This window comes from Coffea arabica, chromosome 1c (genome assembly GCF_036785885.1).
Source record: "Coffea arabica cultivar ET-39 chromosome 1c, Coffea Arabica ET-39 HiFi, whole genome shotgun sequence".
Lineage (NCBI taxonomy): Eukaryota > Viridiplantae > Streptophyta > Magnoliopsida > Gentianales > Rubiaceae > Coffea > Coffea arabica.
In genome coordinates this window covers 21863580-21935668 of record NC_092310.1, presented here as the reverse complement: position 1 = coordinate 21935668, position 72089 = coordinate 21863580, and positions in this window count along the sequence as shown.

Sequence of the window (72089 nt, the reverse complement as noted above, 5' to 3'; positions counted from 1 at the left end):
TGAAATGGGAAAGAGAACAAACTCCGAGGACGTGGGCGAACTTTATGAGAGAATTTAATGCCAAGTTTTTCCCTCCTCTCATTCAAGAAAAGAAGGAAGATGAATTTATTCGGCTTCGCCAGGGAACACAAACCGTAGCCGAGTATGAGAGTCAATTCACTCGGTTGTCTAAGTTTGCGCCTGAACTGATCATAACCGAACAAAGACGGATAAGGCGTTTTATTCAGGGGCTAAATGTTGAGATTCAAAAGGATTTGGTTGTAGCTCAACTTAGTACCTTTAGTGACGCTGTGGAGAAAGGTCAACGGGTTGAAGATGCGAGGCTACAAGTTAGAAACTTCCAAACCAAGAAAAGGGGCTTTCCTGGGAGCAGCTCGGAACAGGAAGATAAGAGCACACCCCCTAAGAGTGGAAAAGGGAACGGGGGAGTACGACAACCGGGGGTGGCCAGTGGTGTCTCATCGGGAGGATCGGGCACTGCTACTCGAGGTCCCTGTGGATACTGCGGAGGGCCAAAGCACACGGAGGCAAATTGTTGGAAGAAAGAAGGAAAATGCCTGCGCTGTGGTAGCGCCGAACATCGAATTGCTAACTGTCCAGCACGACTGCGCGAAGGGAGAGGGACTCCGCCACCAACCAAGACTAACTCTCAGCAACCAGCTAAGACCAACCCTGGACAGTCGAAAGGAGAAGGGACTGGAGCGAAAGTACCGGCTCGAGTATATTCCCTGGAGCATCATCAGGTCCCTGACTCGTCTGAGGATGGAGAAGGTATGGTCCGTTGGGTACTTTAGATTTGATAGATTCCGTTGATAAGAAATTTCGAGGACGAAATTCTTTTAAGGGGGGGAGAGTGTGAGAACCCGTAAAACCCTAATATTTTTCCTAGGGTTTATTACCCCTTAATTGCATGTTTTCTGCATTTTCTGGTTTAGAAATATTTTCTTAGTGGATTTTATGAGCAGTTATAGTTTTAAGATGATTTTTCTAGTATTGGTGAATTTTTAGAAAATTAAGAATATATATTGGATGTGGGACCCACTAGTGCGAAAAGTTCGAAAAAATTCGGCCAATAAGGTTAAGTTTCGGATACTGTGTAAAATTTATCGGGTGTTAAGAGATAAGTAGTGTGTGTGAAGTGATTGATGTGAGAGAGAAAAGAAAGATAGGAATGCATTTAATGAGTGTGACAAGTGTCACAATCTCATTGGTTGGACTTTAAGAATTACTATTCACTTTCTTGACTTTTTTGACCAAAGGATTAAATATCAAAAATTCACAAAATTTCCTCATTTTTCTTTCTCCTTGGCCGGCTCTCTCTCACTCTTTTGCAAGAAGAAGAACTCTTCAATCTTCAAGCTTTCTACTAGCAAATCATCTAAATCAACCAAATAAACAAGATTCCACTCCATAAAATCCTATCTTCTAGTGCTAGTAAGGGTTGTAGTGAAGTTGTTTTGAAGAGCAAAGGTGTCCACAATCTCTCTTTCCCTTGTTTCTTGGTAAGTGATGCTACAACCTCTCCCCTAAACCTAATGATGGTTATATTATGCTTAATGGTGGCATGAGTGAAGGAATATATGATTTATTTCTTGATTTGAAGAGTTTTGGTGAATTTTTTATTTTATTGGGAATATTTCTGGTTTAATATGAATGGGATATTGTGGCCTTGTATGATGAATGGTAATGGCTGATAATGGCTCTATGAGGTGTATTGGATAAGATAATGTAATCAATTTTGGATTTGGATGGAAAATGAAAAGTTAGGGTTCATATTTTTCCCAATTGTGTTCGGTTTTAGATCATAGGGTTAGAGGCCGAATTGGACTTTGCTCAAAACATGAACGTTGTAGGTATTAATGAGTAAGAGGTGCCTACAAAATTTCAGGGCATTTGGATGAGTGTAGAGTGAGTTATGACGAAATTACTGTAGCTGTTCTGCTTTGGTCAGAATGCGAAAACAGCGATAGTAATTAGCCTTTTTGACTGGAATCACTTTGGATTTTGATGTTGGTGTCTTCTGATGAAATGTTACTGGATGTCTTACCTATCATATTCCTTTGGAATTTCGGCATTTGGAGTTGTATAGACTGAGTTATAGTAATTACAGTTTTGTGTGATTTGCAAACCTGTTTTGGGAATTCTGGTATAGTATTTTGCATATTTGACCTAGTTGTGTTAGGAACTGGATTGAGTGACCTTCTACATTGTTGTAGCTCTGTTTCTTGGCTTCGAAACGGTGGGTCTTACACCCCCATCCGATAATCGTAGTGAAATTGACGCCATTACCGCAAAATAAGGGCAAAACAGTTTTTCTATTCGGGGCCAAGACTAATGCTATTTCTAATTTCTGGTTTGCTATCATGCTTATTTATGCATATGAGACCCTATTGGGGTTGTGTTCAGCATTGTTTTATGACTCGTCGTCGAGTCTCTCTTAGGGCTTGCTTTCATATTGGTTGTTTCCTAGCTAACTTTTGTACTTGTACCACTTTGAGCCTAGCGAACGGCTTTTGGGAAATGAGATGAATTTTGTGTGAGATGTTGGGACTGATTTGAGGATATAATGAAGCCTTAATGGCTGGAAAAGTAAGAAATTTAGGGGAAGTGCTGGCCGATTTTCTAGGCCGTTTGGTTCCTTTAAGTTGGATTTGCCTTTTGGTAGAATGAAAGGCTTTTGGGTTGTTTGCGCCTAGGTCTTCATGCTACCTTTTCGTTTCCAAGGGAATCATGTTTTTGCATTCTTGCATTAGTATTTATTTGGCAAGGCGTACGACGTGTAGTCGAGCCTCACATGTGCATTCTGTTTACTCGATTCTGGAAGTAAAACCTTCAATTGGTTTATTTTGATTATTTTAGGGTTTCTTGGCGATTAAGGCCAATCTGAAGTGAAAACTTTTGAAGTTGAGCCGGTGAGTGTTCCACTACCTGCTACCCATTATGTGAAATATCTGAATACTTGATTTATGACTATTGAAGCCAAATACTGTTTTGATAAAATGGAGGCGAGGGTGTACTTTATCACACTCGTTCTTCTATCTGTTCATATGCCAATTTTGAGTGCCTATCTGAATCTGCCGTCTGAATCTGCTATCTGAATCTGCTATTCTGTATCTGTATCTGAATCTGTTATCTGTGTCTGCATCTGTTCGGATTTCTATGACCTATGAGCTCAATCCTGTGGCTAAGTTATTCGAGTCGGGCCGGCAAGGGCCTGGACGATTAGATAACGAACCACGGTAGTCTGTTCGGGGATTTTTGGGTATTGAGACCCTTGATTCCGGTATACTCGAGTATTACCATTTCTGTTCGGTTACGGTGAGCGGGCCCGGTAAAGGGGTGTTTGGTGGACGGAATTCGGTGTAAAGAGGGGTCTACGGACGTTTTGGTTCTATATACGTTGACGGAGAGTCAACCAATTTGGATCAAGTACTGCGCTGGAAATTTGGCTCCTGAGAGCCACCCGTATCCTTTTGATTTGAATCATTGGTTCCTTTGCTTTACATCTGGCATGTGTATCTGATTTGAAAAATGTGAAATGCCATGATTTTTCTGCTATCTGTTTGGTACCTCATTGAGCGCAAGCTCACCCCGTTCTGTCCCTTTTGTTTTCCTTACAGGAAAATAAATACTTTTGGACTGGACTTGATAATCGGTTGCCGACTTGAGCTAGTTGAACATATCTTTTGTATAGCTCATGTATTAAAACCCTAAGTGTACTTTTGGGGCGTTTCTCTTTTGATTTGGCAAACCGTGTATATGTATTATCTTTTGAAAGCTTTTGTATGTCATTTTGATTTGTAAACGCTAAAGTTCAGATGTAAATGTTTGTTAGCTATTTCGGTTGGGTTCTGACGGGTCGGTTACTATTCATGGCCGGCTCCGGATTTCTTTTCATTTTATCTTGGGTTGTTTTACTATTTTGATTTGTTTACGCGAGTTTGTAAGTTCCGGATTGAAGCGGATAGCTCTAATCTGATCCGTAGTCCTGGCGAGAGCTAGGCAGGCAGTCCGCTAACCCCTTTGGTTCGCCTTAGGGGAAAGTGGGGCTGTTACAAGTGGTATCAGAGCCACGTCGCGTGGTCTCTGCGCGGAGTGAGACTGGGCCAAGTGGTGTTGTGGTCCTAATTTCATGAATATGTCTAAGTGCTCGTTTGAGCATAAGTTATGAACCGGGCATGTGATAAGTGTACGAATCATTATCATGGGACTCGAGGAAGCTAGGTATGTATGTCGGGTAGGAATCCTTAATAAAGATGGTTTACTCTTGGGACCGGCCGGCTCGAGTTGTGAATTATCGTAGATGGGATTCTTGCACCCGGATACGAAAGATACGAGGGCCTAGGTTAGAAAGGATTTGGTGAACTAGAAAGGCCATTCCTCGGTGGATCGTCTATGTTTGTACCTGACTTAACTGGTTGTATGTATGTGTGTGGCTTAATTTTGACCGGCTTGTATATACATGTTTTGATCTTGTTTGGAATGTATAAATGTGTGTTATCATAAAAGTTTTGAGTGTTACTTACATGCATCGTGTTTATTTTGGTTTAGTATTATTGCCTAGACCAAGTAAAACTCATGGAAGGTACACGGAGTGGACGGGGCCGTGGGCGTGCAAATAGGCAACCTACGCCTGAAAGGGGTACTGGGGAAACCTCATCTGGACCAAACCCTGAACTTAGGGTTGACCCCAATGTCCAAATAGCTGCTGCCATGCAGCAAATGACTGCTTTGCTAGCCCAAGTGGTGCACCAACAAGGTCAAAACCCTAACCCTAACCCTGGGAATCCTGGTCATCACATGGAGGGCGAGGATAGAGCCCTTGAGAGATTTCAGAAGTTCTCCCCACCCAAATTTCTTGGAGGCCCTTATCCTGACATAGCTGAGAAGTGGCTGGAGAAGATGATCGATATTTTCGCTGCCTTACACTATACCGAGGAGAGACAGGTGACATTTGCTGTCTTTCAACTAGAGGGAGCCGCCCGTTCCTGGTGGAATGTCATTCGAATGAAATGGGAAAGAGAACAAACTCCGAGGACGTGGGCGAACTTTATGAGAGAATTTAATGCCAAGTTTTTCCCTCCTCTCATTCAAGAAAAGAAGGAAGATGAATTTATTCGGCTTCGCCAGGGAACACAAACCGTAGCCGAGTATGAGAGTCAATTCACTCGGTTGTCTAAGTTTGCGCCTGAACTGATCATAACCGAACAAAGACGGATAAGGCGTTTTATTCAGGGGCTAAATGTTGAGATTCAAAAGGATTTGGTTGTAGCTCAACTTAGTACCTTTAGTGACGCTGTGGAGAAAGGTCAACGGGTTGAAGATGCGAGGCTACAAGTTAGAAACTTCCAAACCAAGAAAAGGGGCTTTCCTGGGAGCAGCTCGGAACAGGAAGATAAGAGCACACCCCCTAAGAGTGGAAAAGGGAACGGGGGAGTACGACAACCGGGGGTGGCCAGTGGTGTCTCATCGGGAGGATCGGGCACTGCTACTCGAGGTCCCTGTGGATACTGCGGAGGGCCAAAGCACACGGAGGCAAATTGTTGGAAGAAAGAAGGAAAATGCCTGCGCTGTGGTAGCGCCGAACATCGAATTGCTAACTGTCCAGCACGACTGCGCGAAGGGAGAGGGACTCCGCCACCAACCAAGACTAACTCTCAGCAACCAGCTAAGACCAACCCTGGACAGTCGAAAGGAGAAGGGACTGGAGCGAAAGTACCGGCTCGAGTATATTCCCTGGAGCATCATCAGGTCCCTGACTCGTCTGAGGATGGAGAAGGTATGGTCCGTTGGGTACTTTAGATTTGATAGATTCCGTTGATAAGAAATTTCGAGGACGAAATTCTTTTAAGGGGGGGAGAGTGTGAGAACCCGTAAAACCCTAATATTTTTCCTAGGGTTTATTACCCCTTAATTGCATGTTTTCTGCATTTTCTGGTTTAGAAATATTTTCTTAGTGGATTTTATGAGCAGTTATAGTTTTAAGATGATTTTTCTAGTATTGGTGAATTTTTAGAAAATTAAGAATATATATTGGATGTGGGACCCACTAGTGCGAAAAGTTCGAAAAAATTCGGCCAATAAGGTTAAGTTTCGGATACTGTGTAAAATTTATCGGGTGTTAAGAGATAAGTAGTGTGTGTGAAGTGATTGATGTGAGAGAGAAAAGAAAGATAGGAATGCATTTAATGAGTGTGACAAGTGTCACAATCTCATTGGTTGGACTTTAAGAATTACTATTCACTTTCTTGACTTTTTTGACCAAAGGATTAAATATCAAAAATTCACAAAATTTCCTCATTTTTCTTTCTCCTTGGCCGGCTCTCTCTCACTCTTTTGCAAGAAGAAGAACTCTTCAATCTTCAAGCTTTCTACTAGCAAATCATCTAAATCAACCAAATAAACAAGATTCCACTCCATAAAATCCTATCTTCTAGTGCTAGTAAGGGTTGTAGTGAAGTTGTTTTGAAGAGCAAAGGTGTCCACAATCTCTCTTTCCCTTGTTTCTTGGTAAGTGATGCTACAACCTCTCCCCTAAACCTAATGATGGTTATATTATGCTTAATGGTGGCATGAGTGAAGGAATATATGATTTATTTCTTGATTTGAAGAGTTTTGGTGAATTTTTTATTTTATTGGGAATATTTCTGGTTTAATATGAATGGGATATTGTGGCCTTGTATGATGAATGGTAATGGCTGATAATGGCTCTATGAGGTGTATTGGATAAGATAATGTAATCAATTTTGGATTTGGATGGAAAATGAAAAGTTAGGGTTCATATTTTTCCCAATTGTGTTCGGTTTTAGATCATAGGGTTAGAGGCCGAATTGGACTTTGCTCAAAACATGAACGTTGTAGGTATTAATGAGTAAGAGGTGCCTACAAAATTTCAGGGCATTTGGATGAGTGTAGAGTGAGTTATGACGAAATTACTGTAGCTGTTCTGCTTTGGTCAGAATGCGAAAACTGCGATAGTAATTAGCCTTTTTGACTGGAATCACTTTGGATTTTGATGTTGGTGTCTTCTGATGAAATGTTACTGGATGTCTTACCTATCATATTCCTTTGGAATTTCGGCATTTGGAGTTGTATAGACTGAGTTATAGTAATTACAGTTTTGTGTGATTTGCAAACCTGTTTTGGGAATTCTGGTATAGTATTTTGCATATTTGACCTAGTTGTGTTAGGAACTGGATTGAGTGACCTTCTACATTGTTGTAGCTCTGTTTCTTGGCTTCGAAACGGTGGGTCTTACACCCCCATCCGATAATCGTAGTGAAATTGACGCCATTACCGCAAAATAAGGGCAAAACAGTTTTTCTATTCGGGGCCAAGACTAATGCTATTTCTAATTTCTGGTTTGCTATCATGCTTATTTATGCATATGAGACCCTATTGGGGTTGTGTTCAGCATTGTTTTATGACTCGTCGTCGAGTCTCTCTTAGGGCTTGCTTTCATATTGGTTGTTTCCTAGCTAACTTTTGTACTTGTACCACTTTGAGCCTAGCGAACGGCTTTTGGGAAATGAGATGAATTTTGTGTGAGATGTTGGGACTGATTTGAGGATATAATGAAGCCTTAATGGCTGGAAAAGTAAGAAATTTAGGGGAAGTGCTGGCCGATTTTCTAGGCCGTTTGGTTCCTTTAAGTTGGATTTGCCTTTTGGTAGAATGAAAGGCTTTTGGGTTGTTTGCGCCTAGGTCTTCATGCTACCTTTTCGTTTCCAAGGGAATCATGTTTTTGCATTCTTGCATTAGTATTTATTTGGCAAGGCGTACGACGTGTAGTCGAGCCTCACATGTGCATTCTGTTTACTCGATTCTGGAAGTAAAACCTTCAATTGGTTTATTTTGATTATTTTAGGGTTTCTTGGCGATTAAGGCCAATCTGAAGTGAAAACTTTTGAAGTTGAGCCGGTGAGTGTTCCACTACCTGCTACCCATTATGTGAAATATCTGAATACTTGATTTATGACTATTGAAGCCAAATACTGTTTTGATAAAATGGAGGCGAGGGTGTACTTTATCACACTCGTTCTTCTATCTGTTCATATGCCAATTTTGAGTGCCTATCTGAATCTGCCGTCTGAATCTGCTATCTGAATCTGCTATTCTGTATCTGTATCTGAATCTGTTATCTGTGTCTGCATCTGTTCGGATTTCTATGACCTATGAGCTCAATCCTGTGGCTAAGTTATTCGAGTCGGGCCGGCAAGGGCCTGGACGATTAGATAACGAACCACGGTAGTCTATTCGGGGATTTTTGGGTATTGAGACCCTTGATTCCGGTATACTCGAGTATTACCATTTCTGTTCGGTTACGGTGAGCGGGCCCGGTAAAGGGGTGTTTGGTGGACGGAATTCGGTGTAAAGAGGGGTCTACGGACGTTTTGGTTCTATATACGTTGACGGAGAGTCAACCAATTTGGATCAAGTACTGCGCTGGAAATTTGGCTCCTGAGAGCCACCCGTATCCTTTTGATTTGAATCATTGGTTCCTTTGCTTTACATCTGGCATGTGTATCTGATTTGAAAAATGTGAAATGCCATGATTTTTCTGCTATCTGTTTGGTACCTCATTGAGCGCAAGCTCACCCCGTTCTGTCCCTTTTGTTTTCCTTACAGGAAAATAAATACTTTTGGACTGGACTTGATAATCGGTTGCCGACTTGAGCTAGTTGAACATATCTTTTGTATAGCTCATGTATTAAAACCCTAAGTGTACTTTTGGGGCGTTTCTCTTTTGATTTGGCAAACCGTGTATATGTATTATCTTTTGAAAGCTTTTGTATGTCATTTTGATTTGTAAACGCTAAAGTTCAGATGTAAATGTTTGTTAGCTATTTCGGTTGGGTTCTGACGGGTCGGTTACTATTCATGGCCGGCTCCGGATTTCTTTTCATTTTATCTTGGGTTGTTTTACTATTTTGATTTGTTTACGCGAGTTTGTAAGTTCCGGATTGAAGCGGATAGCTCTAATCTGATCCGTAGTCCTGGCGAGAGCTAGGCAGGCAGTCCGCTAACCCCTTTGGTTCGCCTTAGGGGAAAGTGGGGCTGTTACACTTACCTTGTGCACTATCCCTTTGGATGGTACAAAATATAAACGTGCAGGTCTCCTTGGATTAAGTATCCGAGACGAGGTGGTTTATTCCTAACACGGGATCCCCTAAATGGCATTCCCTTTCTAGGGTTTATGCATGATGCCAGTTTATCAAAGCCAGTAAACATGCAATACACAAATGAAACGTGTCCTAAAGGAACCCCTTTTTGTATGCCGGGGTGGGCCTAAAATGAAGTGTATTCGTGTGGAACATTGAATTTAAATGTGTCACATCAAATAGGGTAGGCTACTAGAGAGTACCATGCCAGGACTCTTATTTTCTAGGGCTTATGAATGCAATTGGAGACAAAACCCAAGAAAAGTTAGTTCAATAAGATAAATTCACATAACACGTTGTAGCAAAGCAATAAGGAGATAAAGCAACAAAAGGAAAAGAGGGGTTGGATCCCTCCCCTCGTGAATAGTGTCCCTAATAGGGTAAGGCAGACTCTACCCTAAGGCAATTCTAATATGGATGCATGAGGCTTGGCTTACTAATGCATCTAGACTTGATAGGTCATAGGTCCCCGAGCCTTTAGACTTGGAAACCAAGGGTCATCAATCCCAAGGTTCTTTGTCGGTGGCTCGAGCGATTCCCCAAACACCGCTACGCACACATCGTGTCACGGCTATGTGTTTGAGTGAATCTATCAAAAATCCTCAACCTTCGACTAAAAGCTAAAGGCTATCAACCCAAAGCTTAAAGCGCAAAGATCGAGTGACCCATCGGATCATGCTACACACACATCGTGTCGTGATCACACGTCCAAGTGGGTCGTCTAATCCTAATAGGGTGGAGTGGCGTGACCAGCCACTAAAAGAAAAAATAAAGGAGGGATGAAAAATTAAAGCGTATGTGTAACAGCCCCACCTTCCCCTAAGGCGAACCAAAGGGGTTAGCGGACTGCCGGCCCAGCTCTCGCCAGGACTAAGGGATCAGTTTACGTCGATCTAATACGTTCCGGAACACACCAACGCGCGCAAACAAGTCAAAATCACAAAATAAAATAAAAAAAAATGAAAATCGAAGCCGGTGATGAACAGTACCGGCCACGTCAGAATCCGGAGTTCAACCAAACATCAATCCAACATACATATACATTGAAATTCAACATTTACAAACAAATGGCATGCCAAAAACCATTCATCATAGATATACATGTTCGGTTTGCCAATCAAAAGAAAATGAACCCAATACACATTAGGGTTTCATTCAACAAGCTAAACAAAAGACATTTACACTAGCTCAACTTGGCAATCGACTATCCAATCCAATCCCAAAAGTAATTATATCCCTGTAAGGAAAACAAATGGAACGGAATGAGCTTAAGCCCAGTGATATACTACCACATAAGCAACAAAGATCACTCAAGCATAACCTTTCGTTTCAAGTACACAATTAAGGAATAAAACAAATCAGTAAAAGGATACGGACGGCTCTCAAGAGCCCATTTCCACGCTTACATTCTTGATCCAACCTCATTGACCCTCCGTCAATGTTTAAGAATACCCGACCGTAGACCTCACTTCACTTCCATTCCTTCCACCCAACATACCCCCAACCGGGCCCGCACTCCAAACAGTAACTTTTGGTGATACTCGAGTACACCGGAACCAAGGGTCTCATTACCACAAGATTCCCATTTCAGTCCCCGTGGCTAGTCAATTTTCACGACCAAGCCCTCGCTGGCTCGATTCAATTGACTACCAACGGGGTCGAGCTCAGTAATACAGTAGGGCCGTTGGATACTCGTCCAACCGACACCCAAACAGTTTTCCATGAATGGAATTCAATATCTCATATAGCAAGTGCAGTATTACAGTGAAACGATAAACAGTCATTAACAGGATAAAAAGGGATGAGGCCGGTCAAGTACACCCTCACCTTAATCATTTCCAATAGCCAAACAAGCCTTCAAGGCATCACAATCACATATAGCAAAGCCACATTATAAACATTCAAGTGAGTAGTATACTCACCAATCAAGTAGGTGATGTTTCATGCACCGTCGTTAAAAGGACGTCGTGAACCACCGTCACGTCCTAAAACATGCAAACAAATACAATAAGACTCGATAACGAGTCATAAACCAAGGCCAAACATGACCCCAATAGGGTTCCATAATCATATACAAATTTTAAAGGAAACCAGAAATTTTGGAAATGTAACTAGCTTTGGCCCTGAAAAAAATAGTTTTTGTCCTCATTTTGCGGTAATGGCACCAATTTCACTACGATTATCGGATGAGGATGTAAGACCCACCGTTTCGAAGCTAAGAAATAGGGCTACAACAATGTACAAGGTCACTCAGTCCAATTCCTAACACAACTAGGTCAAATATGCAAGAAACTAAACCAGAACCGCAATAACAGGTTCACAAACTACATTATGCTGTAATCAGTACAATTCAGTCTATACAGGTCCAAATTCAGAAATTCCAAAGGCATATGGTAGCTACGACATCAAGCTCCATTTCATCAGAAGACCTGAACAACCAATTCCAAAGCAATTCTAGCCAAAACAGCCAATTACAGGCGCAATGCCTACATTCGGATCAAACCAGAACAGCAATAGTAATTTCGACTTTTCTCATTCCACACTACTCCAATTGACCTAAAATTTTACAAGCACCTTTAAAACATCAATACCTACAACTTTCATGTTTTAAGCCAAGGCTAATTCAGCCTCTAACCATGAGATACAAAACCGGACAGAATTGGGGATATAAAACCCTAACTTTCTCAAATTCCTTCAAAACCAGAAATTGGTTACAATTATCTATCATATACACCTACTAGAGTCATTAAACATCAGTTCCCATCATCAAGGATAGCCACAACATCACATTCATATTAAACCAGAAAATTCATCAATAAATTGAAAACTTCACCAATTCATCTCAAACCAAGAAATAAACCACAAAATTCATCACTTTAACTACCACTAGGCACTAATTAAGCTTCATTAAGTGAAGGAGAAAGTTCAATCATCCCTCACCTAGTAAACAAGAGAGGAAGAGTTGCTTGTCCTCTTAGCTTCCCAAAACACTTCACCAAACCACTTACTAACACCTAAAGAAGAGATTTTATGGAGTAGAAACAAGTCTAAGTGATTGCTTTGGATGATTTGCACTAGATTGATGCCAAACTTTGAAGAGTTTTTCTTTCTTCCTTGCTCAAGGTGGCCGGCCACAATGGAGGTAAGAAATGGTGATTTTTGTGGTAATTTTTGAGATATTTAATCAATTGGTCAAATAAGTCAAAAAGGTGAATAGTTGTCATAAGTTACAACCACTCTTAAGGTGACACTTGTCACTTCATTTAAAGCATCTCTATCCTTTAAGTCCCTCTCACATCAATCACATCTCAACCTCTACTTATCTCTTGACACCCGATAAATTTCACTCAGTATCCGAAACTTAACCTCCTTGGCCGAATTTTTCCGAACTTTTCGCACTAGCGGGTCCCACGTCCGTTATATATCCTTAATTTTTCAAAAACTATCCAATACTAGAAAAATCATCTAAAAACTATATCTGCTCATTATAAATATCTAGAAAATTTTCCTACTAAAAAAAATGCAGAAAACAAACCATTAAATAAATAAAACCCTAGAAAATGGGAAAAGTACGGGTTCTCACACTCTCTCCCCCTTAAATGAATTTCGTCCTCGAAATTCCTTATCATTGGCTACTCCGGGATACAAAAATTTTAATACTTCCTTCTCCTGATTAAATTGAGCATCATACTTAGCTAACAGATCTGTACCCCTTTACTGGCCAGGTTCATTATTCTTACCTTCCACGTCCTCTAATGGGTCAAAGACTTGATGTTGTTCTAAGGAGTACACCCGAGAGGACACTTTCGATCCATCCTTGTCCCCCTTCGACTGGTCAGGGTGGGTCGTGGTTGGTGGCAGAGTCCCTCTCCGCTCAAGCAGGCGAGCTGGACAGTTAGCAATCTGATGTTCGGCACTTCCACAGCGCAAGCATTTTCCTCCTTTCTTCCAGCAATTGTCCTCCGAGTGGTTTAATTTTCCGCAATACCCGCAGGGTCCGCGTGCTGCAGAAGCCGAGCCTCCTCTTGACGGGCTCTCTTGTGACATTCCCGGCATCCTTACTCCTCGCGTTCCCTGCCCAAACTTGGGAGGGGTACTTTCATCCCCCTGCCCCGAACTACTTCCAGGAAATCCTCTCTTTTTCGCCTGGAAAATTTTCACCTGGAGCCTAGCATTCTCTATTCGTTGTGCCTTCTCCACTGCTACGCTGAAGGCGTTAATTTGGGCTGCCGCGAGGTCCTTCTAGATTTCTACGTTCAGGCCCTGGACAAATCGCCGTATTCTTCGTTGCTCGGTCATGATGAGTTCGGGCGCAAATTTGGATAGGCGGGTGAATTGGCTCTCATATTCCGCCACAGTTTGAGCTCCTTGGCGGAGTCGAATGAACTCGTCTTCCTTCCTCTCCTGAACTAGAGGAGGGAAAAACTTCGCATTGAACTCTCTGATGAAGTTCACCCAAATCCTAGGTGTCTGTTCTCGTTCCCACTTCTGCCGAATTACGTTCCACCAGGAACGGGCTGCCCCCTCAAGCTGGAACACCGCAAAAGTCACCTGCCGTTCGTCAGGGTAGTGTAGGGCTGCAAATATATCCGCCATCTTTCGGCAACGTCTGGGTCGGGTCCCCCAACAAACTTTGGCAGAGCGAACTTTTGGAATCGTTCGAGAGCTCTGTCTTCGCTCTCGATATGGTACCAGGGTTAGGGTTTGGGTTTTGGCCCTGTTGCTGCACCACTTGTGCTAGCAAGTCTGTCATTTGCTGCATAGCAGCAGCTATTTGCACATTAGGGTTTACTTGCGGTTCCAGATTGGGTCCAGTAGAGGTTTCCCCCATACCTCTAACCGGTGTGGGTTGTCTAGTTCCGCGCCCACGTCCCCGACCACTCCGTGTACCTTCCATGAGTTTTACTTGGTCTAGGCAATAATACTAAACCAAAATAAGCACGATGCATGTAAGTAACACTCAAAACTTTTATGATAACACACATTTATACATTCCAAACAAGATCAAAACATATATATACAAGCCGGTCAAAATTAAGCCACACACATATATACAGCCAGTTAAGTCAAGTACAAACATAGACGATCCACCGAGGAATGGCCTTTCTAGTTCACCAAATCCTTTCTAACCTAGGCCCTCATATCTTTCGTATCCGGGCGCAAGAATCCCATCTAAGATAATTCACAACTCGAGCCGGCCGGTCCCAAGAGTAAACCATCCTTATTAAAGATTCCTACCCGACATACATACCTAACTTCCTCGAGTCCCATGATAATGATTCGTACACTTATCACATGCCCGGTTCATAACTTATGCTCAAACGAGCACTTAGACATATTCATGAAATTAGGACCACAACACCACTTGGCCCAGTCTCACTCCGCGCAGAGACCACGCGAAGTGGCTCTGATACCACTTGTAATAGCCCCACCTTCCCCTAAGGCGAACCAAAGGGGTTAGCGGACTGCCTGCCCAGCTCTCGCCAGGACTAACGGATCAGTTTACGTCGATCTAATACGTTCCGGAACACACCAACGGGCGCAAACTGTGAGAACCCGTAGAAACCCTAATCTTTTCCTAGGGTTTTAGTTTCCTTAATTGCATGTTTTCTGCATTTTCTGGCTTAGAAATATTTTCTTGGTGGATTTTATGAGCAATTATAGTTTTTAGATGATTTTTCTAGCATTAGTGAGTTCTTAAAAAATTAAGAATATATATTGGACGTGGGACCCACTAGTGCGAAAAGTTCGGAAAAATTCGGCCAATACGGTTAAGTTTCGGATACTGTGTAAAATTTATCGGGTGCTAAGAGATAAGTAGAGTGTGTGAAATGATTGATGTGAGAGAGAAAAGAAAGATAGGAATGCATTAATGAGAGTGACAAGTGTCACTTTCTCATTGGGTGAATTTTAAGATTTACTATTCACAATTTTGACTTTTTGACCAAAGGATTAAATATCCAAAAATTGCCCAAAAATCACCATTTTTCACTCTTGGATGGCCGGCCCTCTTGTGCTAAGAAAGGAAGAAAACCTCTTCAATTTTCAAGTCCCAACTAGCTCAAATCACCCAAAATACTTGCTTCCATCTATTTCTACTCCATAAAATCTCTTTAGTTGATGTTAGTGAGTGTTGTAGTGAAGCTTGTTTGAAGGTTTAAGGTGTCCAACATCCTCCTCTCTCTTGTTTCTTGGTAAGTGAAGCTTGAACACCCTCTTACACCTTATGAAGCCTAAGTTATGCTTATTAGTGATTAAAGTGTTGAAATTTCTGGTTTTTATCTTGGTTTGAAGTGATTTGGTGAAGTTTTCCATTTTATTGATGATTTTCTGGTTTCATATGATCTTGATGGTGTGGTTGTTTTTGATGGTTGGTAATAAGGGGCTTTGGCTCTAGTAGGTGCATATGATAGAAAATTGCAATCAATTTTGTATTTGGAAGAATTTCTGGAAAATTAGGGTTCTTGGTTGAACATTCTGTCCCAAATTTTAGGTCATAGATAGAGGCCGAATTGGACTTTTCTCAAAACATGAAAGTTGTAGGTATAGATGATTTTGAAGTGCCTGCAAAATTTCAGGTCATTTGGATTAGTGTAGAGTGAGTTATGCCGTTTTTACTGTTGCTGTTCTGTGTGAACAAAATGTGCGAACTGCGATAGTAATTGTCTATTTTGACTGGAATTGGTTTGGATTTTGAAGTTGGTGTCTCTGATGAAATGTAACTGGATGTCTTAGCTAACTTATGCCTTTGGAATTTCGGCATTTGGACTTGTATGGACTGAGATATACCGATTACAGTTTTCTGTGTTTTGCAAACCTGTTTTGGGAATTCTGGGTTAGTATTTGGCATATTTGACCTAGTTGTGTTAGGAACTGGATTGAGTGGCCTTCTACATTATTGTAGCTCTGTTTCATAGCTTCGAAACGGTGCATCTTGCACCCCCATCCGATAACCGTAGAGAATTTTACACCATTACCGCATAATAAGGGCAAAACAGTTTTCTATTTGGGGCCAAGACTAAGGCCATTTTCTAATTTCTGGTTTGCTATTATGCTCATTTATGCATATGAAACCCTATTGGGGTTGTGGTTGGCATTGGTTTATGACTCGTTATCGAGTCTCTTTTAGGGCTTGCTTTCATTTCGGTTGTTTCCTAGCTAACTTTTGTACTTGTACTGCTTTGAGCCTAGTGAACGGCTTTTGGGAAATAAGGTGACTCTTGTGTGAAATGTTGGGACTGATTTGAGGATATAATGAAGCCTTAATGGCTGGAAAAGTAAGAAAATTTAGGGGAGGTGCTGCCCGATTTTATAGGCCGTTTGGTTCCTTTAAGTTGGATTTGCCTTTTGTGGAAATGAAAGACTTTTGGGTTGTTTGCGCCTAAGTCTTTATGTTACCTTTTCGTTTCTAAGAAAATCATGTTTTGCACCCTTGCATTGGTAATTATTTGGCGAGGCATACGACTAGTAGTCGAGCCTCACATGTGCATTCTGTTTACTCGATTCTGGAAGTAAAACCTTCAATTGGTTTATTTTGATTATTTTAGGGTTTCTTGGCGATTAAGGCCAATCTGAAGTGAAAACTTTTGAAGTTGAGCCGGTGAGTGTTCCACTACCTGCTACCCATTATGTGAAATATCTGAATATCTGAATACTTGGTTTATGACTAGTGAAGCCAAATACTGTTTTTATAAAATGGAGGCGAGGGTGTACTTTATCACACTCGTTCTTCTATCTGTTCATATGCCAATTTTGAGTGCCTATCTAAATCTGCCGTCTGAATCTGCTATCTGAATCTGCTATTCTGTATCTGTATCTGAATCTGTTATCTGTGTCTGCATCTGTTCGGATTTCTATGACTTATGTGCTCAATCCTGTGGCTAAGTTATTCGAGTCGGGCCGGCAAGGGCCTGGACGATTAGATAACGAACCACGGTAGTCTGTTCGGGGATTTTTGGGTATTGAGACCCTTGATTCCGGTATACTCGAGTATTACCATTTCTGTTCGGTTACGGTGAGCGGGCCCGGTAAAGGGGTGTTTGGTGGACGGAATTCGGTGTAAAGAGGGGTCTACGGACGTTTTGGTTCTATATACGTTGACGGAGAGTCAACCAATTTGGATCAAGTACTGCGCTGGAAATTTGGCTCCTGAGAGCCACCCGTATCCTTTTGATTTGAATCATTGGTTCCTTTGCTTTACATCTGGCATGTGTATCTGATTTGAAAATGTGAAATGCCATGATTTTTTCTGCTATCTGTTTGGTACCTCATTGAGCGCAAGCTCACCCCGTTCTGTCCCTTTTGTTTTCCTTACAGGAAAATAAATACTTTTGGACTGGACTTGATAATCGGTTGCCGACTTGAGCTAGTTGAACATATCTTTTGTATAGCTCATGTATTAAAACCCTAAGTGTACTTTTGGGGCGTTTCTCTTTTGATTTGGCAAACCGTGTATATGTATTATCTTTTGAAAGCTTTTGTATGTCATTTTGATTTGTAAACGCTAAAGTTCAGATGTAAATGTTTGTTAGCTATTTCGGTTGGGTTCTGACGGGTCGGTTACTATTCATGGCCGGCTCCGGATTTCTTTTCATTTTATCTTGGGTTGTTTTACTATTTTGATTTGTTTACGCGAGTTTGTAAGTTCCGGATTGAAGCGGATAGCTCTAATTTGATCCGTAGTCCTGGCGAGAGCTGGGCAGGCAGTCCGCTAACTCCTTTGGTTCGCCTTAGGGGAAAGTGGGGCTGTCACACAAACAAGTCAAAATCACAAAATAAAATAAAAAAAATGAAAATCGAAGCCGATGATGAACAGTACCGGCCACGTCAGAATCCGGAGTTCAACCAAACATCAATCCAACATATATATACATTGAAATTCAACATTTACAACCAAATGGCATGCCAAAAACCATTCATCATGGATATACATGTTCGGTTTGCCAATCAAAAGAAAATGAACCCAATACACATTAGGGTTTCATTCAACAAGCTAAACAAAAGACATTTACACTAGCTCAACTTGGCAATCGACTATCCAATCCAATCCCAAAAGTAATTATATCCCTGTAAGGAAAACAAATGGAACGGAATGAGCTTAAGCCCAGTGATATACTATCACATAAGCAACAAAGATCACTTAAGCATAACCTTTCGTTTCAAGTACACAATTAAGGAATAAAACAAATCAGTAAAAGGATACGGACGGCTCTCAAGAGCCCATTTCCACGCTTACATTCTTGATCCAACCTCATTGACCCTCCGTCAATGTTTAAGAATACCCGACCGTAGACCTCACTTCACTTTCATTCCTTCCACCCAACATACCCCCAACCGGGCCCGCACTCCAAACAATAGCTTTTGGTGATACTCGAGTACACCGGAACCAAGGGTCTCATTACCACAAGATTCCCATTTCAGTCCCCGTGGCTAGTCAATTTTCACGACCAAGCCCTCGCTGGCTCGATTCAATTGACTACCAACGGGGTCGAGCTCAGTAATACAGTAGGGCCGTTGGATACTCGTCGAACCGACACCCAAACAGTTTTCCATGAATGGAATTCAATATCTCATATAGCAAGTGCAGTATTACAGTGAAACGGTAAACAGTCATTAACAGGATAAAAAGGGATGAGGGCGGTCAAGTACACCCTCACCTTAATCATTTCCAATAGCCAAACAAGCCTTCAAGGCATCACAATCACATATAGCAAAGCCACATTATAAACATTCAAGTGAGTAGTATACTCACCAATCAAGTAGGTGATGTTTCATGCACCGTCGTTAAAAGGACATCGTGAACCACCGTCACGTCCTAAAACATGCAAACAAATACAATACGTGTGAGAACCCGTAAAAAACCCTAATCATTTTCCTAGGGTTTTAGTTCCTTTAATTGCATGTTTTCTGCATTTTCTGGCTTAGAAATATTTTCTTGGTGGATTTTATGAGCAATTATAGTTTTTAGATGATTTTTGTAGTATTGGAGAGTTTTTGAAAATTAAGAATATATAATGAACGTGGGACCCACTAGTGCGAAAAGTTCGGAAAAATTCGGCCAATAAGGTTAAGTTTCGGATACTGTGTAAAATTTATCGGGTGTTAAGAGATAAGTAGAGAGTGAGATTTGATTGATGTGAGAGGAAAAAAGAAGTGATAAGATTGCATTAATGGTGTGACAAGTGTCACCATTTTATGGGTTGAAGTTTAGGAGTTACTATTCCACTTTTTGACCTTTTGACCCAATTAGTTAAATATCTCCAAAATTCACTAAAATGCCCTCATTTTTTTCTTCACCATAGCCGGCCCTCTCTCTCTAACAAAGAAGGAGAAAAACCTCTTCCAACTTCAAGCTTTCCACTAGCTTAAATCACCTAAATCAATCACATAAACTAGTTTCCCTTCCATACAACTTTTCCATTTGGTGTTGGTGGTGAGTTTGGTGAAGTTTTTGGAAGAGCTAAGGTGGTCTACAACTCCTCTTCTCTTGTTTCTTAGGTAAGTGATGATTGACTATTCCCTTACACCTAATGATGCTTAAATTGTGCCTAATGGTAGTGATAGTGAAGCCTTTTGTGATTTATTTCTTGATTTGAAGTGATTTAGTGAAGTTTTTATTTTTTTGAGGAATTTTCGGGTTTAATGTGATCATGGTGTTGTGGTTGTTTATGATGGTGGATAATGGGGGGTTATGACTCTAGTGGATGTGAATTGTTGATAATTGCAACCAATTCTGGATTTGGATTGAAATGTGAAATGTTAGGGTTTCAAAACCCCTAATTCTGTCCGGTTTTGGATCATAGGGTTAGAGGCCGAATTTGTGAGAACCCAGAGAAAAAAAAATTATTTATTTATTTATTATTTTATGCCTGTACACCGTTTTCTTGTATTTTCTTTATTATATTACTTTTATCAATATTTTATCAGTAAATATAGTTTTTAAATCATTTTTCTAGTATAAGGTAGTTCGTGAGAAATTTGGAACGTATTTTGGACGTGGGACCCGCTAGTGCATTTAGTGAGAGAAATTCGGCCAATTCGGTTAAATTGTTCATAAAGGGATTTCATTACTAGGTGTTAGGAGATGATTAGAGGTTACCTAGATGGATTAACCATGGAGGGACAAGAAGATAACTCTAGCAAGACAAAGTGCCAAGTGTCCAATTTTGGTTGGACCAAGCTTGCCTAACTTTTGACCAAACTTACCTTACTTTACTTAAAGTGTAATTTTGACCAAGAGCTCTTCATTTCAGCCTTGTCTTGGCCGAAACTTCTTGGGAGCAAAGGAGAAAAATTCTTCAACCTTTCATCTACAAATTCTTGCCAAATCTTGAAAACTAACCGATTAATTCCCAAATTAGTCCGTAGAATCATCTTGCTAGGAGTGTTTGAAGACCTTGGTGGTGTTATTTTGGAAGGAAACCCTCTAAGCTTCAACCTTTCTTGAAGATCTAAGGTATCTTGCTTGAAACTCATCTTTTGTTTCTAATTTTGGCCAAGTGGTGCCTTATAGTAGCTATATACATGATTGTACGGAAGATTTGGTGGATTGGAGTGAAGTTTCCTAATTTACTGATTTTTCTTGGAATTTTTCTGTTTTCATATGATGGATATGATTGGGTTTGATTTGGTGGTTCTAAATGGTGTTTTATAGCTCACTTGTGCGTTAATTGTAGTTAATTGCGGAAAATTGCCGCTTGTGCGAAAAATTTCAGATTTAGGGTTTCAATTGGGGCTTTGCTATGGTTGATTGTTGAGCTTCTAATTGGCTATTATTGAGGGGTATTGTGACCCTAATGAAGTATATTGAATGCCTTATGAATTGTTTGGGTGCTTGTGGTTGTGTTGGATGGTTTTTATTGGTGTCTTGTAGGTTGGAAAAGCTGAAATTTTAGGGGAAATGCTGTCCGAGTGTCTAGGGCATTGGATCCTTGTGAGTTGGGTTGAGATTGACTAGAAATGAATAATTTTAGGGTTGTTTCTACTTTTAACCCTAAATATTATGTATTTTTCATTTCCAAGCTATATTTGGGTTTTACCTTAATAGTTCCTATTAAAAGGTATTCGACTCGTGTTTGAGTCTTAATTGTACTTTCTTGATTATTATAGGGCGTACCGGTGATCCGAGGCTCACGTCGGGCGAAAACTTGTGAAATTACTTTGTTTGACTTGGTGAGTGTACTACTCACATATTTGTTATTCCGTGGCTTTCTTGTACTTGAATTCTGTGTTTTGGACTAGTTGTGATGATTGTTTGGACTAGGTGAGGCGAGGGTGTACTTTACCACTCTCGTACTCTCTGGCCTACTTGTTTGGTTATGATATAACTTGAATACTCTTGACTGTCTTTGATTTGGTGTCGCTTGGATGCCGATCTTTACTGTAACTCTGGATCTGTACTGTTTACTTTGAGCTCTACCTCATTGGAAGTCAATAGACTCGAGCCAGTAAGGACTTGGTCGGGGACATTTGACAAGCCAGGGGGACTGTATTTGAGAATCTTTGGGTATGAGACCCTAGATTCCGGTTTACTCGAGTAATACCAATTCTGTACTGTGTGGTGTTCGGGCCCGGTAAGGGGAAAGTGAGGTGGACGGATAATTGGAGTAAAGAGGGGTCTACGGTCATGATTACCTGATATACATTGACGGAGAGTCAATGAGATGAGATCAAGTATGGCAAAAGAGGAAAAGGGCTCTTGAGAGCCATCCGTATCCTTTTATTCCTTACATTTGGGTGTTATTGCTTTTACTTACTTGACGAACGTATTTGGACTGAATGCTCTTGAGTTTATGTGATCTTGGTATATGTACGTGACAGTACCTCATTGGGCGAAAGCTCACTTCGTAAATTTTGTTTTCCTTACAGGGAATTATCTTTTGGACTTTTGACTGTGATGAGTAAGTTGAGTGGAGCTAGTTGAGAGATTTTGTATAGCTCCTCAATAGTTGGAACCTTTGTTGTACTTGGATTTAAATGCTTTCTTTTGGCTTGTAACCATACAAAAGTGGTTTGTAATAGGGTGTATTCCTATCCAATGGATTGTACTTGGCTTGTATATACTCTTTTCAGTGATTGTTGGAAATTTCTTGTAATCAATGGGATCTTGGCGGATTGTGACGTGGCAGCCACTATTCGCTTTACATTTTGCCTTTTGTTTTCCCGTTTCTCATTTATTGGGTTGATTAAGCGCGCCAATATTTTCCCGAACGACTTGAGTTAGTGTTTGACCGTTTTAGTAGTCCTGGCGAGAGCTGGGCAGGCAGTCCGCTAACTCCTTTGGTACGCCTTAGGGGAAGGTGGGGCTGTCACAGAATTGGACTTTGCTCAAAACATGAAAGTTGTAGGTATTGATGAGTTTGAAGTGCCTGCAAAATTTCAGGTCATTTGGATTAGTGTAGAGTGAGATATGTCGATTTTACTGTTGCTGTTCTGGGTTGATCAGAATGCAAAAACTGCACTTGTAATTGGCCATTTTGACCAGAATTGCTTTGGATTTGGATGTTGGTGTCTTCTGATGAAATGTAGCTGGATGTCTTAGCTATCATATGCCTTTGGAATCAATGCATTTGGACTTGTGTAGACTGAAATAGACTAATTACAGCATAGTGTGATTTGGGAACCTGCAATTGCGGTTCTGGTTTGGTATTCTGCATTTTTGACCTAGTTGTGCTAGGATTTGGACTGAGTGACCTTTACATTATTGTAGGCCTTAGTCATAGCTTTGAAACGGTGTCTCGCTCACCTTGATCCGATATTCCTAGCCTAACTTTTGATCAAAACGGTTTGAGATGGCCGATTTGGCCGTTTCCGTTTGCCGTTCCGCGCGAGTGCGTGCGCCGTTTTTGCCGTTTCCGCAATTACGTGTGCCAATTTTGTCGTTTTACTTGTTTTGGGACTGTTAGTAACTGTTTGTGATATAAAGTGATAAAATCTTCTATTTCAGACAGTGGTGAGCTAGGCGGAGCCGGTGGGGCCCACTACTAGCAAACACGCGCGAAGCGATTTTGCTTTTGTACTACTTTTGGTATTTTGAGTAAGTATTCAGGCCACTCTTATGTGTTAGTTGCTTATGTGTTTCGACATGTATGAAGAGGGTACTTAGGCGAGGGTGTACTTTATCGCACTCGCTCTAAATCCGAATTTACGCACATATTTGTACATGACATATGGATGTGAATCATTTTGGAACTAAAACCCTTGAGCTTGTGGCTCGGGGTGATTTTGAATAATTTTGTGAAGTTTGTGAGTTGGGGCGAGCTCTTGACCTAGATGGACTATTCGAGCCGGTTAGGGCTTGGTCGAAGTCAGTCCAACCAGGTTGGAGGTCACCAAGTTTGTGAATCCGGTTCACCGAGTATGTGGACCAAGTTTGTAACCCGAGCTTGTGACTCAAGCTCAAGTTTGTGATTTCGTTCGCCCGGGCAAGTTTGTGAGGTGACTGGCCAGTGAGAGTGATAAGGTGTCGGTGGGTGTACAAGTGAAGTTCTACGGACCATTAAGTGTGGTCGACGGAGTGTCGGCAGGAGATCACGCATGGCATATGAATTGGCTTTGGAGCCACCTGTATCCTTATTATGTGATGTTACTTTTCTGCTTTTGCTTTACTCTTACTATGTCACTGTTGTTACGTGAAATTTACGCTATTGCCCCTGTTTACTTACTAAGCATATAGCTTACCCCATTCCTTTTGTTTTCCTTAGCAGGGGCCGACGCGGGGACTTTTGTCACACACACTAGCATAGTTAGGTTTGATTGCAATAGTTGGACTTATAGTATGTTTGTTTTTGTTTTGGTTTTGGTGGTTTGTATAAGGACCCTCCTTAGGGTCTACATTTTGGTTTTGTGGTAATTATAAGGATGTAATAGTGTGAGCCGGTACTTTTGGAGAATGTAATTATAACTCTTTTGGGATTGTTTCTAGACCTCTTTTTGAATTTTCTGGCTTTTATTGTTTTAAGTTTTGAGTCCTGGCACGAGCTAGGCAGGCGGCCGCCGATACCCTTGGGTTCGCCCTTGGGAGAAGTGGGGCTGTCACAATACGACTCGATAACGAGTCATAAATCAAGGCCAAACATGACCCCAATAGGGTTCCATAATCATATACAAATTTTAAAGGAAACCAGAAATTTTGGAAATGTAACTAGCTTTGGCCCTGAAAAAAAACAGTTTTTGTCCTCATTTTGCGGTAATGGCACCAATTTCACTACGATTATCGGATGAGGGTGGAAGACCCACCGTTTCGAAGCTAAGAAACAGGGCTACAACAATGTAGAAGGTCACTCAGTCCAATTCCTAATACAACTAGGTCAAATATGCAAGAAACAAAACCAGAACCGCAATAACAGGTTCACAAACTACATTATGCTGTAATCAGTACAATTCAGTCTATACAGGTCCAAATTCAGAAATTCCAAAGGCATATGGTAGCTAGGACATCAAGCTCCATTTCATCAGAAGACCTCAACAACCAATTCCAAAGCAATTCTGGCCAAAACAGCCAATTACAGGCGCATTGCCTACATTCGGATCAAACCAGAACAGCAATAGTAATTTTGACTTTTCTCATTCCACACTACTCCAATTGACCTGAAATTTTACAGGAACCTTTAGAACATCAATACCTACAACTTTCATGTTTTAAGCCAAGGCTAATTCGGCCTCTAACCATGAGATACAAAACCGGACAGAATTGGGGATATAAAACCCTAACTTTCTCAAATTCCTTCCAAACCAGAAATTGGTTACAATTATCTATCATATACACCTACTAGAGTCATTAAACATTAGTTCCCATCATCAAGGATAGCCACAACATCACATTCATATTAAACCAGAAAATTCATCAATAAATTGAAAACTTCACCAATTCATCTCAAACCAAGAAATAAATCACAAAATTCATCACTTTAACTACCACTAGGCACTAATTAAGCTTCATTAAGTGAAGGAGAAAGTTCAATCATCACTCACCTAGTAAACAAGAGAGGAAGAGTTGCTTGTCCTCTTAGCTTCCCAAAACACTTCACCAAACCACTTACTAACACCTAAAGAAGAGATTTTATGGAGTAGAAACAAGTCTAAGTGATTGCTTTGGATGATTTGCACTAGATGGATGCCAAACTTTGAAGAGTTTTTCTTTCTTCCTTGCTCAAGGTGGCCGGCCACAATGGAGGTAAGAAATGGTGATTTTTTTGGTAATTTTTGAGATATTTAATCAATTGGTCAAATAAGTCAAAAAGGTGAATAGTTGTCATAAGTTACAACCACTCTTAAGGTGACACTTGTCACTTCATTTAAAGCATCTCTATCCTTTAAGTCCCTCTCACATCAATCACATCTCAACCTCTACTTATCTCTTGACACCCGATAAATTTCACTCAGTATCCGGAACTTAACCTCCTTGGCCGAATTTTTCCGAACTTTTCGCACTAGCGGGTCCCACGTCCGTTATATATCCTTAATTTTTCAAAAACTATCCAATACTAGAAAAATCATCTAAAAACTATATCTGCTCATTAAAAATATCTAGAAAATTTTCCTACTAAAAAAAATGCAGAAAACAAACCATTAAATAAATAAAACCCTAGAAAATGGGAAAAGTACGGGTTCTCACAGTATGCACGTATGCTAGTGCTCGTTTGGAGGGGAGGGATCAAGAACCAATGCGAGGCTCTAGGGTGATGTCCCCCACCCAAATGCAATGCAAAGCACGAGATCACATCACATAAATAAACCATCCATCCATCAAATCAATCGTACGCAAATAGGTGAGGGAGTGAGTTGATACGCGCGGAATGCAAAAGGTCCTAAAATGGAAAATGCAACCCTAATATCCAAACGCTACGCATAACAAGGGTAGAAAACGGAAAAGAATGGCTAAATGAAATGCTTGGACCCACTTAGGAGGTCCCCCAGTGGAGTCGCCAATCTGTCGCGCCCCACTTTTTGATGTGTGGTGAAAGTTGTGTATGAAATATGTATGTGAACGTGTGTGAAAGTGAAAATAAAAGGCTGTGGGATTGTGAAATGCGACGGTTTGGCCAGACAATATAGTTCAAAAGGGTTTTTGAATGGAAAATGGAGTCGCCACTTGGTATAGAGTTAGGGTGTACCAAGTCACCCAAAAAAGTGATTTTTTGGAAAGAAAAGTAAACAAAACCCTTTTTAAAGAATTTTTAGATCTACGTAACCAAAGAAAGGGATCGAGGGTCACAGTTGATAAGGGAGAAGGCAAAGGCAAAGCCTAAGGCACTCCCTTACCCTAGCCAAAGCTAGTTGCGTGACTTAGCCCTTCTTTTTCTAATTTTTCTACCCAAAGTATGTGTTGCATGTTGGATATGACTAATGGATATGAAAACAAATGCAATCCTAAATCTAAAAATGTTTCTTATGAGGCTTTTTGGTCCCAACCACATGAATTGTGATGGCCAGTAAGGAAAGCCCTCATAGAAGTCATGAATAATGCAAATGAAGACTCAAGTATGAGTGCAAGTGTGAAAATGTAAGAGGAATGCAAAATAAAATAAACTAAAAATACAAATGTAAATGCAAGTGTGCAAATGTAATAAAAGTGCATGTGTGCAAACGTAAGAAAAGTGCATGTGTGCAAATGTAAGAAAAGTGCATGTGTGCCAATTGAGAAAATAAAGGTGTATGTGTGAAAGTGGATCAAAATATGGTATAATGGTAGTAAATGCATCTAAGTACAACTGGGTGCAATTTGTGAGGTAGAAAATAAATAAGTGATAGGGAAAGAAGAGAAATGTGTGCACATGGCATGTGGGGTGAGAAAAATATAAGTAGTAAGAAAATGTAGATAAAAAAATGATATGGTAAAATGGAGGTGCATGAACCTAGAGGAATGCATCAAGTCGGGTACGGGAATGACTTCTTTTTTCATGATTTTAATTTTCCTTTTGATTAGAAGGAAGAACTAGCGTGCTAAGGCTATTTTGTAGCCACACTCGCTCGTTTCCCTTACCGAAAGTGGACCCTCAAGCAAATGTACCCTATAACTAGCATGAAGATGCAAAAGCCTAAAATGAAGGGGAAAGGGTTGGAGGGGCATGCCAAATGCTAAAAAAACTAAGAAAAATAAATGAAATATAGTGAAACATGCAAGTATGAACTAGTGAGGGAAATCCCTAAGGGTCTAGCGTTGGACTAGCCCATATCTATGAATTCCTACTAGCGTTGGACTAGTGGAAAACGGGACAATGAGCCACAACTAGCGTTGGACTAGTGTGGTGACGTGCATTCATCCATTACATTCATCTATGACTATAGAAAGCAAGTAGACATGCCAATCACCTATAAACACGTAACACATAACACTTAGCATGCTCGACTAAATGCAAGAGCCTAATAAAGCAAATTAAAACGTAGCAACAAAAGCAAGCAATCAATCTAATGAACCTATCACATTTGCTAACTAAAATAAAAGGGGAAGGGGAAAAATGGACAAAAATGCTCTCCAAGCCCTATCTATTACAAGCCAAGAGGTGTACACATACCCCATAAAGAATAACTTAATAAAAACAAAAGCAAATGAATAAATGAAAGGAATTAAGGAAAGGCAAGGAAAGCAAAGTAGACATGCAATTCTCACTTAGCACGTTGGATCACATAGGAGGGACAAAAAAGGATAAAAGAAGTTATACCTCCCCCGTTTGTGATGCTAATGAAGTGAACAAGACTTAACTTGGGCTAGAGTAACCAAAGGAAGAGATAACTTGGGCCAAATGAAAGAGGAAAGATCGACAGCAGATGATTTGCTGCAAAAACCCGTACTTTTCCGATGAAGATTGAAGACGATAACGGCGGCGTTGGGTTCCTCCTCTGTTCGTAGTTGCTACTGGTTGCAGTCAACCTCCCGTGTGCGGCTTTTCTTTTCTTTTCTGGGCTTCTCTTCTCCCAAAACTCTCAATCTCTCCCTCTCCCTTTCTCGTTGTTTTCTCCCTTTTCTTCCTAAAGTTCTCTCTCTCTTATCTCAAAACCTTTTCCCAGCCGTCACTCCCCAACTCCTTGCTCTCGGTTTTCTCTCTGCCGTCGCCTCTCACTTTTTCTTTTGCTCTAGATTTTTCCGCCGTCACTCTGCCCCCCTCCTTTCTCTTAGCTGTTATCCCCTCAGATTTCTTACTTCCTACTCTCACTCAGCCGTCCTTTCTTTTCTTTTATATGGCCTCAGAAAACTAAAACCCTCTCAGCAATGGTTGGATGAAGCCCACTGCATTTTTGGGAAACCATCTGATGGTTCTTGATACTCCACCATTGAGATTTCTAGACTAAGCCAGGTGGACTGTACTGTGATCATCAGACGGGGCTAACCCAAGCCAAAATAGCCGAGAAATGCAGCTGTAAATTTCTTCTGCTGCGGCTGAAATCGAACGTGGCTCTCTTTTTTTTTTCTTTTTTTTCTAATAGTAATACAAAAATAATATTTTAAATAAAAATCAGATAATAAGAAGAAAATTCGGAAGAAAAGATAGAAAATAAAATGCCTAACAACAAATTATGTTTGATTAATATTTTCTTTTTCGTTTTTTCCCTTTTTCCCTTTTTTTAAATTTTTCATATTTTTTCCAAGAAAACATTGAATTTAAATCAAAACAACTAAAACATAATTTTTTGAATGCTTTTTCTTTTTCCCGAGAAATTCTATGCTAAAGCTTAAAAATAAAAATAAAATAATAAACTAAAAAACTAAAAACTAAAAAGTGAATAAAACTAACACGACAAATAAAAACTAAAAAATAAATAGTAAATGAAATTACACTAAAATTTTGGTGTCTACATTCACTTTTGACAACTTTTGTATGTCACTTTGGATTGTATTTGCTAAAGTTCAAGATGTGAATGTTTGTTCGATATTTGGCTGCGTTCTGACGGGTCGGTTACTATTCATGACCGACTCCGAATTTCATTTTTTTTATTTTGGGTTATTTTGCCCTTTTGCCTTGTTTACGCGCGTTTATAAGTTCCGGAACTCAATAGATCGCTCTATACTGCACCGTTAGTCCTGGCGAGAGTTGGGCAGGCAGTCCGCTAACCTCTTTGGTTCGCCTTAGGGGAAGGTGGGGCTGTCACAGGTGGTATCAGAGCCTAGGTTTGAATTGGCCTGGGTGTATTAGAATTGCTTGATTTGAGGGTTCTTTGTTATGGCCTTTAAGCTTATTTCTGCTTATTTACACTTTTGGTGTAGGATGGACGGATCTAGTGGACCGAGTGATGGCCCTGCAGGCGAGCGACCCCGTGTAGCGCTCCCAGTGATCCCGTACCAGATTCGGCCGAGAGGGGCCGTCTTGCGTTGGAGTCTAGCGAGTCGCCTTCGTCGGTGTGAGTGTCGCCACGCCTACGCCTACCCTAACACCTTAGTGTTGGCCGTGGCAAAGGAGCGGAAGGCATTGGTGAAGGATAACGCTAGGCTTGAGACTGAGGTGAAGCAGTTGAGGGCAGATAATGAGAAACAAGCCAAGCGAATCAAGGATTTAGAGTATGATGTGCTTGAGGTGGAGGATAGGGTGGATGACCTCTGCACCCAGCTTAGGGACACTCGTGAGTGTGAGATGAAGAGAGCCCGAAAGGTGAAGGTTCGAGCTGCCTCGATCCTGAACCTCTGTACTGACGTGGTCGAGGGCGTGAGTGACTAGGACTCTTGTGCGGTGCTCGAGGCTGGGGTTGGATCTACCCCGTCAGGTGGGTCTACTAGCTCGTTGTCGGACTAGGTTACGACTCCTAGGTTTTCTTTTAGGATAGTTTTGTTCTGTATATAGGGATAGGGAAAGAGCCTTAGCTAATCGTTTTGTATGTTGGATTAGCTACGTGTATATTTCTTTTGACGAGGCTTTTCCCTCGTGGATTGTCCATGTTTGTACTTGACTTGACTGTACTTGACTGGACTGGTTGTTTATATGTGTGTTGTTGCCTTGTTTGGAATGTATATATTTGTTTTTAAAAGTTTTTGGGTTTTACTTACATGCATTGTCATTTTATTGTTCTAGTACGTTTGTCTAGATCAAATAGAAATTATGGAAGGCACACGTAGTGGACGGGGGCGTGGGCGCGGGAATAGGCAAGCTATGCCAGACCGGGGTGCTGGGGAAACTTCCTCTGGACCCAATCCTGAATCGAGAGTTGACCCCAATGTATAGATAGCTGCCGCTATGCAGCAAATGACCAACCTGCTGGCACAAGTGGTGCAGCAACAAGGCCAGAATCCAAACCCTAATCCTAGAAACCCTGGAAACCCTGGCAATCATGTCGAAAGCGAAGACAGAGCTCTCGAACGATTTCAAAAGTTCGCTCCACCCAAGTTCATTGGGGGACCCGATCCGGATGTCGCCGAAAGGTGGCTCGAAAAGATGGTTGATATTTTCGCTGCCCTGTACTACACCGATGAACGGCAGGTGACTTTTGCCGTTTTTCAGTTTGAAGGGGCGGCCCGTTCCTGGTGGAACGTGATACGACAAAAATGGGAACGAGAACAAATGCCCAGGACTTGGGTGAATTTCATCAGGGAATTCAACGCGAAATTCTACCCTCCTCTAGTTCAAGAGAGGAAGGAAGATGAGTTTATTCGACTCTGGCAATGGGCTCAATCGGTGGCGGAATACGAGAGTCAATTCACCCGTCTGTCCAAATTTGCGCCTGAGCTGATCATGACAGAGCAACGGCGAATCAGGTGTTTCATCCAGGGCTTGAACGTCAAAATTCAGAAGGACCTCGCAGTGGCTCAAATCAATGCTTTTAGCGAGGTCGTAGAAAAGGCTCAAAGGGTAGAGAGTGCTCGATTGCAAGTTCGGAACTTCCAGGCCAAGAAGCGAGGCTTCCCTGGAAGTAGCTCCGGACAAGGGGACAAAGGTACTCCCTCCAAGTTTGGACGTGGAGCTGGAGGTGGGCGACAGTCAGGTTCCGGCAGAGGGGCTCAGTCTAGGGGCGGCCCGACCGGGAGAGGCCAAGGTGGAAATTTCCAGAAAGGCTCAGGTTCGGCGTCCCGTGGACCTTGCAGGTACTGCGGAAAGCCGAATCACTCGGAAGACAATTGCTGGAAGAAGGGAGGCAAATGTCTGCGTTGCGAAAGCGTAGACCACCAGCTTGCTACCTGCCCACTTTTAACGCAAGAAGGAAGGGGAGCTCAACCCACGTCAAAGACCAACACGGGACCGAATAAGGGGAATGAGGCGAAACCTAAGGTGCCAGCTCGAGTCTATTCCTTAGAACCTCGACAGGTCCCAGATTCCTCAGAGGTCATAGAAGGTACGATCCCTATTTTCCACCGTTTTGCCAAAGTTTTAATTGATCCTGGTGCCACTCATTCTTTTGTTAACCCTGAATTCATGTGTGGCATCGATATAAAACCTGCTAGTTTACCATACGACCTAGAAGTTAGTACGCCTACGGGGAATCAACGCTTGGTTACTAGTATGGTTTATAGGGATTGTGAAGTGTGGGTAGGAGAGAAGAGATTGTTAGGGGATTTGATAAGTCTGGTCATTAAGGGGTATGATGTGATTTTGGGTATGGATTGGCTAGCCAGGTATAATGCCCAACTGGATTGTAAAACGAAAGTGGTGGAATTCAGCATTCCTGGTGAGGCGACCTTAAGGTTGGATATAAGGGGTAGGTTAGCCTCATCTGCTTTGATTTCGGGCATTCGAGCTTGGAAATTGCTAAGCAGAGGAGCGCAAGGATTTTTGGCCTTTTTGATTAACACCCCCACGGATAAGTTGAAAGTAGAGGATGTGGCCGTAGTGAATGAATTTCCGGATGTGTTTCCTGATGAATTAGTAGCCTTACCTCCGGAAGGAGAAATTGAATTCAAAATAGACCTGCTACCGGGAGCCTCACCCATCTCAAAAACACCATATCGAATGGCTCCTGCCGAGCTCAAGGAGCTAAAGTTGCAATTACATGACCTTCTGGAGCGGGGATTCATTCAAGAGAGTGGGTCTCCTTGGGGAGCTCCTGTACTGTTTGTAAAGAAAAAAGATGGTGGTTTGAGGATGTGTATTGATTATCGGGGCCTGAATAATATTACAATTAAAAATAAGTATCCACTGCCCCATATCGATGAGCTATTTGATCAGTTGCAAGGAGCAGTGGTTTTCTCGAAACTGGACCTCCGCCAAAGGTACTACCAGTTATTAATCAGAAAGGAGGATATTCCGAAGACCGCTTTCAACTCGAGATATGGGCATTATGAGTTCGCAGTTATGCCCTTCGGACTGACCAATGCTCCTGCCGCCTTCATGGACCAAATGCATAGGGTTTTCAAGCCCTACCTGGATCGATTTGTAGTAGTCTTCATCGATGACATCCTGGTCTATTCTAAGACCCGTGAAGAGCATGAGCAACACTTGAAGACTATCTTGCAAACCCTGAGAGACCATCAACTGTATGCCAAGTTCAGTAAGTGCGAATTTTGGCTGGAGAAAATTGCTTTTCTGGGGCATGTAATTTCTCAAGAGGGTATTTCAGTCGACCCGGTGAAAGTAGAGGCTGTGACTAATTGGAAGAGGCCAGAAACTCCCACAGAGGTCCGCAGCTTTCCAGGACTGGCTGGATATTACCGGCGTTTTATCAAGGACTTCTCCAAACTAGCCGGTCCTTTAACCGATTTGACGAAGAAACATGGTCGGTTCTTATGGAACGCCCGAAGTGAGACAAGTTTTCAAGAATTAAAGAAAAGATTGACCATGGCTCCAGTTCTAGTCCTACCAAACGGGGTGGACGGATATGTTGTGTATACTGATGCATCCCTAGAAGGCCTGGGTTGTGTATTAATGCAAAACCGAAATGTGATCTCTTTTGCCTCGAGGAAGTTAAAACCCCACGAGCAAAATTACCCGACCCACGATCTGGAGCTAGCTGCAGTTGTTTTTGCTCTGAAGAAGTGGAGGCACTACTTATATGGAGTAACTTTCGAGGTTTACTCCGATCACAAAAGCCTAAGATACCTCTTCTCCCAGAAGGAATTGAACATGAGGCAACGAAGATGGATGGAATTTTTGGAGGATTACGACTGTACCATCAACTACCATCCGGGAAAAGCAAACGTGGTGGCCGATGCCCTAAGTCGTAAAGCTCAGGTCGCGAGTCTAATGATCAAAGAGTGGGAATTGTTAGACTCCGTGTCTGAATGGAAACCCTGCCCTGGGAGCCATAAGGTGATTTTTGGCAATATTAAAGTGACTTCTACCTTTTTGGAAAGGATTAAAGAAGCTCAAAAGGAAGATGCACTGGTGCAGAAATGGGGAGAGAAAGTAGGAAAAGGAGAAACCACTGATTTCAATTTTGGTCCTGAGGGTATTTTAAAATACCGAAACCGAATAGTGGTGCCGAAAGATGAATCGTTGAAAACGGAGATTCTAGAGGAAGCCCATCGATCCAAGTATACAATCCATCCGGGTAGTAGTAAGATGTATCAAGACCTGAAAGGAAATTATTGGTGGGACAATATGAAGAAGAAAATTGCTCTGTACGTGCAAAAATGTCTCGTTTGCCAACAAGTGAAAGCAGAGCATCAAAAACCATCGGGCTTGTTACAACCCCTTGAGATACTTGAATGGAAGTGGGAAAACATCACCATGGACTTCGTTTCAGGTTTGCCACGAACGCAGCAAGGACACGATGCCGTTTGGGTGATCGTCGATCGATTAACCAAGTCGGCCCATTTCCTACCAGTAAACATGAAGTATTCCATGGACAAGTTGACCCAGCTGTACATGGACGAGATCGTAAGGCTGCACGGTGTTCCTGTGAGCATCATCTCCGATCGAGATCCACGTTTTGTATCTCGGTTTTGGCAAAAGTTCCAGGAGACTCTAGAGACGAAACTCAACTTGAGCACGACCTATCACCCTCAGACGGATGGACAATCTGAACGAACCATTCAAACTCTCGAGGACATGCTACGAACTTGCATTCTAGATTTTGGAGGCAACTGGGGTCAACACATGACCTTAGTAGAGTTTGTATACAACAATAGCTACCATTCGTCAATTCAAATGGCTCCATATGAAGCACTATATGGACGAAAATGCCGATCACCGATCTACTGGGATGAAGTTGGCGAGAGGAAGGCATTGGATCCAACCACTATTCCATGGATGGAAGAGGCTCGAGAAAAGGTCAAGGTGATACGGCAACGACTCCAAACTGCTCAAAGCCGACAAAAGAGCTACGCAGACAACCGAAGAAAAGACTTGGAGTTTGAAGTTGGAGACCGTGTTTTCCTCAAGGTTACACCATTACGGAGTGTCACGGCGGGTAGAGGAAAGAAATTGCAACCGAGGTTCGTCGGACCTTACAAGATCCTGCAGAGGATAGGCGCGGTAGCATATAGACTAGAGCTGCCGTCAAGTCTCTCGAGAATTCATGACGTTTTCCACGTCTCGATGCTCAAAAAGTACTATCCCGACCCCTCCCACATCTTACAACCAGAGGAGATCGACGTGGACGAATCGCTTGCTTACGAAGAAAAACCTGTCCAAGTGCTTGACCGAAAAGTCAAAGAGCTAAGAAACAAGCAAATTCCATTGGTGAAGATACTGTGGAGAAACCATGGGGTAGAGGAAGCTACCTGGGAAGTGGAAGAGGAGATGCGAACGAAATACCCTAACCTTTTCGTGAATTAAGGTGAGAAATTTCGAGGGCGAAATTCTTTTAAGGAGGAGAGAGTGTGAGAACCCGTAAATTCCTCCTAATATTTTTCCTAGGGTTTTCCCCCTTAATGGCATGTTTTCTGCATTTTCTGGCTTAGGAAAATTTTCTTGGTGAATTTTATGAGTAAATATAATTTTTATATTTTTATATAAATATACATTTATGCATTTATAATACATTTATATTTACAAATGTATAGATGTATTTTATTATAAATGAATAAATTATAAATGAATATTAAATTATAAATTTTATATTTTTATACAAATTAATGCATTTATGCATTTATAATACATTTATAGATATTTATAAATAAATATATTTATATATTCATATAAAAATATATAAATGTATTATATTATATATAATACATAATATAAATATATTTATAAATGTATAAGTGTATATTATTATAAATGTATAAATTATAAATGAATATTATAAATATATTATAAATTATAAGTGTATATTATTATAAATGTATAAATTAATATATTATAAATATATATTAATATTATGTAGAAATGTATTTATATAATTAATATAAATGTATATATGTATTGATATTATGTATAAATGTAAAATTAATATTATGTATATTAATATAAATGTATAAATGTATTATATTATATATAATACATAATATAAATGTATATTTAAATGTATAAATGAATATTATATAAATGTATAAATTAATAAATTATAAATATATATTAATATTATGTAGAAATGTATTAATATAATTAATATAAATATATACATGTATTAATATTATGTATAAATGTAAAATTAATATTATGTATATTAATATAAATGTATTATATTATATATTATACATAATATAAATGTATATTATAAATATACATAAAAATTTATATATTATGTATAAATGTACATTTATATAAATGTATAATATATTATATATTATATTATATATAATTTATATAACATATAATATTTATGTAAATATATTATAAATATATAAAAATATATTATAAATAAAATAAAATATTTATAATATGTATGTATAAATATATAATATTAGAAATGTATGATATATATAATATACATTATTATTATTATAATTTATGTATAATATACATAATTGAAATATACATATTAAAATATATTAAAATATAATTGAAATATACATATTGAAATACATAATTAAAATATACAAATTGAAATATACTTATTGAAATATACAAATTAAATATACATAATTGAAATATATTTGGAGTTGTTTTTGATATATTGTTTGGATATGGTGTTTTTGAAATACACATTACTGTAGCATTCGGAATGTGAAAAACAGTTTTTCAAAAACAGGTGCAAAAACACTCAATCCAAACGCAGCCTATAATATTCTAAAAATACTCAAAAATATGTTTCAAAAATACCTCTAAAAATAATCCAAAAAAATCTACAGTCAAAGTTTTTCATATAGTTTTTGAAAAACAACCCCAAAAACAACTAATCCAAACGGACTTGTTTTTCAGATTCAAAATGCTACAGTGGTGTTTTTGAAAAACAAACCCAAAAACAGCTAATCCAAACGGAGCCATAGTTTTTAGATGATTTTTCTAGTATTGGATAGTTTTTGAAAAATTAAGGATATATATCAGACGTGGGACCCGCTAGTGCGAAAAGTTCAGAAAAATTCGGCCAATTAGGTTAAATTCCGGATACTGGGTGAAATTTATCGGGTGTTAAGAGATAAGTAGAGGTTGAGATGTGATTGATGTGAGAGGGAACAAAAGGATAGAGATGCTTTAAATGGAGTGACAAGTGTCACTTTGTGATTGGTTGCACTTGTTGGAACACTATTCACCTTTTGACCTTTTACCATTTGGTTAAAATATCTCAAAAATTACCAAAAAATTCACTCTTTTCCTCTCCATCTTGGCCGGCCTTCTCTAGTAAAGGAAGAAAGAAAACTCTTCAAAGTTTTGGCTTCCATCTAGCTCAAATACTCCAAAACAATCACTTAAACTTGTTTCTACTCCATAAAACCTCTTCATTAGGTGTTAGTGAGTTGTTTGGTGAAGTGTTTGGGGAAGCTAAGGTGACAAGCAACTCTCCCTCCCTTGTTTTACTAGGTGAGTAGTGAATGAACCTTCTCCTTCACCTAATGAAGCTTAATTTGTGCTTAGTGGTAGTTAAAATGTTGAATTTTGTGGTTTATTTCTTGATTTTGGATGAAGTGGTGAAGTTTTCCATTTATTGGTGATTTTTCTGTTTATATATGAATTTGATGGTGTGGCCTTGTATGATGATTGGCAATGGCCTAAAATGAGGCTAGTAGGTGTAAATGATTGTTAATTGCAAGCACTTTTTGGTTTGGAGGGAAATTTGGAAGACTAGGGTTTCATCCCTTCAATTCTGCCCAAATTTTTAGCTCCTAGTTAGAGGCCGAATTGGCCTTGGCTTAAAACATGAAAGTTGTAGGGAATGACATTTTAGAGGTGCTTACAAAATTTCAGGTCAATCGGAGTAGTGTAGAATGAGAAAAGGTGAAATTACTATTGCTGTTCTGGTTTTACCCGAATGTAAGAATTGCGCCTGTAATTGGTTGTTGAGGGCTTCTGATGAAATTTATCCCTGTTTCTTAGCTTTCAGCTGGTTTTGGAATTTCTGGATTTGGACTTGTAGAGCCTGAGTTATGATGTTTCCGCTAGAATGCGTTTTGGTGAATCTGTTTTACATTTTTGATGTAGTATCTTGCATTTTTGGCCTGTTTGCACTCAAAACTGGGTTGAGTGACCTTCTGTGATGTTGTAGCCCTGTCTTTTAGCTTCGAAATGGTGGGTCTTCTACCCTCATCCGATAATCGTAGTGAAATTGGTGCCATTACCGTAAAATGAGGACAAAAACTGTTTTTTCCAGGGCCAAAGCTAGTTACATTTCCGAAATTTCTGGTTTCCTTTAATGTTTGTATATGCTTATGGAACCCTATTGGGGTCATGTTTGGCCTTGGTTTATGACTCGTTATCGAGTCTCATTGTATTTGTTTGCATGTTTTAGGACGTGACCGTGGTGCACAACGTTCTTTTGACGGAAGTGCATGAAACCACATTTGCAAGCTTGGTGAGTGTACTACTCACTTTTGTGTTATTATAAGACTTTGATACTTGAATTTGAGATGTTGAATGTTAATTTATTGAAGTGAGAGTGTACCTTATCACTTTCACTTATTGTTTCGCATGTTATTGGAAAGTTATTGGAATGTTATGTGAAATGTTATATGAAATGAAATACATGACTTGGTGTCATTTGGACGAGTCTCCAATGACTACAATTGTTATCCTTGAGCTCAACCCCATTGGTAATTGATTGAATCGAGCCGGCAAGGGCTTGGTCGTGCCAATTAATGTGCCTTGGGGCAATGTTATATGGAATCTTGTAGTATGAGAGACTCTCGATTCCGGTTTACTCGAGTAATACCAAAGTGCAAGTGTTTGGAGTTCGGGCCCGGTTGGGGAATGTTAGGTGGAAGGAATGGAAGTAAAGTGGGGTCTACGGTTGGTTATTTTTGAACATTGACGGAGAGTCAATGACGTCAGATCAAGAAATGCAAACGAGGAAAAGGGCTCTTGAGAGCCATCTGTATCCTTTTATTACCATATTTGACTTGTGCCTTTGCTTATTTTACTATATTGAATGAAAGCTTGATGCTTATGTGCACTTGGTTGCGTAAGTGATAGTATCTCACTGGGCAATTAGCTCACACCGTTTCTTTTGTTTTCCTTACAGGAATATGACTCTTTTGGAATGAATCTTGATAGATGGTTGCCGAATGAACTAGATGTATATTTTTTTTGTATGGTATATGAAGTGAAACCCTAAATGTATCTTTAGGGCCGTTTTCACTTTCAATTTGGCAAACCGTGTATATATTCACTTTTGACAACTTTTGTATGTCACTTTGGATTGTATTTGCTAAAGTTCAAGATGTGAATGTTTGTTCGATATTTGGTTGCGTTCTGACGGGTCGGTTACTATTCATGACCGACTCCGAATTTCATTTTTTTTATTTTGGGTTATTTTGCCCTTTTGCCTTGTTTACGCGCGTTTATAAGTTCCGGAACGCAATAGATCGTTCTATACTGCACCGTTAGTCCTGGCGAGAGCTGGACAGGCAGTCCGCTAACCTCTTTGGTTCGCCTTAGGGGAAGGTGGGGCTGTCACAAAAATAGTGATCAAGTGGTGCACTCAATCGATAACGATCGATACCCGTCGGTTCGAGCGGATTTTCCTTAAATCGCGTATACTAAGGTTTTAACTTCTAATTCACTAACTTATTATTATCACTTCTAATCATATAATATTTCCTCATCCAAAAGTCACTCTTACCTACCAATTTTGATCCTCACTCCGTACCGAATAATCATACTATGGAAAAACGTGAAAATCCTAACTTGCTCCAACTTGAAAACGAAAAGTGAAACCTTACTTTCTAGGTTCATTTGCACTTATTGTGGAATGATTGGGTGGTAGGGCTATTATAAATTAATAATTTCCAAATAAAAGGGCATTTTTAAGAAAAACGTGAGGGTTTTACAATTCCATAAATCGAATTTAGGATTTCGGTTGAAATATGAGAAATTTGAGAAAACGGTCAATCACAAATGAAACTAGGGTTTCGATTAGACTTTTAGGGTTTCTAGTCTTTTAAAACAAAACAAGGTTTTAAATCAAACCCAAAGAAATAACTTTAGTTTCTTCTTTAAAACAAAATAATGTTTTAAAATAAAAATAAACTAAAGAAACCGTAATATCCTTTTTGAGACTAAACAAAAGATGATCCTAAAAGTTGGGGTATCACATTTCACTTGTACCCAAAAAACAACAATACCATAAGAAGAGCAAGACTATCTATACTATGTGAGAACCCGAAATTTTCTTATTTTCTAGACATTATTTTAATTATTTGCACATATTTTCTATATTTTCTTTATTATGTAAAATTTTTGAATAATTTTTATGAGTAAATATAGTTTTTAAATCATTTTTTTTGTATAAGTTAGTTCATGGGATATTAGGAGTGTATATTGGACGTGGAACCCGGTAGTGCGTTAAGTGAGATAAATTCGGCCAATTAGGTTAAGTTTTGCATAAAGGGATTAAATTACTAGGTGTTAAGAGATAATTAGAAGTCATCTTGATATAATTACCTGTGGAGAGACAAGAGGATAGGTATAAAATAAAAGGTGCCACGTGTCGCGTTTCTATTCGAGGGTGGACTTTTGACCAAGATATTTTTCTACCTTCTTACAACTAATTTTGACCAAAATATTGCTTCATTTTTAACCCTTCTTGGCTGAGCTTCATTAGAGAGAAAAGAAGAGAGAAACTTCAACTTTTGCCTTCCATTTCTTGCTCAATCTTGTGAATCAACCAACCAAACCTCAAATTACTCCATAAAAATCCCTTGCCAGGAGGAATCCAAGAAGGTGGAGTGGTTTTTGAAAGGGAAGCCCTAAGTTGCTAGCTTTTTTGAGTTTTGAGGTAAGTTGGATAAGAAAGTTCTTTCTTTGCTTTAATAATGGTTAATTAGTGGGTTATAGTGGCTAAATAGGTTATTTTGTGGAAGATTCTCTGGGTTAAAGTAGAGTTTGATAAATTTTAGAATTTTTGGTGATTTTTTTGATTTTATATGATGATTATTGTTGAGACATGGAATGGTAGTTTGATATGGTGTAAAATGAAGCTCTTGTATGTTAGTTGTGGTTGTTTGTGAAAAATTTCCGCTTGTAGGGCAAATTTCAGTTTTAGGGTTTGCTATGGTTGGTTGTTGAGCCTTTAAGTGGCTAAGATTGAAGGGTATTGTAACATTCATTAAGTGTGTTGAATAGCCTATAAATTGTATGTGTTGTTGGTGGTTGTTTGTAGGATGGAAAAGTATGAAATTAAGGGGAAATGCTGTCCAAAGTTTGAGGATATTGAGTTCATTTGAGTTTGAATTGAAATGGGGTAGAAATGAAATGTTTTGGGGTTGTTTATGCTTTTAGCACCAAATGTTCCTTAATTTCCCTTTCTAGTTATTTTTGGTCTTGCTTTAGTAGTTCATTGAATAGGTATTCAACTCGTGTTCGGGTCTCAATTGTTATTTTTTACTTGTTTATAGGACGTGCCGGTGATCCGAGGCATACGTCAGACGGAAATTTGTGGCCTTGATTTGCTTGAATCGGTGAGTGTATTACTCACATGATTGTTATTTCGTGGCTTTATTGTACTTGAAATCTGTGACTGGACTACTTGTGATTATTGTTTATGTGAGATGAGACGAGAGTGTACTTTATCACTCTCGTACTCTATGGCTTATTTGACCGTTTACTGTATCACATGGAATTCTCTTGCTTATACTTGAATTGATGTCGTTTGGGCGTGTATCCAACGACCTTTACTATTAACTCTGAGCTCAACCTCATTGGAAATCAATTAACTCGAGCCAGTAAGGACTTGGTCGAGGAAAATTGACAAGCCATGGGGACAGTTTTGAGGAACTTTGGGTATGAGACTCTTGATTCCGGTATACTCGAGTATTACCATTTCTGTTCTACTTAGTGTTCGAGCCCGGTAAGGGGTATGTGTGGTGGACGGAAAGGGGAGTAAAGTGGAGGCTACGGTTATAGTTACGCTTTATACATTGACGGGAAAAGGGCTCTTGAGAGCCGTCCGTATCCTTTTACTCTCTATTGTTGTGTGGTGTTGGTTTTACTCACTTGATGAACGTATTTGAATTAAGTATCATTGTGTTTATGTGATCCTTGAATGCTTGAGTGATGGTATCTCATTGGGCGAAAACTCACTCCGTTACTTTTGTTTTCCTTACAGGGAACAATCTTTTGGACCTGTGATATTTTGAAGAATGAGTTGAGCTAGTATAGATATTTTTTTTTTGTATAGCTCCTCAGTAGTTGGAAAACCCTAAATGTACCTTGATCCAGATGTTTCCCTTTTGATTTGTAAATGTACAAACATGGTATATAAAAGTGTGTAATCATGTTCATGTGTTATATTTGGTTTGGAAATGTCCATTTTCTAGGATTATATGAAGTTAAGTGTATTCGATTGGGTTTTGAACAGGTTCGAAATTTGAACGAAGAAGGAACAAATTTTGGTGGGAAATTCTGCATGGGAATCTGGCTGCAAATTCGGCCAGTTCTTGGTCGGATTGCTGGCCGGATTGACAGGGATTTTTGGATCCGTTGGAGTTCAACTACTGCCTCCAATCCGGCCAGGAATGGCAGTCACTATTCATTTGCGGTTTCGATTTCATTTTCCGTTTCGTGATTGTTGAATCGTCTAAGCGCGCTAATATATTTTGGAACATTTTAGTTTGTGTATAACCGTCTAGTCCTGACGAGAGTTGGGTAGGCAATTCGCTAACTCTTATGGTACGCCTTAGGGGAAGGTGGGGCTGTCACATACTCTATATAAAAGTACCATGAGTCTTGGTACTTTGAAGTGTAAGCATTGTTGTGATCTTAGTTTTTCTTATTCCTATTATGCCCTTATTGATTGATGATTAAAGTTTCATATTGTGCCCTTATTATTTAGTGTTAATTAAAGTGCACTACTATATATAGTTTAGAAGAGAATAATGGTCAATCAGAAGACAAATTATCATCAATTAGTGGTTAATGAGAAACCAAAAGGTTAAATTAATAATTAAGTTCACCATACCAAACCATAATGATTAAGAAAAAATTTGGCAACAATAATTTCAAAATAATTAGGATACGAGGTTTGCAAGCACTAAAACTAATGAATATTTATTTTGTATGCATTTTTAATTGCATTAAACCTTTCAAAGTTGTGTTTATATGGACCTTCTCTCCCATTGTTTAAACTTCTTAATGTTTTAAACTCTAAAATGTCATAAAAATGTTGCTTTCAAAGGTTCTTCTCAAATTTATCCTAAATTTTGATTTGCAAATTAGTCTTTTGAGGGGTGTCATTCACAAAAAGAATCATTGCTTCATTTTTTATGATAAAATTTTATCAAGCCATCAGTGAGGGCTTGCTTAATTATGCACAAAACTTGGGAATGAAATAGTCCTATGGTTAGGGGGGAAAAAGTTCCCATCTTGGAGTTATGATGGTAATTACTTTAACGTAATAGTCCAATCTAAAACCTGTCAGTGATTACTTCATTTGCTTCCACTTCATCCCATTTTTTCCACTATTCCTAGCTTTCTACAACTGCTCAAACAACTGTTGCTAAAATGAAAATTTGGAGTAATAAAGAGATAGTGTTAATCATTAATTGAGCCACTCATATTGCATAAAATGGTCTAAATCAAGATTTATTGAAGAGTAAAGCTATAAATATACTTTTCAAGTTGCATGAAAAGATGGGCTAATTAAGAAAAAATGAGGAAATTTGAATTGCAACAGTGCCTCCGGGCACTGTGCTGCTCCACCATATGGCACTGTGTGTCAGTGCGGGGCCACCCGGGAGTGGCCTTCTGCCACGTGACAAAAGAGTACAGCGGCCCCCACGTTTCGACAAGAAATGGGGGGGCACGTGGGGGCCCGCCAGGCGGGCCGTACAGCCAAATGACAAAAATGCCATTGGGTTGAGCTCCTAATTACCAACCCCATCCGCTATCCACGTGTCCGCCCTTCTTATAATATTACAAAGACGCTCGGGGTCAATTTCGAATTTTCCCTCCCACGTCGAACTTCGAATTTTTAACGCTCCCGCTCGGGGCGGGATGGTCGACACGTGTCCCCGGCCTGATGGCCGCGATGCTCGACACGTGGCAGAGTGAGAGGACGATAAATGCGGAGCATTCCTTGCTCGGTATAAACAATTGTCGAGTGAAAATTGGTCGATACGGTGCATTTCGAAGGCCATAACAAATGGCAAACATGAGGGACATGGCAGGATGCTTCAGGGTTTTGAGGGACTGTGGCATGGAGCACATGGTGCTCCTGGGCATGTACTTCACACTTCGCATGGGGAGCCTTCGATTCATCCGCGAACTGGACCTGCTGTTCAGGGCAGTCGAGGAGCTCAAGGGAACCTTGTCGGACTTGGAGGACGCCGCGGATGATGCCAGCTCCACCGGGAGCAGCTGAGGAGGAGGAGTCGAACCCCTGACTTGGTGAAACCCCTTCCATTGGATGATGAAGGGGGACCCACACGCACAAGGATATACGTATAAACGTTACATAGAGTACGAGTATTGGTACGTATGTAATACATAGGGATTTAATGCAGCAGTAACATGTGTAATAGATGCGGAGGAAGGAAATAAAATGCTTCAATTAATTTCTTCTTTAAACAAGATGGGTACAAATACGAAAGGAATGACCTTAATATTAATCGTGACATATTGAGATACTACATTTTGTTGCATACATTGAGAAATCATTTATTGGGCCTGGTGCAAGGCCCAATGCCATTGTTAATTGCCCACTGGATCAAGAAGTTGAGAACATTTTCGATTAAATTGACTTGGGCCTGGTGCGAGGCCCACTAGAAATTAAGTGGCCCAGTTAACACTTGATCGATCCATCTGATCAAGAAATGCTGAGTATGCAGCCACACGCTGACTTAGTTGTTGCTGTCCAATTCTTCAACTTCTTGGACAATTGGTGCCTGCTCTTGGTTTGTGAGTGCAAAGAGAGGTTGTTGCAGGAAGAAGAATGCAGCATTCTGCTTAGTCCAGTTGAGAAGATCCTGGTGGTCTGGTGCACTTAAGTAGACGTGATATGAAGAATTGAGACCAGGATTGCAGAGCACAATTGTCGGAATTCACCCTTTGATTTTCTTGGGTTTGGCATATTTGCAATTGGACCACCAATCTCGTTGTGCACCCAGGAATTCTTTCCAGTGTTTGAGAAACTGAGGGTTTACGTCATCTATGATGTTGTACCACGCATCATCAGAGTGATGGGCCAGATCAATATTATAAGATACTCGGACCATCCGATCTGTCACGTGTACTCAACCCAGTCTACCCAATACAATAGATACTTTGCAATGGGTTGGCTGACGTCATTCTGTTGGGTTGGGTGACGTCATTCAGGTATACCTCCTCAACTGTTCCAATACCACTTCCTTCTATATAAACGACACCGTTTCACCAACACAACACAAACACTCCCTTCCTCATCATCTCTCCTCCATCAACTTCAGGAACACCTGAACATTTCAATGGAGATACCAACAGACCAGTCCATTGCCGGTTACTATAAATCAGATGTCACAGAAGCACGTGCATCATCAAATGCTCAGACCATAAGGATCTCTTTCCCTGTGTTCTCGTCAACAATTATCCAGAGGGTGCGTAGGCTCTCCATGCTAATCGATCACTATGAAATCAAGTATACTCCCCAAATTCCGATCAACAGCACCGGCAAGGTGCGGGTGTTCATCTTCGACACGAGAATTGAAGGGAAGGATCAATTGCAGGCCGAATACGTATTTCCGGTCACCAGTCCGATCATACTCCATTACTATGGCACTTCCTATTCATCACTGAATGATGACAAGTGTCTGTGGGTAGCCAAGTACAAGCTTTAAGATTCCAACATCAAGAGTGGAATCAATTTCTGCAAGATAAAGGCATACATGAAGCAAGCAACTGCTAAAGTACCAGACAAGGTCCAGTTCCGATCACCGAGAGTGCAGATACTCTACGATCTCTTCACCGAGGAAGACGTGGACATGTGGCACTGCAACTATGCTCCCAAGCAGCCTGCACATTGTCGATCCACATCCGCAATAGTCAGGCCCAGCACTAATCAACTCTTAATTGGGCCTGGAACGTCCTTGGGCCAGATCCATAATTCAATATCCAAGATTGGATTGGGCCATCGCGATGACCTTTCAGATCGTGGATCTGACCCAGGCCCATCCGCATCCCAAGTGGGCTACAATATTTCTGCGGAGCAGTTGGGCCATGTCGTAGCCCAATCAATATCAACAGTTATGTCCACAAACAAGGCCCAGCCTCAGGGTAGTTTCAAGTTCGAGGTCAAGCCCCCCATGTAATTAGTCCATTGGGTCGTTATTCGACCCAATTATTTTTCTTATGTTCCACTGCGGTTGCCGTTTCAATAAGGAATTTCTTAGCGTGTTAAATAGCGTTTTATATTTTATTAATGATCGTACATCATACGGCTGTTAATATTCACAGCCACGGGATAACCACAGAGGCTCTCCCAAACTACATACAACATCAGAGCATTTTCCTTTACATTACTGTAACGACCATCAGTCAAGCTCGCGTAATCCTTAAATTTAGTCACGAATATATTCTTCCCAAAGAATGCAATGTATCGATCAATCGATATCCTGCTGCCATCGTTACACCCCTTCACGATGATCTTCTCCCTCATCAGCACGCGAAAGCGGCTGAGCATGTCATTCCGAACGTGAAGATCCACTTTGGATCCGTGATTTCCCGTGATCTCACCGAATACGTCCTGGAAGTTGGGCTTATGCTGATCACTGGGTTCACAGTCCAGAACAACGAATATGCCATCAATGGGCCCACTGCAGTGGGCCCCATGTCCATCGTCCATCAAGGCAACATCACTGCCGATCAGCACGCTTCCGTCAATGTTAACGGAAGTAACCCTGCATTTGTTTCCATATCTATGCCCCGGTCCCTAACCCAGTTCAGGGAGGTTCATGTAATCGTACCATACGGCCTCACAGGCTACGCCTTCATCAGGATCGAATGTCTTGTCTATCATCCCGTTTTGCGCAAAAGGGCGCTTCCTGCCTCTCAAGAACAGCTTTGTTCTTCTTCTGAAACTGGGACCAGCACTAGATGCGCCACCGGTGCTACTAAACAGCCTCTTCCTTCGAGTGATGGGTCTGAGAGGAGTCCCGCGACCAGCATACCTCTTCGTTCCTCGACTTCCCGTCATTGATAGTGGATGAAATGTGATATTCCTTCTGGTATGCATTGCAATTTATATCACATCTTCTCACCATTTAACCTCTATGTCAATCAAAAACAGTCTCTTTCCCCATTTCGACTGTATATTTCCTCATCCCCAAGCATGTTATAGCATTGCCGTACTTTCATTCGAAATTCAAATATATGAACAGTGTATGGAGTCCGGCCCTCGGCGCTAAAGCGCCGGGGTGGGGGCCACAGTGCGCTATTGCGCACTGTGGAGGTCAGAAGGTTCGCTTCACGAAAGTACTCATCAAAACGGTATGCTCCCGCATATTGTTATTGATCAGGTCCTCCGCGGTGCATCGATCATCGATGCACCTTCAATCATAGCTGTTCATTGTATTGGGTTGAGCTGATCTCAATCGTCCAATGTACTCTTGGGGGGTGACGTGGCCCGCCTATCCGCCGTCCACGTGCCCGCCCTGAGGGTCTTTGTAATATTATAAAACGCTCGGACTGTCCGATCTGCCACGTGTACTCAACCCAGTCTACCCAATACAACAGATACTTTGCAATTGGTTGGCTGACGTCATTCTATTGGGTTGGGTGACATGATTCAGGTATACCTCCTCAACAGTTCCAACACCACTTCCTTCTATATAAACGACACCGTTTCACCAACACAACACAAACACTCTCCTCATCATCTCTCCTCCATCAACTTCAGGAACACCTGAACATTTCAATAGAGATACCAACAGACCAATCCATTGCCGATTACTATAAATCAGATGTCACAGAAGCACGTGCATCATCAGATGCTCAGACCATAAGGATCTCTTTCCCTGCGTTCTCGTCGACAATTATCCAAAGGGTGCGTAGGCTCTCCATGCTAATCGACCACTGTGAAATCAAGTATACTCCCCAGATTCCGATCAACAGCACCGGCAAGGTGCGGGTGCTCATCTTCGACATGAGAGTTGAAGGGGAGGATCAGTTGCAGGCCGAATACGTATTTCCGATCACCTGTCCGATCATACTCCATTACTACAGCACTTCCTATTCATCACTGAACGATGACAAGTGTCCTTGGGTAGCCAAGTACAAGCTCGAAGATTCCAACATCAAGAGTGGAATCAATTTCTGCAAGATAAAGGCATACATGAAGCTAGCAACTGCTAAAGTACCAGACAAGGTCCAGTTCCGATCACCGAGAGTGCAGATACTCTCCGATCTCTTCACCGAGGAAGACGTGGACATGTGGCACTGCAACTATGCTCCCAAGCAGCCTGCACTTTGTCGATCCACATCCGCAATAGTCAGGTCCAGCACTAATCAACTCTTAATTGGGCCTGGAACGTCCTTGGGCCAGATCCGTAATTCAATATCTGAGATTGGATTGGGCCATCGTGTTGACCTTTCAGATCGTGGATCTGACCCAGGCCCATCCGCATCCCAAGTGGGCTACAATATTTCTGTGGAGTAGTTGGGCCATGTCGTGGCCCAATCAATATCAACAGTTATGTCCACAAACAAGGCCAAGCCTCAGGGTAGTTTCAAGTTCGGGGTCAAGCCCCCCATGTAATTAGTCCATTCGGCCGTTATTCGGCCCAATTATTTTTCTTATGTTCCGCTGCGCTTGCCGTTTCAATAAGGAATTTCTTAGCGTGTTAAATAGCGTTTTATATTTTATTAATGATCATACATCATACGGCTGTTAATATTCACAGCCACGGGATAACCACAGAGGCTCTCCCAAACTATGTACAACATCAGAGCATTCTCCTTTACATTACTATAACGACCATCAGTCAAGCTCACGTAATCCTTAAATTTAGTCACGAATATATTCTTCTCGAAGAATGCAATGTATCGATCAATCGATATCCTGCTGCCATCGTTACACGCCTTCACGATGATCTTCTCCCTCATCAGCATGCGAAAACAGCTGAGCATGTCATTCCGAACGTGAAGATCCACTTTGGATCCGTGATTTCCCGTGACCTCACCGAATATGTCCTGGAAGTTGGACTTACGCTGATCACTGGGTTCACAGTCCAGAACAATGAATATGCCCAATATGCCATCATTGGGCTCACTGCGGTAGGCCCCATGTCCATCGTCCATCAGGGCAGCATCTATGAGGCCCCAGTCAGTTCTTAAGTTTGATATTAGGTTATATTCATTAATTGTGCGGCAAATTAGGTTTTGGGACTAATTCAAAAACCCTAAGTTGGAGTTAGTATTGAAACCCTAGTTTTGTATTAATTATAAGTTCGAGCGGTGATTAAAGTTAGTTATGCTAGTGTGTATTTTAGTGCGGGTAAGTAGAGGATTTGATCTATTTTATACAAGTTAAGTGAGTTTAGAAGTTGGAAAACCCTAAGCTAGCAAAACCTTTAGTGTTATAATATAGTAGGAGTTTAAGTTGGGTTTGAAACCCTAATTTTGCCCTTGACAAAAAGGTTGTTATTTAATTGCTTTTATGCGAGATAAAGTATGCTTAAGTATAGGTGATTAAGGTAGGAAAGTGATTAGTGAAGTAATTAAGTGTGATGACATGTTTTGGACTAGATTAAGTCATGACCTATGGAGTTAATTGAAAGAGTTCCAAATATTTGAGGGCAAGTGTTGATCAAAAGCTAAGTTGAAGTGCAAGGGTTAAACAAACAAATAAGGCACTTTTATATGATTGGTTAGCCATAAGGAAATATCTTCTCTTGTCTTTGACTTATATATCACCTTAGACTTGCAAGATATCCTAAGAAAAAAAACAAAAGAAAACTAAAAAGAGAGAGAGAAAGGAGCCAACCCAAGGAGGAAAGAAAAGAGAAAAATTTTCTTCTAGTTCTTCATCTTCTAACCTTCCATCTTGTTGTTGGAGCTTAAGGGAAACAACTTGGGGCCTTGTTGTGGTAGCTTTCTTCATTTACAAAGCTCTTTTGAAGGTAAAACATCTTTCTTTGAAGTTAAAGTTTGGAGATTAAATTTGGAAGTCAAGTGAAGTTTTGTTGTGATTATGCACTTGTATGGTTCATATAATGATTATTGTGTTGATTGATGGTCTATTTTAGTGATTTATTGCTGCTGGAATTTCGGTCAAGATAAGAAAGAATTAGGGTTTCTTGCTAGACATTCTAGTTAGCTCTAATCTTGTGTTAGTAAACTTGTAGTGGTTGTGTTTGATGATTGGCTTTATTGGTTTGGTGAGTGAGTGGTAAAAAACTGATTTGGGTTAAGAAACCCTAGGCTTTCTTAGGTTGGTTTAGCTTGGCTAAGGTTTGGTTAGTTAGGGTTTGGTTAGTAGGTGGTTGGATTAAGTTTGGTGATGCAAATAAAGTTAGTTTAAGGATCATGGTTAGTTTTTGGTAATTTTGTAAAGACAAAGAGGGAAGCTATGGTCCATTTATAGGTCATTTAGAAGTTAGTAAATGTGTGTTTATTTGGTATGAAAGTAGTTAGAAAACTTGCATGAAAACCACGAAAACGAACCATGCGTTCGCGTTGCGCGGAACCGTTTAAAATCCCAAACAGGCAGCCCAGAACCTGAACTTAAGCTCCATTTTTCTTGATGCTTCGTGCTGATTCAGAAGTTTCTCAAAACATTAAAGTTGTAGCCTCTTATGTCCTGAATATTCCTGCAAAATTTCAGGTCAAACGGATTAGTATAACCTGAGTTATGGCCGAAATAGTTGCATCTATTCTAAACTCAGAATTCTGCCGCGTTTCTTGTTTTAGCCTCTGACCAGGTTCTGTCTGTTTTGATAACGTGCGAAATGGGTGTTGACCTCTTCATAATAAATGTGGATCTTGGTCTTAGCTTTGAAACGGTATAAAGTTCGTCCAAATCCGAGTCCTGTAGCTTCAGTTATGACCAAAACAAGATCGGTTGTCAGAACTGCCTTTGAATTTGAACAGTTCTGACAGGAATGTTTGGACCCGTTTTCCTCCATGCTCTGTATTGATTCAGTTTTTAGTCCAAACACAAAAGTTATAGCCTTATGGATGAGCTTTCTAATGCCTCTGGAATTTCTTGATTCCAATTTCTGACCCGTGAGTTACGGTCTTCCAAACAGGGCCTGTTTGATAAACCGAAATGAAATGGCTGGAACTATTTTGTGCCTTTTTGACCAATACCTATTGAGATCTGGGTCGAGATGTCTGAATAAAAGTTGTAGCCCTTTCTCGTAGCTTCGAAATGGTGTCTCATCCACCTTGATCTGATATTCCTAGCCTAACTTTTGATCAAAACGGTTTGAGATGGCAGATTTGGCCGTTTTCGTTTGCCGTTCCGCGCGCGCGCGTGTGTCCATTTTGCCGTTTCCGCACTTGCATGTGCAGATTTTGCCATTTTGCTTGTTTTGGGCATGTTAGTGGCCGTTTGTGATATAATGAGATGCAATCTTCTATTTCAGACCGTGGTGAGCTAGGCGGAGCTGGTGGGACCTACTAGCTAACACGCACGAAGTGATTTCTGCTCTTGTACTACTTTTGTGTTTTGAGTAAGTATTCGGGCTGTTTTGTATATAACTTGCTTATGTGTTCAAAGTGATGGAAAGGGTACCTAGGCGAGGGTGTACTTTATTGCACTCGACCTAAACCCTAATTTACATGCATATTTGTACAATATATGTCTACATGATTTATTTTGGGTTTGAGCCCTTGAGCTTGTGGCTCGGGGTGACGTTTGTGAGTTGGGGTTGATCTTTCGACCTAGATGAACTATTCAAGCTAGTTGGGGCTCGGTCGAAGCCAGTCTAACCTAGTCTGAGGTCACCAAGTTTGTCAATCCGGTTCACTGAGCATGTGAACCAAGTTTGTGAACCGAGCTTGTGAACCAAGCTCAATTTCGTTCGCTCGAGCAAGTTTGTGAGGTGACTGGCCAGTGAGGGTGATAAGATGTTAGGTGGGAGTACAAGTGGAATTCTACGGACCTTGTTTATGGTCGACGAAGTGTGGACAGGAGGTCACGCATGGCAAACGACTTGGCTTTGGAGCCATCCTGTATCCTTTCTTTGTATTGTTACTTTTGCACTTGACTTGCCACTTTTGTGAAATAGTTGATGATCTAAATGTGAAATTTATGATTTTACCCCTGTTTACTTACTAAGCATATAGCTTACCCCGTTTCCTTTGTTTTCCTTAGCAGGGGACAACACGGGGAAAGCCTGGGCACATTCACTAGTGTAGTTAGGTTTGCTTGTAATAGTTGCACAATTAAGATGTATGTTTTTGTTTTGGTGGTTTGTATAAGGACCCTCCTTAGGGTCTACTTCCTGCTGGTTGTTATCACACTGTAGTATAGTGGTTTGACCAGATACTTTTGAAGATGTAAATAGAACTTTTGACGGTTGTATATATTATAGATAGTACTCTTTGGTTTATTATAGTTGTATTAGTTTTGTGTTTCGAGTCCTGGCGCGAGTTAGGCAGGCGTCCCACCGATACCCTAGGGTTCGCCCTTGGGAGAAGCGGGGGCGTCACAAGTGGTATCGTAGAGCCTAAGTTAGAGGACTTGGGCAAGTGGGATATACGTGATAGGCACTAGGCATATTTGATTCTTTTAAGATGAATGGTATATTTTAAGCTGAAATGCCGGCTAACTAACGAATTAATGTTTGTAGGTATGGATCCAGGCAGTTCTAGTGGCGTTGGACCTAGTGGTGTGGGGCCGGGATAGAGACCTTCGAGTGCGGGGGGCTCGGAGGACCAGGTGTTGCGTAAGCGGGTGATCCGCTATCGGAGAAGGCTTGGGGAGCCCTACATTTTGTATTCCCCCTTCGGTCAAGTGCCGCGCCGACTCTGTGGGTGTTGGTATACATATATGGCTATCCTGACGAGGTCGTTTTAGCGGTGGATGACGAGCGTCATCACCTAGGCCGGACGGTCGACACTTTGAGGGCACAGCTGGAGGAGGCTAGAGAGTTTAGCCATGGGCAGGCGTTGCGCATTAGGGACTTGGAGCGGGACCTCCGAGACACACACCAGCACCTCTTCGCTTTGAAGAGGCAGGTTGGGGAGAGGGCCCGGAGTATTACGTTTGACTGCGAGGTCTTACTAGATATGGCCGCAGAGGCACCACCACGAGCTGCTGGCCCAGAGCGGATAGGCGAGGTAGATACCCTAGGTTCCATCGGGGATTGGGGCCCTAGGGGAGGCGCGTAGGGCCATTATTTGGCTTCTTTTTTTTGCCCATCTGACCTGTTTTGTTCTAACCAGTATAGCTGGTTTTTTTCTGGGTTATCTGCTGGCTTACTAGATTTTTGGAGCTCGGATGCTCATGTACTTAAAGGGTTTTGTACCGACCGGATGTCGGCTGAATTGTATAGCTTTTGGTGTAGGTTGTAAATAAATATGTATATTTGAGTATTATCGTTGCACTTATTCTTTGTGTGCCTTTCGTGCATTTGTTTTGTGTTTTTATTTCGTTTCTCGTTTGAATATTAAGCACACGTTATGTTTGGGTTTGGATTTATAGACTCTTGCACCTAAATGGCCTCCGGTACTCGAGGTAGAGGTAGAGGGCGAGGACGAAGCCCTGAAAGAGAACACGAACATGAGCCAGATCAAGTAGCTACAGCCATCCAGCTCCGCTGGATGGCTGACCTGTTAGAACGTATGGTTGACCATCAGGGTCAGGGCCATGGGAATACTACAAGAAACCCTGAAAATAATCCAGGTAATCACGAAGGTGAAGACCGTGCCTTGGAACGGTTCCAAAAATTTGCACCTCCAAAGTTTATAGGTGGGGCCGACCCTGACTTAGCAGAAGGTTGGTTGGACCGTATGTTAGATATATTTGCCGCACTTAGGTACTCGGAGGAGCGGCAGATATCTTTTGCTGTTTTTCAGTTTGAAGGGGCCGCCCGAGCCTGGAGGAATGTGATTAGAGCTAAGTGGGAGCGGGAACAGACCCCCTGGACATGGGTTAATTTTACGCGAGAATTTAATGAAAAATATTTACCTCCCATCGTACAAGAGAAACGGGAAGATGATTTTATCCGCCTGCGTCAAGGGACATCTAGTGTAGCGGAGTACGAGACCCAACTTACAAAGCTTTCCCGTTTTGCGTCGGAGTTGGTGCTAACGGTGCGAAAACGAATCCGCCGCTTCGTTCAAGGTTTAAATGTGGAAATCCAGGAAGCACTAGCAGCCGCACAACTGGACACTTTTAGTCAGGCACTAGAAAAGGCACAAAGAATTGAGACAGCTAGGGGACGGGTAAAAGCTTTTCATGACGGAAAAAGAAAGCAACCTAGCTCCGACGTTGCGACCGGACAGAGTTCGGGAAGTGAGCCACCTTTTAAGAGGGGTCGAGGAATAGATGGTCCCCGACTCGTAGGAACCCTAAACCAGAGTAATTTTGGGAAAGGTCGAGTAAGGCAAGAGCCCCAGAGGAGTGCCCAGCGTGGAGGGTCAAGTGCGGGCATTAAGCCAACCTGTGGTTTCTGCGGAGCCAATCACACCGACGAAAACTGTTGGAAGAACTGTTCGATCCGAAAATGCTATAAATGTGGTAGTGCAGAACATTTGATTACCCAATGCCCTAAGATGCTAAAAGAGAGACCTAAGCCACCGACTGAAGGGACCGCCGCCAAGCCGTCGAGTGTAGGGGAGAATCGATCCAGAGGACCAGCTAGAGTATATGCAATGGGTCAACAAGAGATGTTAGACCCTTCGACGGGCATCGAAGGTACGCCTTTCTTATCGGCGCACCGCAATTGTTGAATAGACCCTGATGACACGTACTTTTGTAAACCCTGCATTTATGGTTCACGATCAAAGGTATCAATTTCGAGAACGAAATTGTTCTAAGTGGGGGAGGTTGTGAGGCCCCAGTCAATTCTTAAGTTTGATATTAGGTTATATTCATTAATTGTGTGGTAACATTAGGTTTTGGGACTAATTCAAAAACCCTAAGTTGGAGTTAGTATTGAAACCCTAGTTTTGTATTAATTATAAGTTCGAGCGGTGATTAAAGTTAGTTATGCTAGTGTGTATTTTAGTACGGATAAGTAGAGGATTTGATCCATTTTATATAAGTTAAGTGAGTTTAGAAGTTGGAAAACCCTAAGCTAGCAAAACCTTTAGTGTTATGATATAGTAGGAGTTTAAGTTGGGTTTGAAACCCTAATTTTGCCCTTGACAAAAAGGTTGTTATTTAATTGCTTTTATGTGAGATAAAGTATGCTTAAGTATAGGTGATTAAGGTAGGAAAGTGATTAGTGAAGTAATTAAGTGTGATGACATGTTTTGGACTAGATTAAGTCATGACCTATAGAGTTAATTGAAAGAGTTCCAAATATTTGAGGGCAAGAGTTGATCAAAAGCTAAGTTGAAGTGCAAGGGTTAAACAAACAAATAAGGCACTTTTATATGATTGGTTAGCCATAAGGAAATATCTTCTCTTGTCTTTGACTTATATATCACCTTAGACTTGCAAGATATCCTAAGAAAAAAAACAAAAGAAAACTAAAAAGAGAGAGAGAAAGGAGCCGACCCAAGGAGGAAAGAAAAGAGAAAAATTTTCTTCTAGTTCTTCATCTTATAACCTTCCATCTTGTTGTTGGAGCTTAAGGGAAACAACTTGGGGCCTTGTTGTGGTAGCTTTCTTCATTTACAAAGCTCGCTTGAAGGTAAAACATCTTTCTTTGAAGTTAAAGTTTGGTGATAAAGTTTGGAAGTCAAGTAAGTGAAGTTTTGTTGTGATTATGCACTTGTATGGTTCATATAATGATTATTGTGTTGATTGATGGTCTATTTTAGTGATTTATTGCTGCTGGAATTTCGGTCAAGATAAGAAAGAATTAGGGTTTCTTGCTAGACATTCTAGTTAGCTCTAATCTTGTGTTAGTAAACTTGTAGTGGTTGTGTATGATGATTGGCTTCATTGGTTTGGTGAGTGAGTGGTAAAAAAACTGATTTGGGTTAAGAAACCCTAGGCTTTCTTAGGTTGGTTTAGCTTGGCTAAGGTTTGGTTAGTTAGGGTTTGGTTAGTAGGTGGTTGGATTAAGTTTGGTGATGCAAATAAAGTTAGTTTAAGGAGCATGGTTAGTTTTTGGTAATTTTGTAAAGACATAGAGGGAAGCTATGGTCCATTTATAGGTCATTTAGAAGTTAGTAAATGTGTGTTTATTTGGTATGAAAGTAGTTAGAAAACTTGCATGAGAACCACGAAAACGAACCATGCGTTCGCATTGCGCGGAACCGTTTAAAACCCCAAACAGGGCAGCCCAGAACCTGAACTTAAGCTCCATTTTTCTTGATACTGCGTGCTGATTCAGAAGTTTCTCAAAACATGAAAGTTGTAGCCTCTTATGTCCTGAATATTCCTACAAAATCTCAGGTCAAATGGATTAGTATAGCCTGAGTTATGGCCAAAATAGTTACATCTATTCTAAACTCAGAATTCTGCCGAGTTTCTTGTTTTAGCCTCTGACCAGGTTCTGTCTGTTTTGATAACGTACGAAATGGGTGTTGACCCCTTCATAATAAATGTGGATCTTGGTCTTAGCTTCGAAACGGTATAAAGTTCGTCCAAATCCGAGCCCTGTAGCTTCAGTTATGACCAAAACAAGATCGGTTGTCAGAACTGCCTTCGAATTTGAACAGCTCTGACAGGAATGTTTGGACCCGTTTTCCTGCATGCTCTGTATTGATTCAGTTTTTAGTCCAAACATGAAAGTTATAGCCTTATGGATGAGCTTTCTAATGCCTCTGGAATTTCTTGATTCCAATTTCTGACCCGTGAGTTACGGTCTTCCAAACAGGGCCTGTTTGATAAACCGAAATGAAATGGCTGGAACTATTTTGTGCCTTTTTGACCAATACCTATTGAGATATGGGTCGAGATGTCTGAATAAAAGTTGTAGCCCTTTCTCGTAGCTTCGAAATGGTGTCTTATCTACCTGGATCTGATATTCCTAGCCTAACTTTTGATCAAAACGGTTTGAGATGGCAGATTTGGCCGTTTTCGTTTGCCGTTCCGCGCGCGCGCGTGTCCCTTTTGCCGTTTCCGCACTTGCATGTGCCGATTTTGCCATTTTGCTTGTTTTGGGCATGTTAGTGGCCGTTTGTGATATAATGAGATGCAATCTTCTATTTCAGACCGTGGTGAGCTAGGCGGAGCTGGTGGGACCTACTAGCTAACACGCACGAAGTGATTTCTGCTCTTGTACTACTTTTGTGTTTTGAGTAAGTATTCGGGCTGTTTTGTATATAACTTGCTTATGTGTTCAAAGTGATGGAAAGGGTACCTAGGCGAGGGTGTACTTTATCGCACTCGACCTAAACCCTAATTTACATGCATATTTGTACAATATATGTCTACATGATTTATTTTGGGTTTGAGCCCTTGAGCTTGTGGCTCGGGGTGACGTTTGTGAGTTGGGATTGATCTTCCGACCTAGATGAACTATTCGAGCTAGTTGTGGCTCGGTCGAAGCCAGTCTAACCTAGTCTGAGGTCACCAAGTTTGTGAATCCGGTTCACTGAGCATGTGAACCAAGTTTGTGAACCGAGCTTGTGAACCAAGCTCAATTTCGTTCGCTCGAGCAAGTTTGTGAGGTGACTGGCCAGTGAGGGTGATAAGATGTTAGGTGGGAGTACAAGTGGAATTCTACAGACCTTGTTTATGGTCGACGAAATGTCGACAGGAGGTCACGCATGGCAAACGACTTGGCTTTGGAGCCATCCTGTATCCTTTCTTTGTATTGTTACTTTTGCACTTGACTTGCCACTTTTGTGAAATAGTTGATGATCTAAATGTGAAATTTATGATTTTACCCCTGTTTACTTACTAAGCATATAGCTTACCCCGTTTTCTTTGTTTTCCTTAGCAGGGGACAACACGGGGAACGCTTGGGCACATTCACTAGTGTAGTTAGGTTTGCTTGTAATAGTTGCACAATTAAGATGTATGTTCTTGTTTTGGTGGTTTGTATAAGGACCTTCCTTGGGGTCTACTTCCTGCAGGTTGTTATCACACTGTAGTATAGTGGTTTGACCAGATACTTTTGAAGATGTAAATAGAACTTTTGCCGATTGTATATATTATAAATAGTACTCTTTGGTTTATTATAGTTTTATTAGCTTTGTGTTTCGAGTCCTGGCGCGAGCTAGGCAGGTGTCCCGTCGATACCCTAGGGTTCGCCCTTGGGAGAAGCGGGGGCGTCACAGCATCACTGCCGATCAGCACGCTTCCTTCAATGTTAATGGAAGTAACCCTGCATTTGTTTCCATATCTATGCCTCGGTCCCTGGCACAGTTCAGGGAGGTTCATGTAATCGTACTACACGGCCTCGCAGGCTACGCCTTCATCAGGATCGAATGTCTTGTCTGTCATCCCGCTTTGCCCAAAAGGGCGCTTCCTGCCTCGCAGGAACAGCTTTGTTCTCCTTCCTAAACTGGGACCCGCACTAGATGCACCACCGGTGCTGCTAAATAGCCTCTTCCTTCGAGTGATGGGTCTGAGAGAAGTCCCGGGACCAGCTCCACCGGGAGCAGCTGAGGAGGAGGAGTCGAACCCCTGACCTGGTGAAACCCCTTCCATTGGATGATGATGTGGGACCCACACACACAGGGATATACGTATAAACGTTACGTAGAGTACGAGTATTGGTACGTATGTAATACATAGGGATTTAATGCAGCAGTGACACGTGTAATAGATGCGGAGGAAGGAAATAAAATGCTTCAATTAATTTCTTCTTTAACAAGATGGGTACAAATACGAAAGGAATAACCCTAATATTAATCGTGACATATTGAGATACTACATTTTGTTGCATACATTGAGAAATTATTTATTGGGCCTGGTGCGAGGCCCAATGCCATTGTTAATGGCTCACTGGATCAAGAAGTTGAGAACATTTTCGATTAAATTGACTTGGGCCTAGTGCGAGGCCCACTAGAAATTAAGTGGCCTAGTTAACACTTGATCGACCCATCTGATCAAGAAATGCTGAGTATGCAGCCACACGCGGACTTAGTTGTTGCTGTCCAATTCTTCAACTTCTTGGACAATTGGTGCCTGCTCTTGGTTTGTGAGTGCAAAGAGAGGTTATTGCAGGAAGAAGAATGCAGCAAAAGAAGATCCTAGTGGTCTGGTGCACTTAAGTAGACGTGATATGAAGAATTGAGACCAGGATTGCAGAGCACAATTGTCGGAATTGTGACAGCCCCACCTCCCCCTAAGGCGAACCAAAGGGTTCGGCGGACCGCCTGCCCAGCTCTCGCCGGGACTCAGTCGCTCACTATAATCCTCAAATAGATTACAATATAAATCTCAAATATACATCAAATTCTCCAATAATTACATGTCATAAGCGAAGCGGAAACAATTCCCAACTATACATAAAATGATTCCAAATCCAAACTGTACAAGATATATGCCATCCAATCACGTGAATAAGTACTACAAGCCTTCCTTCGCCACGAGCCCTGTGGAGGGGAAATAAAAATAGTTTTGGGGTGAGCTAAAAGCTCTGTGAGTAACCAATAAAATTAGTAATCAAATATATTTCACCATCGTTCATTTCAATGATGTCATGAATCAGTAATCAAATGTACGTTTATTGCTCTCATGAGCCAGTGAAATCATTGTACTTAAACACCCAACGCTCAAATAGATTACTTAACGTTAAACAATAAGGGGGAGTAACGTTGGTGTTCCAGATCATGTCATGAACAATAAACAGGAGTGGAGATGTTAGTGTTCAGCACAAGACTCCTCAAGAACTCATTTAAGCCAAAACATGTCATGAACTCACATGCGCGCACACATGATATGCAGTGGGGTAAATAATGCAAGAAACATTTCAAAAGTACTTTGGAAACAGTTTAGGGTCACTCACCTTCACGGCTCAGAAACCATCCATCATATATCATTACCTTACCCGAGTCCAAGCCCTAAATCACAAACTCAAAGCAATCATACATTCTCAAAGTTCGGACAGCATTTCCCCATAAATACTTCATTTCCAACCTACAATATATTACCAATCACACATACGGTTAATAAGCAATACAATATATCTAATTAGGCCACAAAATCCCTCAATCAATCCCAAAGTCACACACAATATCATATCATTTCAATAGCCATTCCATAGGTTCAAAGTCATATAAGTACAAAATCAAGTTAACGACATGTGCGGAAATGAAGTTTAGCAAAAGGACAGATTTGACGTGGTTTTACGTAATGGACACAGCCGAGGATATGCTTGTCGGATTGAGGTGAAATTTATACCGTTTCGAAACTAAAACAAAGGTCTACAACTTTGATGAAGACTACTCAGTCCATTTCTTACCCTAACTAGATCAAATTTACCAAAACAGCTCCAGATTTTCCAGTTCAAAGCTTACTGTGAAATTCAACTAGCAGTCCTGATTCATTCACTCATATCTCAGCACACACAACTCCAATTCAGGTAATTCCAAAGCCATTTGAAAGCTAAGATACAAGGCTAGAATTCTTAAGAAGATATGAACAACCAATTCAGTAATTTTCCTGGTCAAACTAACCAATTACATAAGCTGATTATCAGTTTCGGATAGAAACAGGGCAGCAGGGGTATTTCGGTCTTTTTACAGGCTACGTTACTCCGATTGAGCTGAACTTTTGTATTCAACTATAAAACATCATTCTCTACAACTTTCATGTTTTGTGCTAAGCCTAATTCGGCATCTAATATAGGCAAACAAAAACAGGCAGAACTGAAAACAAGATTTCCAAAAATCTGGAATTTTCTCAAACCACCATAGAAATCACCAAATCTTCCATACAAACCCACAAAAGTGATATATAAACCATCATTAACCCTTATTAGCATCTTACAACATCAAAATCAACATTTTTATTCAATTGCTACAAGCTTTTACAAGAGTTCAAGGCTGCTTTACCTTCCAAAGGTTGGTTCACAAGGTTGCACTTCAAGAACCAAGTTCCTTAGCTTCCTTTTTGCTCTAACTCCCAAGCTGGTTGGATGAGTTGCACACAACCAGAATTTTTTCTCTTGTTCTTTTTCTTATGTCTCTCGGTTTTCCTTTCTTCATTTCTCCCACAAGCTGGCCGAAACTTTGCTTGTTTCATTTGGCTTTTGTCTTGCTAAGTAGATTAATACTAAGTCCCTTGGTCAAAGTCCACTACCTTTTTGATTGGCCAATCACAATTAAGCTTAGGAATCTCATGGAACCTTTAGGAAGCCTAGCAACTTGTAATTAACCAAAAGTCATACTATGGCCCTGTGACGCCCCGAAAAAAAATATGAGTTTGAGAACCCGGAAATTTTCTAAATTTCTAGGGTTTATTTTATTTAATCGCCCGCCTTTTCTACATTTTCTTGATTAGAAAAATTCCCCAGATAAAGTTTATGAGCAAAAATAGTTTTAAAATGATTTTTCTAGTATCGGTTAGTTTTTGAGAAATTAAGAGCGTATTTTGGACGTGGGACCCGCTAGTGCGGTAAATGCATTATATTTTTGACAACTTGTTGGAATTTTGTATTAAGGATATTATTTTACAAGGTGTTAAGATATTTGTATTGGAGAGACAAAAAGATAAGTTTTGAACCAAAAGGTGACAAGTGTCACCATAAGATTAAGTCTTGGACTTTGACTACACTATTCCCTACTTTACCAAATAAATCAAAAAATTGCCAAAAATCATCCTTATTTCTAAAGCTTCATAGCCGGCTCTCTTTCAAAGGAAAAGAAAGAAAAGCTATCAATTTCTTCCTTCTATTTCTTGCTCAATCTTCAAATCCAACCAATAAAACTCCAAATCATTCCATAAAATCTCGTTGCTAAGTAGTCTTGAGGTGTTTTGTGGAGTTGTTTGGAAAGCTAAGGTGACTAGTTGCTCTATCTCTTGTATTGCTAAGGTGAGTTGTGAAGGACCCCTCTCCTTTCTCTAATGATGTTCAATTCATGATTGGTGGTGGTATAAGATGCACTTTTATGGATTATATCTTGATTTTGGTTGAATTGGTGAAGTTTTATAATTATTGGGGATTTTTCTGTTTTCATATGGATATGATTATGGGGTCATGTATGATGATTGGAAATGATGTTTAAGGACTCTATGAGGTGGAAAAAGTGGTCAATTGCAATCAATTTCTGTTTTGGAAGAAATTTCAGAAAATTAGGTTTTGTGAAGGAACATTCTGCCCGAATTTTTAGCTCCTAGTTAGAGGCTGAATTGGCCTTGGCTTAAAACCTGAAAGTTGTAGGGAATGACATTTTTGAGGTGCCTACAAAATTTCAGGTCAATCGGAGTAGTGTAGAATGAGAAAAGTCGAAATTACTATTGCTGTTCTGGTTTTACCCGAATGTAAGAATTGCGCTTGTAATTGGTTGTTTTGGTCAGGAATGCTTCCGAATTGGTTGTTGAGGTCGTCTGATGAAATGTATCCCTGTTTCTCAGCTTTCAGTTGGTTTTGGAATTTCTGGATTTGGACTTAGGTAGACTGATTTATGATGTTTCCGCTAGAATGCGTTCTATGAATCTATTTTTGTGATTCTGGTGTAGTATCTTGCATTTTTGACTTTGTTACACTCGAAACTGGGCTGAGTGATCTTCTGCGATATTGTAGCCCTATCTCTTAGTTTCTAAACAGTGTATCTTGCACCTTCATCCGACAATCGTAGTGCCTTTGGTACCATTACCGTAAAAGGATGTCAAAAGCTATTTTTCTGGTTTTGAGTTTAACTTTCATTTCCGAACTTTTCCCTAGCTTGACTTGTAGTAGTACTACTTGGAGCTTGCTGAATGGCTATTGGATGAACTTATTGTTGTGTGTGTACCTTTGGATTTGAATGAGAAAAATCATGAAGCCATGATGGTTGGGAAAGTAAGCAAATTTAGTGGAAGTGCTATCCGAAGTTTTAAAGGGTTTGATTGCTTTGAGTTTGTGATCTAAAACTTGGATTTGAGCAAGGCAATATTATATGATGGATGATTCCTGAGCCATGAAGGTGAGTGACCCCAAACTATTGTTAAAACTTCTTATGAAATGTTTCTTGCATTATTTACTCGACTGCATCTCATGCGTGCTTGCATGTGAATTCATGATATGATTTTGGCTTCAATGAGCTCTTGGGGAGTCTTGTGCTGGACACCAACGTCTCCACCTCTGTTTACTTGGAGCAAATGGCTCCGGAGCTCAAAAAGGGGCTCGCTCTTAATGTTAATGTTAATGTTAAATGATCTATTTGAGCGTTGGGTGTTCAAGTATTATGATTTCACTGGCTCACGAGAGCAATAAACGGACATTTGTTCTTTGAATCATGACATCATCGAAAGGATCGAAATGCAATATTGTGAAATATATTTGATTACTGATTTTACTGGTTACTCGCTGAGCTTCTAGCTCACCCCAAAAATGTTTTATTCCCCTCCACAGGGCTCGTGGCGAAGGAAGGCTTGTTGTGCTTATTCACGTGAATAGATGGCCTATATTTTGTACAGTTGGATTTAGAATCATTTCTTGTGCCGTTGAAGTCCTGTTCAGTTGAATCTGCGATTGTACTTGTATTGCTTTGCTCTCTTGAGGTTTTAGTTGATAGTGCAAGTGATTAGCTTCTGCTTCGCTTTTGATATGTAATTCTTGGAGAATTTAATGTATATTTGAGATTTATCTCGTAATTTATTTGAGAACTGTAGTGAGCGACTGAGTCCCGGCGAGAGTTGGGCAGGCGACCCGCCGAACCCTCTGGTTCGCCTTAGGGGGAGGTGGGGCCGTCACAGGCCCCAATAACTTTTATTCTTTGCAATTAACTCTAGCACCTTGTATAATAATAACACTTAGCACAAAAATCACTTAATCACCAAACTTATATCGCACTAGCGGGTCCCACGTCGATAATACACTTCAAACTTAACGTGGACTAACTTGTATCAAGGAAATGATTTGAAAACTATATTCCCTTATAAAAATGTATAAGAAATTAATATATTAAAGAAAGGTACAAAATTATAGACAAGAAAACAAAATAACGTCTAGAAAATATATAAAAATTGTCGGGTTCTCACACTCATTCTTTCGGGGCGTCACAGGAATTCCCCCTTTGATTTTCCTGGGTTTGGCATATTTGCAATTGGACGACCAATCTCGTTGTGTACCCAGGAATTCTTTCCAATGTTAGGGTTTACGTTATCTATGACGTTGTACCACGCATCATCAGAGTGATGGGCCAGATCAATATGGTCTGCATAGTAATTGTGGGCCTGATGTGACGCCCCCGCTTCTCCCAAGGGCGAACCCTAGGGTATCGGCGGGACGCCTGCCTAACTCGCGCCAGGACTCAAAATTTCAAAACAATAAAACTAGATAAACCCACAAGCGTACTATTCACAATATATCTGACGCCAAAAGAGTTCTATTTACATCTTCAAAAGTATCGAGTCAAACCATTCTAATACATTATAATAACAACCAGCAGAAGGTAGACCCTAAGGAGGGTCCTTATACAAACCACCAAAACAAAAACAAACATCCTAACTGTCCGACTATTACAATCAAACCTAACTATACTAGTGAAGGTGCCAAGAAGTTCCCTGCGTCGTCCCCTGCTAAGGAAAACAAAGGAAATGGGGTAAGCTAGAAGCTTAGTAAGTAAACAGGGGTAAAAGCGTAAAATTTCACATTTAAAGAAACAACTATTTCACAAAATGTGACGTCAAGCACAAAAGTAACAATACAAAGGAAGGATACAGGTTGGTTTCAAAGCCAAGTCATTTGCCATGCGTGATCTCCTGTCGACACTCCGTCGACCATAAATACGGTCCGTAGAACTCCACTTGTACACCCACCAAATACATTATCACCCTCACTGGCCAGTCACCTCACAAACTTGTTCGGGCGAATGAAATCACAAACTTGAGCTTGAGTCACAAGCTCGGGTCATAAACTTGGTTCACAATTGGAACCTACGAACTTGGTGACCTCAGACTAGGTTGGACTGGCTCCGACCAAGCACCGGCCGGCTCGAATAGTCCATTCAGGTCTTGAGATCGGGCCCACAACTTCAACATATTTCACGAACTCACGAAAGTCACCCCGAGCTCGAAGCTCAAGGGGTTCAGCACCAAAATAATTCATATATACACATCTCATGGAGAAACATAGGTACAAACTAGGGTTTAGGTCGAGTGTGATAAAGTACACTCTCGCCTAAGTCCCCCTTTTCACATCAAAACACATAAGCAGTTTATACACATAACGGCCTGAATACTTACTCAAAATACAAAAGTGATACAAGAGCAAAATCACTTAGCGCGTGTTCGCTAGTAGTGGGCCCCACCGGTTCCGCCTAACTCACCACTGTCTGAAATAGAAGATTGTATCACATATTATCACAAACGGCCACTAACATGCCGAAAACAAGTAAAACGGCAAAATCAGCACATGCAAGTGCGGAAACGGCAAAATGGGCGCGCGCGCGCGCCGAACGACAAACGGAAATGGCCAAATCTGCCATCTCAAACCGTTTTGATCAAAAGTTAGGCTAGGAATTTCAGATCAAGGTAAACGAGACACCGTTTCGAAGCCATGAGGAAGGGCTACAATTCTCCTGAAGATACCTCAATCTAGATCTGAATGGAAGCAGGTCAAAATTGTGGAAAACTGTCCAGAAATTTATGTCTTAGGGTGACGAACAGGGTTTGTTTTCTGGACCATAACTCACAACTCACAAATCCAAATCAAGAAATTCCAAAGGCGTTGAAAATATAGGACATAAGGCTATACCTTTCATGTTTGGACCAAAAGCTGAATCAATACAGAGCATGGAGGAAAATGGATCCAAACATTCCTGTCAGAACTGTCCAATTCAAAGGCAGTTCTGACAACTGATCTTGTTTAGGTCATAACTGAAGCTACGAAACTCAGATTTGGATGCACTTTATACCGTTTCGAAGCTAAGACCAAGATATACCTTTCTTATGAAGATACCAATACCCAGTTCGTACGTTATCAAAACGGACAAAACAGGGTCAGAAGCTAAATCCAGAAACACGGCAGAATCCGAAGTTTAGAATAGATGTGACTATTTTGGCCATAACTCAGGCTACATAGATCCGTTTGAGGTGTTCTTGGTGGCGTTGAAAATCTAAGACAGAGTACTGAAACTTTCATGTTTTGGAAAATGGCTAAATCCGAACGGATTATAGTGAATAAACACAACCAAAAAGACTAAACTGTCCACGCGGAACTCTGGAATGTAACCTAGAACAGAGAGGGTACTTTCGTCTTTTCACAAGCTACATTGCTCCGATTGAGCTCAAATTTTGTAGGCAATTATAAAATACCATTCTCTACAACTTTCATATTTTATGATAAGCCTAACTTGGCCTCTAACATGGTGCAATAAAACCGGACAGAATAGAGCTGAAATTTTCCAGAAACCTGAAATTTTTGGTTTCAATGATAACTTTCTTCATTTCTTGCCTCAATCCACCACCACAACCTCCTATATAAGCTTAGATACAACACATCTCATCCATATAGCAAGTATAGGCAGAAATCATCAAACCCTAATTCATGTAACTAAAAGGAAAACACCCAAAACATGATAACAACCATCATTCACCACAAATTTGAGATTCTAAGCTAAATTAAACAAGATCAAGAGTAAGAAATGGGGAAATCATCATCCTTACCTAGAATTGGAGAAGCACAACAGCCCCTAGGAAGCTTGAACCACCAAAACTCTCCACTCCAAGATGATAATCCACCCTTCTAAGCTACTTCTATGGATTATTTGGTGAATCTATCGGTTAGTTTGCAAGATTGAGCAAGGAAGCAAGCTTGAATGAAGTGGTTTCTTTCTCTCTTTTTCCTCTCTAAATTTCGTGCATAATGAAGCTTGGAAGACAGAAATTGAGCTCCAAGAAAGGGATAAGAAGCTTAGACTTGAGTTGGTCAAAATGGGTGGATGCTTGCCAAGTGTCATCACAAGATTACATCTCACTTTTTTGTTCTTTTCTCTTGTTTTCTTGGTCAAATATTGTGGCTGATGTATGAGATATTTTGAGGGTTAATTAGATGAAATAAAATGAGAAGATTAAGGTAATAAAGTATGGGTCAAGTGGTGTGTTTTCCCGGTAACAAACGGTACCCGTCGGTTCGAGCCGTTTTTCCTTAAATCACACGTACTAGGGTTTTTACTTCCTATTCACTAACTTTTTATCATTGCTCCTAATCACATATTATTTCTCACCTAAAAATCACTCTTAAGCACCAAATTTGATCCTTGCTTCGTACCGAAAAATCATCCGGCGAAAAATCGCGAAAACCCTAATTGCTCCAATCTTGAAAACGAAGAGTGAAACCCTACTTTCTAGGTTCATTTGCACTTATTGTAGAATGATTGGGTAGTATTAAGGGTTTTACACCCAACTTAGAATTCTAACAAATCATATCACTAGAAACTTTTCTAGTTTAGGGTTTTCCTAACTTTTAAACTCACTTTAAGCACCATTCGAACTTATAATTAATACAAAACTAGGGTTTCAATCCTACCCTCAACTTAGAGTTTTCGAAGTATTCCCAAAACCAAATGTTACCGCACAAATAATGAATATAACCTAATATCAACTTAAGAACGGACTGGGGCCTCACACCTGAGGATTGAGACTTCTAGCCCAACATGTTTTACCAGTTCGACTTGGGCCTTCTATTATTATTGACATGGGCCTGTGTGGTCTGTTAGCAGACCCAGTAACATTTTGAGTGGCCCAATGGATCAAGAACGAAGGAATGCGTTCAAACTGTTGGAAACGAGCCACGTATGGTTCTGGTGGCTTCTGGAATATTCTATCCGAATTGCTGGACAATTTGTCGTAATGTGTGACGCCCCACATCTCCCTAAGGCGGACCAAAGGGTATCCGCGGACGCCTGCCCAGCTCTCGCCAAGGACTCAAGCAATTCCATTCAATTTAAAATCGAACTAAACACTTCGATGAGAGCAACACGAATACAATAATGCGGAAGCGTTCAACCTTAACAAGTCACTTAATGTATCACCAGTACATCGGGTAATCATGAAATGACTTAAATTCAAAGTACACATCAGGGCCCCAAACTTTTCAAGTTTACAATTTCCAAAAGTACAACCCAAACCAGGGCCTAGTCAAAATATATAACAGGAGTCTTAACGAAAGTACAACGGATGGTTCCTTCATATATCTCCAAGATTCGGTCCTGTTAAGGAAAACAAAACTATAGGGTGAGCTAAACGCTCGTGAGGCCAAGAACACACATGCAAGCACTTAGTCAAATAACAATCCCAAATTTAATAAATAAAATTCACGTCTTTTCAACAATCAATTATTCAAACAGGAAAAGTAATCAGAAACAATTCAAGGATATAGTAGCTCTCAGGAGCTAAATTCCACTCGCTCTGCCGATGACATTCGTATACCTTCCCGCATTAACCCTCCTGTCAACCGGGTCGGTATTTCCATTTCCGTAGATCACCACTTACTTCCCTCCGTCCACCGTACACCCCAAGGGCCCACAAGTCTAGTATAAGGCGATACTCGACGAGTATGCCAAGCAAGACCTCTTATTAGGTCGAGCTTATATGTATCTCATGGCTCGCCCAAATCCCCGACCAAGTCCATTGCTGGCTCAAGTCTAAGGACGGCCTATGAGTTTGGGCGTCCCCCATTCATTTGAAAGTCGAGGAGGTTCACTCCAGCGACACAAGCATTCATGACATAACATTGCATTTCATTCATTCATTCAACACATTTCATTCATTCATTTGAAATTAGAACGAGTGCGATAAAGTACGCACCCGCCCTTATTTTTAAAACTTCCAACAAATACCACAATAAGCAAGTATCAAAATTCACACACTTGATACTCACCGAGCAATTCAATAAGAATTATTTTCTGGGAGTTCAAGTGTCCACTGTGAGATCCTCTTGAAGGTCTCCTTGTGCGCCTGGCAATTAACAGTGGATAATCACACAATCAACCCACTTATCAAGAAGATTGTACACTAGTACAATCTAAGGATTATTTCGCAAAAGGAACCTCAATTACACGTAAATCGAGGTTTAACTTGCCTTTTATTATGTACAATATTATTTGAGTTTTTATCATGAAAATCATGAGCAAAACGTTCAAGAATATCACAAGAATAAAGAGTTCTTGAAAAACTCTATTTCTTTGAAATTGGAAAATTTCCAGTTTTATGATGAATCTTTGAAAAATCGTATATCGCTCGGTATAAGTCGAGAATTGGAAAACTTTATACCGTTGGAAACCTCTTAGAAAGTACTATAAGTTCCTAGAAGACACTTTTCCATGAATCGAAGTGAAAAGTGGTCAAAAATGAGCTTGAAGACGCAGGGTTGGTTTTTATGGCAGAATTAAGTTGGATTTTGGCCAACTTTGGAAATTCGGCACGATTCACACGTTGCAAACCGGCCTCTGAAATTTGCAGCTCAATTAGGGTTGCAAGTGAGGTGTATAACAAAACAAGCGGATCAAGAATCGGAGTTTCAAGTACCGAGATACGGTAGCCTGAAGTTGGGGAAATTCAAGACCGGAGAAGAATTTCCAGATTTGAACCTCCAACATGAGGAATTTAATTAGGTATCGGAACGAACTTGGATTGGCACTAAAATTGGCAGTATTTTACTCCCATATGAAAGGTATCTCTCTGTCAAAATTCAGAGAAAAATACCCTCGGGAAGGTAGTTAAATAGTCAATCAAAGTTCATGAAAAATTCTAAGGCAATCTGCCTTGAGACTTTCATTACCCATTTCAAAACATTTAATCAAGCAAACTATCCAATCATGGTTCATTTGTGAAATAAAGGCCTAAAAACATCCATAATGCCTTTGGTAAGTGTTTAGTATCAAGAACATCAATTAACAAGTTCACTCCAATATCTTGTTCCAAACCAGTCCAACATTAGGGTTTTTCCAAAACAGAGCAGTCCACTTGTTTTGGTCACAATTCAGTCAATATAACTCGAAATCGAGCATGGCTTACGCCGTTGGAAAATACATTCATAGGACTAAAATATCACAGAAGAAATCGTTTCCAAATTTGGCATCAATCTGGTTCAAAATCGGGCATCAACTCGCTGCCTGAACACTTCATTCCAGACGAACAGAGCAACAGGACAGCGAACTTAAAACATTTGGTTCGGCTTGCTCACAAAGAATCAGAACATGAATTATATACCAAATTAAATCCAGGAATGTCTAGTTTCCAACGCCACCAACGGCACATGATTTCGACATCCGAGGACAGAGTTATAGCCAAAATACTACCACTGGTCAGAATCATACGCGAACAGTTTTCCAGATTGCTAGTTTCTCAAGAAAAATTCATTTACTCAATCAAACCTCAATATTTTCCAATGAAATTTTTCACACATCTAATACATCCTATAAACATCCAATTCAAGCCATTAAACCATTAAAAATTGGCCTGGAAATGGCCGAACATGGCAGGGGCAAAATCGGAAGTTTTTGCTTCTTACACCCAATGAAGTTTCTACTAATTACCCACCACTAATGCATCATTATAACCACTAAACCAACAATATAATCACCATCAATCATCACATCAGCAACAACAACCCAAGTGTGGGAATTCCAAGAGCCCACAATCACATTTTTACACCATACACAAGCTAACCAAATGCATGCATGAACTTAACAAGGTAAGATAGCTTCCAAACTTCAAGTTTTCAAGAGTGGATCATCACTTACTTTGGGTTGATGTTCAGCAGAATTTTCGGCCCTCTATTACCCCAGAAAAACCATGATTTCCAGCCCTTGTTTGCAGCTCAAAATGATCCTCAAGTGTCAAGCTAGGTGTGGTGCAAGTTTGGTTAAATTTGGAGATGATTTGGAGTGGTTTTGAGTGAGATTAGTGAGCAGAAATTTTGTTGCAAATGAGTTAGAGAGAGGAGGGAGCTGGTCGGCAATGAGGAGAGAGAAGGTGGAGGGAAATCTGATTTCCTTTAGCTTCCAAGAGAAGGTGAAATAAGTGGTGGTAATTCACCCAAAAGTCAACTCTCATTAGGGGCCGTTTGGTGCGATTACGGCTCGATTTTCTCGCGCGTTTGGTTCACTAGTGCACTAAACCTCCAAGGCATATATATTCATGTAAATATTATTCACTCTTAATTGTCCCGAAATAAAGGTCTAAAGTCCCTCAAATGAAGTCGCGCGTGTGAAAACGCGTACCGTCAAATTTAACGCTATAATGCGAAACTTCCGAGAAATTCCTATAACGATTGCGCTATTAACTATCACTTGAGTATTTATTCATGAAATTACCTATTTTAGGACCACAGAACAAGTCTCCAATATTCCAAGCTTATAATGCTACTACGCGGATAAAATCTCCAAGTACTATTCACTATTTACTAAACGCGCTCTAGGAAATTAATTTTCGAAACGAATCATTTTAAAAATATAACGAAATTATATTACCATGTATTTAGGTCTAATAAGACTAGAAAATATTCCTTTGAAATAAAATCCAATTAAATAATTTATTAAGCCATAAATTAGGCATAAAATAATAATTTTTGCGAGTCCTCACATAATGAATAATGAACGATCGAGGATCGCCCTTCTTGATAATATTGAGGGTCATTCCCTTATCTTCCCCGGCAAGCGCAGCAGCATATACCTCATCTGTTTTGTCAGATGAGAATCTGCTCCGGCCATCTGGCCGGAAGTTCCCCCATTCGACAAAATCACCGTATTTGGATATGTAATCCCTAACTACTAATGAATTCCTCACACCTTGAACATTCGGATGGAACATCGAATTTGAAGTGGGAGATTTGATATCGAAGAACCTCGCAGATTCAGTGCGAAATTTACCTTCGAATTGAAGCAGACAATGTAGATGAGGAGAACCATCTTGGTGGGTTTCTTGAACAACCCGTATGTAAATGGGGGAAATAGGGAACTGGATGTTCCTAATTGCATCTAATGCTTGTTGTTTGGGAAAAACACACCTGGGATAGGTGAGGAATATGTTCTTCGCGTTTATGAAGAAGGAAGAAGGTGCTCTCGGCATCTTGAAGGTCACCCCAACCTGATGACGTCACCCACCCCAACACAAAGTGTCCCTAGTATTGGGTAGAATGGGTTGGCTTATATAGGAGTCTTCCCGAGCGTCTTATAATATTACAAAGACGCTCGGGGCGGACACGTGGACGGCGGATAGGGGGGCCACGTCACCCCCCAGGAGTACATTGGACGGTTGAGATCAGCTTAACCCAATGGCATTTTGGTAATTTGGAGCTCAACCCAATGGCATTTTTGTCATTTGGTTGCCCGGCCCGCCTGGCGGGCCCCCATGTGTCCCCCCACGCTCTGACAGGAACGTGGGCCGCTGTACTTT